Source organism: Cricetulus griseus (genome assembly GCF_003668045.3).
Source record: "Cricetulus griseus strain 17A/GY chromosome 1 unlocalized genomic scaffold, alternate assembly CriGri-PICRH-1.0 chr1_0, whole genome shotgun sequence".
In the NCBI taxonomy this organism is placed as follows: domain Eukaryota; kingdom Metazoa; phylum Chordata; class Mammalia; order Rodentia; family Cricetidae; genus Cricetulus; species Cricetulus griseus.
The window spans coordinates 49,457,613-49,529,196 of NW_023276806.1; the positions used below are offsets into that span (position 1 = coordinate 49,457,613).

The window sequence follows — 71,584 nt, forward strand, 5'->3', positions numbered from 1 at the left end:
AAACACTCTGATTCGGTGTCTATCCATGATCACTGATTGTCCACTTCTGATGTCTTCTTGGCCCCCAGTGAGGGTCAGCCAACCCTGTGGCCTAAACCCTTGGACTACGGAACCTGAGCTGAGCCAAGGCAGAAATGGCAAGGTGATCTTTGTCTGGCCCTAGCTTCCTCAAGTATGCTTTATAGCTCAGAGAAAGTTTCTTCACCTCCACCCCTGACCCTCCATCTTCTGATCTGCAAAGCTCTGTAAATCGAAAGGTCCTTGCCACTTTGCAGTACTCAGTCTATATACAATCTAGACAGGCACACATCCACAGAAGGTATAAGCAGCTCATAGTCTCCCATGTGTTTAGGTCAAACCAGATATTATTAACATGTTCCTAGACAAATCATAAATTTGGCACTTCCATAAAATTGGCACTACCCTTGCTATTCCTTCCTTCCAGCATGGGTACGCCTCACTGCCTTTTCAAGTCCTATTCCTTCTTTAAAATTCAACAAAATGACTCCCTTTCACAAGGCTGCCTCTATTTCTCCCATGGGAAGCCATCTTTCTTTCCTCTTCAATAGTCATCTAATACCAGTGAGCAGTCATCTGGGTACATTTTGCAAGCTCCCTGAAGGCAGGGGCTGTGCTTCATTTATCTGTGCATTCTGCCACAGGACTCAGCTCAAGATTCTGGGAGTTATAATCAGCGAAATGTTTATGGAACTAAAATTGGGATCTAGGCCTAGGTTTGGATGCAGTTCCAGGCTATTTCAGGCCCTGGAATGGGTGGGGTAATGAAGGGAATGCTGGAACTGGGTGATAAGAGTTCTGAACATGAATGTGACCTGGGCTTCGGTGCTTGGAACAGCCCCCAGAATTTTAATCCCTCCTTGTCTAGCCCCTACAGGAACAAGGAAACACTGTGTACTCAGGACACTCTTCAAGGTGACCCTTGAGCCTTTTAGGGACCTTACTTCTCCTGCCCCTTCCCTATAACCCAACCAAACAAATCAAAGGCCCAAACACATCTATCAAAAATGTTTGGAGGGATTTTAGGCAAAGGCCAGTATCCAAGCTCCTGGTCTCTGGCTTGAGTTACGTACTTGCTCTTAGCCCAAAATGTTGTTGACCCTTTGTCGGGACTCTGGAGTGTGAAAGTGGCATGAGCTCATGCTGGAGGTCCGGGAGCTCTGTTCTCACCACTGCAGAATGGGACAAATTATGAGGGTGGGGATGAGGGAGGTTAACTCTTCTCCCAGGGAAGAGACCAGGGTTGCATTGGTATGATGGAGCCTGCAATTGCTCAAAAGCTGCGCAGGCATAGCTTCTGGTCAATATGGGGCCTGAAGAGGATTATCACCGGCAGGACAGATAGGTATGAAGGTTAACTTGGAAATCCAGACTGACATAATGAGAGTTAGGAGGGTGAAATAGTTAATGGTTTGTTGGAAAACAGGGAGAGTCCCTCCTCTAGGGGCCCAGCTGGCTGCAAAGCCAGGAACAGAGGCTCCAAGGGTGATGCAATGGGGCCCGCCCTGCACACCAGAGAGGGTAAGGAAGGCTGACTCCCACCTACCAGCAGCCTCCACACCACCACTTTCTCCTCTGGTCCCAACAAACCAGCCACAGGGACTTTGCAGGTAAAAAAGACCCTATCTGCTTGAGCTGTGGGAAATTGCAGCTTCTGGCTACCCTATTCCATCCAGCCTCTGAGCCTTCCCTCCTGCCCCTTTCACAAGCAAAGCTTTCTATTAGCCCTCCCTCATATGTTCCAGAGCATACCTATCAGAGTACCTAACTGGTCTAGCCAGCCATTCTCTATTTTGACTCCAAGACCCCTTTCAGTCTTAGGGACAGGTGGCAGGCAGAGGGTGGAGGAGGCAAGACTGTGGGAGGCACAGACAGACAGTCCCTGATCCTGTCAAGCTGGCACTTCACCCTCCTAGCCAACTCGGCCATCATCCTAGGAGAGGGTATATCCTATATAGAAACCTCCAGAAGCTTCTTGAAAAAACTCATACCAGCTTCAAGGATGGGCAAGCATCCTTGAGTTGGCTGCTGTTCCCTTCCAACCTTTGAAAGTGACACAGCCTCCTTAGAAACATTTCTCAACATGGGACACATAGAAAGACAGAAGAAACTGACCTCTCTGAAAATATATTGGGGGACCCAGATTTTCTGACAAAGTTCTGATCTTAACCCTAAGCCCCATGAGGACAGGACTGTGGCTGGTCTGTTTTCTATGGGATCCCTAGCACATCTCCTGTCATAAGCCAAGAGTTATTAAAATGACTTACCAGGCAGGGGCTGAAGTCCAAGGCCAGTTTCACAATTTCTGCTATTATGGTAAACTGCTAAACACACACACACACACACACACACACACACACACACCACACACACACCACACAGAGAGAGAGAGAGAGAGAGAGAGAGAGAGAGAGAGAGAGAGAGAGAGAGAGAGAGAGGATTTGTAATTCTGTATTCAAAACCTCCAGCTTTTTTGCTGGGACTTACATCTTAGTAACTTATGTTTGTATGAATTACTTTTTGCAACTTTGCTCCAAGCTCCCTTGTATTTGTTATCTGATTGGAATAAGTCATCACAAGCTCTAGATGGAGAGAGAGCCAGACAGCCAGATAGTCAGCCATCAGAAATACTAAAGTCCCCAGCACAGAATCTTAGAAGCCCTAAGGCAAAAAGGTACTGGATCCAGCACCTTTGGATCAACTATTATTGCTGACAAGAACAACTTGCCCTGCCACTTACATTTGTGCTTACACACTTTCTCTGTGCTGTGACCTAACTTCATCTGTTTGCTTGAAAGCCAATCACACCCACTCCTACTCCTCACCCCCAAATATGAAAGTCAATTGCAGTGAGTTGGAAATGACAAAAAATGCCCAATAACAGGGAAAAACAGTTAATCTCTTAAGGTAAATGATGAAATGCTTGGGCAACATAAACAATGACAAGTATGTAAGTCATCTATGTGCATGGTAATATACTTTTGGAATACTGTGATTTGAACATAGTGGAACCCACAATGGCAGGCACCTACCAATCACAGATATGTACAAATGAGCATCTGCTAATTAATAAGAAGCAACTGAGAAAAGATAGCTGAAAATCTTTCTCTTTGTAGCTTTTCCCTGTAATGTTCAAATAATAACTAGTAATAACAATTCCTAATGCATATGACAAATGTGATTATCATAATAAGCAGAGAGGGAGATGTGAAGGGGGAAGAATTCCTGCTAGAGTTGCTGAAATGGAAGCAGCAGAGTCTGAGGGGGCCTCAGAGAGCACAATGAGAAGCAGGAAGCAGGACTCTTATATGGTCCTTGTTGTAATTTTAAAAAGCAGCATGTGAGAGAAAGATGCCATGGGGCAGAGAGCTTGGGTGGAGGGGTTTTTTATTAGGGGAAAGTGAATGGCAAAGGGAGGGGAGAAGGGAGACCAGCTTCTGGGATAGGAGCAGCAGAAGTGGGAGGGGGAGGGAGTTCGAACGACAGAGACAGGCAGAGAAGCAAAGAAAGAGAAAAAGATGAGAGGTGGGGAGGGACCTTTTAAAGGGGAATGTAGTAAATGTGCACACGGGTGATCTCAATGGCTGCAGCTGAGGGCATATCCTGTCAGAACCCCAAGGACCATCCAGTATAGATACCTGAATACTAACAGCCCTGCCCATGGTGACCTGGAGTTCTACTCCAAAGGGACCCTTCACATCAATAACCATCTCAATGGTGCCTCTAAGAGCTATGCAACACAGCTTTCTTCCAGGGTAGAAAGAGGGTGGGGCAGGAAGGGTTTTTCTTCCCTTGTTCTCCAAATTGGTGATTATCACCACTACTCACCCATGGTGCACAAGGTCCTATCAGATGTCTCCAGCTTCAGCCTTTGCTCTGCACCCGATGCCCTAAACACACCAAAATAGTTCCCATGGCATGCCAAGCTATCTCAATTGTCCTACCTTTCCTAAGACTGTGGCTTCAACCTAGATTTTCTTTTTAACCTTATCCAACTGTTTACTGTCAAGGCAGCACATGTAGACATCTCCACCTGTGAAACCCCTTTTGCTCATCTCCTGAGCCCCACAGTACCTGCACCCAGCTAAAGGCCAGGGCCTCATCTTATTAGTCTTTCAAGACACATCTAGCACTGTTGTGTGACTACCTCCATTGGACTAGACTGTCCCATATCAACCATTAATCAAGAAAATGCCCCCACAGACATGCCTACAGGCAATCTGATGCATGCATTTGTTCAACTGAGGGTCCTCTCCCAGATAACTCCAGCTTGTTTCAAATTGACAAAAATCTAACCAGGAGTGTTTTGTTGTTGTTATTGTTGTTGTTGAAATGGGGTCTCACTATGTATCCCAGGCTACCCTCAAACCCACTCTGTAGTCCAAACTGGTCTTAAACTCTTCCCTCAGCCTCCTGACTACTTGGACTACAAGTGTGGGCTACATGTGGCTCCATAATAATCCTATGGAACCACTGCTATATAGTGTCTGGCACTGACTGAACCATCATGCACTGTATGACTATGCTTTATGAATAAAAGAATAACATGAATTTTGGGGTAGACTAAGTATATTAATCATGGCAAGCCCATGTGAAAAACTGCAATGCTATTACACTTCTAGTAAGATGGTCTTCTGATTCACCTTTGTCCTCCAGCCACCCCTTTCTAGAGCAGGGCCCCCTCTGATACCAGACCTTTTGAAAATTTTCTACCACCACATACAACAAGTAGCATTACCCCAGGTCCCTCCTCTTCACAAACACTGGCCTAGGGATAGTTCTCTAGACTACGTGCCTTGTGATATTCTGAGGAGATAACTTGCTTGCTGATGAAAGTAGTGCCAGGCAAGGGAGCAAAGACAAGCCATTTCCTGGCATCCGGAAGTAGCAGTCTCTTCAGCTGAACCGTGTGAGGCTGTCTTGGGGTTGGGCATGAGGTAGGCAGCATGCAATGGTTCTCACGGATGTTATGTTGTCACACTCCCTGGCTGGGTAATCACTTTGATCTCCAGCCTACCTCTTGGGGTATGGCAGCTGCCACTGCCTTCTATGGTGGCTGGTTTTCAGGAATGCTCAGACCTTGGGCTGGAATAGACCACAGAGGCCTCCAGCCTCTCCAGCATCACAGGGGTGCTCTTCCCACCTTTAGACTAAGCATCCTTGCTCATGCCCCCTAAAGCCAAATCATCAGCCTTCCTTCCAGTCAGGCACTTAAGTAAATGAAATCACGTGCTGGTCTCCATCTTGGCCCACTCAATAAAGTTCTACTTCCCTCTAAGTCTGGCTCTGCCTTCTAGCACCAACACTGGCTCTGTGAACCTGGAACTAGGAGAATCCTGTCTCCTGGAGGAGTATAAGGGAGGTACTCTTCAATCTCTAGGAAGCTTATAACCTGGAGGCTAAAATACATAGACAAAGTGCAAGTACTTGGACAGTAAAAGTTAAAAAAAAAAAAAAGCGAAATCCAAAATACAGATATACAAGTGCTTGTTCTCAAGACACATATTTTCTATGCAAGGGATTTAGAGCTCATAGTTGATTCTAAAGACTCTACTGAATCCAAGGGCTCTGATAACAGTTTAGACAAACCTAAAGATGAGCGCTCCTGAGTGGGCCAGATGTGGTTTCCAGGCCCCAAACTATAAAGAAACAGAGGCCTACCTGCCCCTGTGTGGTTGTGCCTAGTGTTCTGATTTCATCTCTCTGTCCAATAGCCATAGGCAAGTCTGAACACTCAGAAGAGATGAGAGAATCCTAATGTCTTAAGACATAGGGGTCCTTTCAGGCACTTTAGTGTTCCTCTTCAAACATCCACATGGCTGTGAGTATGCATAGTTAGGGCACAGGCTTCTCATAGGAATAATTCAGTGGCTCCAGAAGTAACTCTTTCACACCTTCCCCAGCCTTGAACATAAACCAACATGGGGTGGGGAAGAGGGATGATGTCTTTTAAGATCACAACTTTTTTTCTTGATAGGCCTGGCATAGTAGCACAGGGTAAAAGTTCAAGGCCAGCCTGGGCTACATAGTGAACCGCTATCACAAACAAACAAACCACAACCCGGTGAGGTGCTAGATATGAAAGAGTAGTGGAGAAGAATTTAGGAGAAAGGTCCCTGGGAAGACTTACTCTGAACACAGTAGAGAAGAATCTGGCTTCTCTGAATCCACGGAAGAGAGAAGGGTGAAGGAAAGGGATGAAAAGGGAGCAGGCGGCAGCTGGATGTGTAGGATGCTAGAGTTTTGTGGGATTTTGTGGCCATTGAGAAATCCCAAGGTGATGAGATGGCTGGAATAACTTTTCGGAACATTTCAGAAATGTGATTGAAGACTGTTTGCTATGTGATGTAACCTCTCCCCTGTGACCCACAAACCTTCATTAAAAGTTTTGCTACATATTATAGCTTCATTTTTGTGGTTTAGGGGTGGGAGTTGGAAAGAGAACAGGCTGATGTGACACCAAGAGCTAAAGAAACAGTCATAAGACTGGAATAGTGAATAAAATTTCAGACTAGGCAGCAAACTAGAGCCAAGGGTGACCATCAAAACCTAAGTCCCCTCAGTAATTCACAGAAATCCTGGGGACAACATTGTACTTTCCACAGGACATAGGAACTGGAGCCAATGTCATTTGAATGATGTTCAAAGGACAAACTACCTCAGCTGACACAAACAAGCTTTCCCTCTCCAAATGGACGAATTCTTGGAAACCATAAATGTGCCACAGGCACCTCTGCCATCCAGGGCCTTACACAGGGACCGTACACAGTAGAAACTGTGAGAGTGCTACTGAACGCACTCATGGCATGCTCACTCCGAGTAGAGCTGGCAGGCAGAGACTAATGTCCAGAGAGAGCATGCAGCAGGAGGGTCAATTTGGCCCGACCTTTTCTCAATCTGCCTTTAGTTCTCTACCTTCTGATCCATCAACCCTATCTTAATGACCTCTTGACATCAGCACGGCAGCCTGAAGGTCTTGTAAACAGACAAGGCCCAGGAGGAGATAGTGATGGAGGTCATAAAGGGTTGGGTAGAAACCAGACTGCTCTCAGCTTGTTCTGCCCCCTATGAAGTCAAAAAGCAAACACTGTCCCTTGGAAATGGGCTTCTGGTCCAAAGGGTCCAGCCATGGTGTGGGCCGAGTGAGAAGGCTGTTCCAGAAAAGGCCCTAAGATGTGTCCTGTGGGACTCTGACCTATGGCCCCAAGCATCGCTCTTTATACGCCCTCCCCTCCGTCCCCCACCCCACTCCTGTCCCGGGCCACCTCCCTACCCCAAGGTCTCCTGGGGAATTCATTTGGTAGTCCAAGGCCGCTCAGTCCTGAGGCATCCTTATAGGAACCACACCGGGCTCAACAGGGCTGATGGCACCACCTGGCGGCGTACATGGTACAAGTCGCCCTGGAAAGCTCATCACCCAGGAGCAAGAAAGGAGGCAGGACTGTTCTTGTGGCCCGGCCCAGCGTGGTAACATCAGCAGACTGCGCCAATTCTCCCCGCCTCTTTCCCCACCCTCCTTGGGCCTGCCAGTACTTGACGTGGCGTCTCCGCCCTCTACCCTTACTTTGCGTGCGTGCTTGCGTGCGGCGGAGGTTGCTGCGCGGGCAAGTCGGAGCTGCGCGCTGCTGCTTCTGGTTCTTCTGTGGCCGCCGTCGCTGTCCGGCAGTCTTGTACGGCGGTGCCGACGAGGCGCGCGGGTCACAGCCCTTCGGAAGCACCAGCAGCTCGGCGCGGGGCCTGGCGGGAAGGCGGGCGAGCGCGTGGCCGAGGGCGCCGCGCGGACGGGCGGGCGCCCGTGAGGGAAAGAGGCGGGGGCGGCGGGTTAGCCGCGGGCCGGGCCGGCCGGGGGATGTCGATGCCTGACGCGATGCCGCTGCCCGGTGTCGGGGAGGAGCTGAAACAGGCCAAGGAGATCGAGGACGCTGAGAAGTACTCCTTCATGGCCACAGTCACCAAGGCTCCCAAGAAGGTGCGGGGCTCTGGGTGGCGGCGGGGGCCCTCGCGGAAGGGGCGCGAGCAAGCCCCGGGCCCGGGCTCGGGTAGTTCGGGACTTCGGGCTAAGGTTTAGGGTGCTCGGGGACCACTGACACGATGTAGGGGGTGGCCGGTGAGCGGCCATGGGCCTATCTGAGGCCGAAGAGGCCGCTCTGACCTCGCTTTTCTTTGTCCCTCGGCCGGAGTCCTCCTGGATCTTTCTGAAGCCCGGCAGGGCCAGGCCTTATATTTGCGGCTGACTTTTTCCTGGATGGAGAGCCTTGAGAAAAAGACTGGGAGGGGGTGAACGACTCAGCTGACCCCTGTGACCTCTCCAGGGGATGAGGGTATACAGGAAATTTCCCCTTAAGTAAGTGGGGAAATCGGGCAGCGCTTTTTCAAGGCATCTCTTGGGGAGCGTTGGCCGTTTAACCAACAACTGCGTGATAGCTTAGAGGCAAGAGGAAAAACTGTATGAACTGGTTGAAGGCTCTAAAAGCAACAAGAAATTGAAAGTCAAAATGATTTTCGCCTTCCAGGCTTCCAGTTGCTTGGAAGTGTGAGAGAAAGGGAAATTGAGGGGTTGGTGACAGTAGACACTGTCATGGATGCAGGCTGATCCCAGTCATGTGAATAGATCATTTAGACATCCCTCCAGAAAGAAGCTTGGGTGGGTTGGAGAGGTGGGTGGTAAGAAATGATTGCTCATTCTTTACTGCACTTACTGAAGCAGAACAAGTTCAGCCTATTGTGCTGTGGGTTGCAGCCCAAAGGACATCCTTCTACAGCTCTTGGGAAAGAGAATCTATGGAGGGCTGAGTCTAACTAGCCCTCTCAGTTGGTGGGATTGAGATCCCCTGTGCTTTCTGTCAAACATTCCTTGACTTTCCACTTATCTGGCACCCAGTTAACAGTAGACCAAAGAACCTTTGCAAAGAGGTGACCTTCCTAAAGCCAATGAAAAACATGACAGATATTTCCCTCTTGTATAAAGTCATTTCAAAGCTAACCGTGCCTACAGTATTTGCTGGGATTCAGGTCTGGTATAAATTCAAAACAGCAAGGTTTGCAGGGGTAGTTAACCCCCCCCCCAGGTTCCCGCACCTGAACTAGTTAAGCTGTTCTAAGCACCTGAGAGGGCATCCCAACACCCCCTCTTCCAGGAAATTAATAAAAACAGGTCTAGAAAAGAGAAGTCATCACTGTGTGCTTCAGCTCTGTTTTCTCACAAAATTAAAAGATTTCTACCAATAGTGCCTTTAAAAGGTTATGGAAGGTTCCTTGATCCTAAGGGAGCCAGTTGACCTCATTTTTAGTGCTCTGGTTCCTCTGATTGCTTTGCTGAAGAAGTGACCTTTTGCAATCTACACTATTTGGATACACAGAGTTCTTACAAGCAAAATGCTTAAGCATAGTACCTCAGATGAGTTAAGGGAAAGAATAGGAAAATCTGATAGCCTAATCCCTCTGACTCTTATCTCTTACCATAAACCCACCTCCTTTCATCTAAATACTTGAGAGTATTTTTATTGTTCCTTTCCATTATTTCAGTGTAACTATATTCTTGCAAGCCAATACTGATAAGCCAAAATCTGTATACATTGTAAACTGTATACTTTATACATTGTAAACTCCTAGAGGCAAGGATTCTTGTTTACCATTTTATCTCTGGAACCTAACTCTGTACCTTGCATATAGTACTCAATTGTTAATTGTCAATCTGGCTAACCAGTAACTGAAATGCCAAATGCCAACAAGCAGTAAATATCCCCTTTCCTTTCTTCTTCCTGAGAGGAATAACACAAATGAGTATTATTGCGAAGCCAAGTGCTAATGACTTTAGAGACTCCCATTAGCTAAAATAAGCAAGTCTGCCAGGAGTGTGGGAAGACCCTGTTGTAAGTTTCCATTTGCTAGTATGTATGTCTCCTTGTTATTAATCTTGTTCTTTGAACTTTATTGTGTGGCATTTACGTTGTATTAAAATGCATTATGATGACTAATTGCCCTTCCCTTAATGATGATAAAAGGTATTTATTTAGTTAATGGACCAGTCAAGGTCATGTAGTAAATTCTAGGTAATCTGGTTTTGTTTTGTTTTGTTTTGTTTTTATTCCCCCTCAGAATTTGAGTTGGACTTATGACTTAGGTCACTTGTGTACCTCTTCCATGTGGTGATAATGTGACAAACTATGGGAAAGGTTAGGGTGGAAAAGAACTTGGCATGGTACTGAATAGTGTGAGAAAAAGGCCTATTTCAAATGGTGTAGTCCTTCACCCATGAGGATTCCAGCTTGACTCAACCAAGTAACTCTTGGATCATTCCCATTTCTGAGGCCCTTCTGGAATTGAGGACATTCCTAGGGCCAAAGAATATAGGTGACTTCAGTGCTTCTCAATAAGATCAGATCCTAGTGTACTTATCTTGACAGCTTTTATTTATTGTTTGATTCGTTTGAGGTACAACATGTGTAAAAACATATGTATCTTATTATTCAACTATAATGATACCCAATTTTGTACCCTTGAGTATCTATCCCAGCACTGTGGATATTACAGGGCTTGTTGGTTTAAGACTTGAAAGTTGTAGGTCAAGAAGCCAACTGCTATTAATTAGTATTCCTTTCCAATAGCTTGTGTGCCTTAGTTTCCTTATTTGCCTAATAAGTGCCTGTTTTGGAATAGGTGAAGCTAGAGATATTTAGAAGTTAGATAGAAACAGTAATTTTTTGTTTTGTTTTGTTTCGGTTTTTGTTTGTTTTTAGTTTTTCGAGACAGGGTTTCTCTGTATTGCTTTGGAGCCTGTCCTGGAACTTATTCTGTAGGCCAGGGTGCCTCTGCCTCCCAAGTGCTGGGATTAAAGGCATGCACCACCAACCCCTGGCCAACAGTAATTTTTTTAAGTATATTTTATTCCCTCTTTTTTTTTTACTACATTAATTTATGGAGGGAGGACATGTATGTGAGCCACAGCATGTAGGGGATCAAACTGAAGTTGTCAGGCTTGGCAGCAAATGTCTTTACCTGCTGGGCCTTTTCCCTCTTTTCAGTGAGCATTTGAGATAGCTTGTAGGGAGGTCATAAATATGATACAATAGGGAAGATACAACTTCAGAAATAACGGGGGAAAATATTAACCTTGAAGGCTAAGATGATTAGTGAGATTATCACAAGCTACTCCATATAAACATCCTAACATCCCTAAGAACATGTCCCTCAGTAGACATGAGAAATAATGGAAAACAATTTTTTCTGACCCAGAATTATAAAGGCAGTTTTCATGGAGCCACATTGATTGTTATGGTGTAACTCACATGGTAAAACTTACTCAAATTTTCAGTGGTTTCAGGTAGTATGATCAGGAAAGCTTGAAGTGAGAAAGGAGTCCTTGAGTTGTATGAAGTGCTGGCAGTTATTCTAATCAAATAGATCTACTACATTGTTGCAGAGACAGTAGCTGTTTTCAGACCTCAGAAATTGACTTTGTGTCAATTAGTTGTTTTTCCATAGAATAAACCCAAGTCTCCAATTTATTGATGAAATCTCCTATGATGGATATGTTTCTCTAAATACCTCTCAGAATATTAACCATTCTCTGAATTTCTGAAATCTGAGGAGGAAGGACACAGGATTCTGCTGAGTGGCATATTAAACTACTTTTGTGCATAGTTGTTGATCTGGGTAAAGTATGTGTAGTGCTAGTTCATCGGGAGCCTTACAAAGCATACCAACCAGAATCCAGTGAGTACTGCTTAGGAATAAATGCAAGGGGGAAAGTCTAGGATGCTCCTTTTCTCTTTAATCATCTTATGGTATAGTCTTCGTGCTGTTCTGTAGGTTTAGTGCTCCTCAAAGTCATCAAGAAGAAATTAGATTGGTTGCCATTTCTCAGCTTTATGGATGTTTTTGTTTTGTTTTGTTTTGGAGACGAGTTTTCCTGTATAGTCCTGGAGGCTGGCTTGAACTCAGAGCTCCACCTGCCTCTGCCTCCAGAGTGCAGGGATTAAATCTAGTCTTCCTGTTGTCAAGTCTCTTTAAAGCAGCTGCTTTGTTAGTGGCAGTCTTTGACTAGGAATCAGGAGAATAAGATTTTTGTTTTTGAAGTCCTAGGGATCGAACCCAGGACCTTGGATATGCTAAGTAAGTGCCATGCCACAGAGCTATAGCCCCAGCCCAGAAGACTTTTCCCCTCAGTTTCTCCAGAGACAATGGTTCCTCTTTTTACTTGGCTTGATTTCCTTAGATACACTCTTAATTTCCAAATGAATTTGTTTTGACTTTTAGACATTTAACTTGTAATAGGTTCATTGTTTACATCTTTGACTGGTAAAATTATAAATATGGTTGGGTGTACACTTATAATTCTAGCTCTCAAAAGGCTAAGACAAGAGGATCATAAGTTCTGGGGCCAGCATGGACTGCAAAGAGACATCATGTCTCTAAAAACAAAAGCAAATAGAAAGTAAATGTGTTTTGGATCCACTGGAAGGGTGTCACCTGGATACAATATGCTATCCATTATATATTCTTGTCAAGTTATTTTTAAAAAATGTTTGAAATAGTGGTCATGTCAGGCTTGTTAAACCCATCTGTGGGTAGCTATGAATGTGGTACAATGTGTGATTCTCAAGTATAAACTTTGTACAAGCACTGGGTAGCAAGGGATCCAAAGAAGCTTTTGTTTGTTTGTTTTGTTTGTTTGTTTGTTTTTTAATTGTAAAGATTTGGAGGGTCTTTCCAAAGTAGAATCCTTGAATTACATGAAACAGACTTTTGAACTATAATTTTGAGTTTTTCCACAGAAATGTGTGCCCTTCAATTCACGCACCTATAGAACTAAGTGGAACACCCACACTTCTGTTGAGATCTAGATTTGTTTGTTTCTGTCTCTAATTAGTTTTTCCAAAGATTAAAGCTCAGTGCTTTAATCTCAGGATGCATGCAAGTTTTATACCACTGTTTACTGCTATATAGTGGAGCTTAATCATTCACTACCCAAAACAAACAAAAAAGTTAAAAGGTGTAATAAATAGACTACTAGTAATAGGAGGTATATGGGATTCTAGAGTAGAGACTGGGAAAAGAACTTTCACAAAACCATGTTTGTAGAACTCTTTGGGTACACTCCTGCCTTCTTTCCACAAAAGTCTCAAACACCTATTAACATGACTGTGTAATTTTGGGGACTTTTGGGTTGAATGTGCTCCCTTCTACCAGCTCAAGCCAAGTTTTCCTCTTTTAAAATGAACACCTAGTTCTCACTTGTGTTATCATAAAATAGCTTAATACATAAGAGGGGTTGAATGGCTTGCTGTTTAGTGCTGTTGTCTTGGACCTGCCTCAAACTTAATTCTTTACAACCTGAAGGATGACGACTTAGTAAAGCATGCTCTATTACTTGCTTTTTTCTCTTTTTTCCCTATACCTGGAAGGCTACAGTAGTGTAGGCATTGAAATTCCCAACAAGCCTGTGGGTCTCAGAGTGCCAAGGAGAATGCTCTTGTGCTAATCCACAGTGATGCCCTGTTCGTTGTGAGCTAGATGTGAAATAGCAGAGTAAAGGAATTGAAGGACTGGAGGAGAGTACAGTAACTTCCATTGACTTTGACCTGAATGAAGCAGTTCATACTATGTTTTGGGCAATGACAAGATTTATAAAGTTCTGTTTTCAATAATTGGCTCTAATTCTTCTAGTACTTACTAATTGCATTATAGTAAACCTTCAGGGCACAAGTTTCCATAGGCATTGTGGGAATTACTTTATCTTTATCTTTATTCCCACAACTGGCTTGACCTCAAGTCCAAGCTTTGGGGCTGTGTCCTGTTTTTCTTACAGTCCAGGAGGCCGTGTGTGTGTGTGTGTGTGTGTGTGTGTGTGTGTGTGTGTGTGTGTGTGTGTGTGTGTGTGTGTGTGTAGATTCTGATCCTGCCTTGCTCTCTCTTTCTCTCAACAACCATACCTCTCCTTCCTTCGAAAGCCATAAGGAAAACTCATTTGGACTCAGTTGTTAATGTTGAAGATGTAGAAGAGAAGTTTATTTTGTATTTTCAAATTGGAAACCTTCATCTATGATGTTTCTAAGTCTAGAAGTGGTAACTACTTACAGAGTGTGTAGATGGCAGAGAATTGAAACCGATCTCACTTTGGTGTGTCTGAGGAAATGCCTTTAGTAGTTGCTGCATTAGAGACTGTACATAATTGTTCTTAGTCTTGTGAGTCTTAATCTTTGAAGAATTTCATGAAATCATAATTTCTGTCCTTAGGAAAGTTCAGAGGAGCACAGAAACATGTTTGCCTCTAGAGGTTTTAATGGGACTACCTGGAACTCATTCATAGATCTTGACTTTAAAACCCTGCTTTAAATAGTCAGGTTCCTACACATAGTTACCTCCTTTCTCCTTTCTTTACAGAGCTAGAATCTGCTTTTTTTTTTTTTTTTTTTTTTTTCTTTAAGGATTCTAGCTGGTACTTTGTCCTTGTGATTTGGAATAAAGTTGAGGCTGGTGGTATTGTCACCCTCCTCTTTGGGAGGCTCCAAGGGACTCACTATTGCCTTGAGAGTATAACTCAGAAACCTTTACACACAGAAGCCAACATTTCAGCAACTTTGGGTGTGTATGGTCTCAGCCCTACTATGCTTCATATGAAACTACTTTTCAAACTATTTAAAAGACTGAGCTGATGCAATCTGATTCTTACCCTTTGTTTTCTTTAGATTTTTATTGAGATCAAGGACCATGTTTTACACATAATATCTTGTGTAGTTTGTGAATGTTTATTGAATCAAATACTGTGAAGTGATAGTCTACAGGGGGAAATAAGTTAGACTTGTGTGGTGATTGACTTGCTTTTCCTTTCTTCTGGCCAGAGCTATTTTTTACTAACTTATACCTCCTTTATGAATGGATAAAGCAGTAACTAGGGACGGCAGGGGAGAACTTAATGAGAATTTCCACTCATTTAGTAGAGCTCTTTCCAATGCCAGAAATGGAAGGTGAGAGGAGAAAGAGAATACATAGTACATGGCCTCCTCACTTATTAGCTTAATAGCATGGAAGCATATCCTTAGATGTAATGAGGGATGCAATTTGAAATTCTGACCCTCTGCTCAAAGGTGAAATTGGTGTCCTGAATTTAAGGGACAGGGACTTTGGCCTAAGGAGTTACAAATTTGAAGAATAATAAAATTGAACAGTTGAATTTAGACTGTATACTAGGGCTCTGAAAGTATTAATAGCCTTGCTGGCAATGCTGAGCTAATTTCCCTGCTTTCTTACTCTACAGTACAGGCTCTCTATTATGCTGAACCAAAGGTGAACTTGACACCTAAAACCCTGATGTGCATTTGTCTTTGAAACACACCTTTAGAGTTACAATCTTCTGGGAATTGGGCCAGTGCTGTCCTAATCATGAGCTCTGGTTCTGATTGGTATTAAATTTTGTGATGTTTCTGTAAATTGTACAACTTTGACAACATTTTGGGGAGAGGGAAACTTTCACAATTCCCTGTTTTAGAAGATGAAATAAGTGCTTTCTAGAGATGGCAGATATGTGCAGTTGCTCTGGTAACAGATTCAGTTTCCTGTCAGTGTACAGGTGGCTCCAGCTTCTAATTCCAGTACTTGAGGTTTTTGGTTTTGGTTGGTTGGTTGGTTGGTTGGCTGTTTTTGCTTTTTTTTTTTTTTATTATTTTTCTTTAGTACTTGAGTTTTTAGTGCCAGCATCAGTACCAGACTTCTTAGCAAGCAAGACAGGAAGATTCCCAGTATTGGCTTATTATGAAGAGAGTGACCCAGCTGGCTTTTTGTGCTGGACTTGATGAATTCTGAATCTTAATTACATTGATCAATACAGTGGCCTTGGTAACAGCCTTGTAGCTGCTGTAGAATCTGTTTGCCTCAGGGTTGTAACAGAAAGAGACTAAGTTGGTCGGGGACATCATGTTCTCACTGTAATAAGCTGTAGGCTAAGTCCAAGGAAAAACAAATCCTGGAGGGACTGACCTCACTATACCCCTTCTCCAGTATTTCCCAGGAGGAAACATTACTCTGGAGGTGGTTTCTGTTCTTATTTGCCAGTTGGGAGTAAGTATAGGTTGACAAAGACTTGGTTCTTAGTATAAGTGAGGCAAAGGATGCTTCCAGGTTATTAAGGATAGATAGGAATCACCTGTGTTGAGAAGTCCCTGTCTGCCGGTTTGTAATTTGGAATGGATGATTGATGAAATTAATCTTAGCCCTTGTTTTTTCTACTTGGGGAATATGGAACTCATAATTGTGCACATTCCTTTCTGATTCCATAGAGAGGGATTAGTGGAGTGGTGTGGAATGAGAGCATATTGCCAGTTTTTACTAAATTTGAACTAAATCATGTTCAAAAATAAATAAAAACAAAGCAAAACCCAGTCTCTGTCTTGTTTATCTAAACAAGTCGGTCATGTTTTCCTTACCTCTAATGGATCCATCGGATGCATTTTTTGTACTGACAAGTATAGTTGGTTTTAAAAGTAGCTTCTCCAGCCTGACAGTGGTGGTGCACGCCTTTAATCCCAGCACTGAGGAGACAGAGAGGCAGGCAGATTTCTGTGAGTTCTAGGCCAGCCTGGCCTATTGAGAGAGTTCCAGGACATCTGCTACACCGAGAATCCATGTCTCAAAAACAAACAAGTAAACAAAAATTACCTACTGCTGCTTTTCTCACATATTTAGAGTAAGTCTAGAGCATAAGTCAAGGAGCCTGTCAAGTAACTTTGAGTGACTCCTGTCACAGGACCTGTGCTAGACACAGCTACAGATATGTCCTGTAGAGTTTAGATTCCCATGAGACTATTATTTAGGTCATTTAAATCTGCTATAGGCTCCTTTAATTAACCTTTGGAGTTTACAGCACTCTTAGAGCTATGTGCATATTCCAGGCCGCAAATAAAACAGTTTGTATATAGGAAATTTGTCGACCTGAAGCCTATCCATGGACCCAGGCTAAGCACCTGGAATGATTGCTTATCTAGAATTGAGGATATGTTAGGGTCAAAGGAAGCTCTGAGCTGTGTTCTTTGGACTTTATCTCCTAAACGGTCTTCATCCAAACAGGAAGACCATTTACAAAAGAGTGCTGGAGGGTATCTATAGAAAAACAGGGAGTACCAGGCTTCTCCAAGCCATTTCTTCAGTCTAAATTCTTTTTGAAATACTAAGATAATTCTGACATATTGTATATACCCTACCTCTAGTTTCTGGATGGTCAAGTCAGAATATGAGAAGCTAAATTTGTTAGTTTATTTTATGAATTCCTAGACTGAAAATAATAGTAACATTTTGAGAAACATTTTGGTGAAATTCTGAGTTAAGAAAAGCACAGAAGAGTATAGTTGATCATTGAAGAGTTACCAAAGAAAAAAAGATCAGAAGCATGTCCTAGAGAGAAAAGGCAGAACTTGGGAAGATAGCTGATTAAGCCATGAGCCATGTTACCAGCTAACAGCAGTGTTAATATGGCTCTGGTGTTTGACCTGAAAGAATGGCTAGGCCTGTCTCAGGCTAAGTACTGCAGGAGAAGAGTGGAACTCCTTTGGGGCCCTGGGAAAAAACTCAGTAGGAAGAAATGTTCAGTTAAGTCTGGAGCTTTTTTGCCTTTTCGTCTCTGAAAGCTGACCTTGGGGTCACCACAGCCCAAGATGTCCTATATTTGGAGGATTTTTTTTCCTTTATTGTCTTGAGAATTTTCCACGATCATACTGAAAGATGAATAGGGGTATATTATCATGTTGTCCCAAGATAACTTTGTGTATGTATGTATGTATATTTGTGTATACATGTATGTATGTATATATGCAGTGTTCTGTCTGCATGTATGCCTGCAGGCCAGAAGATGGCACCAGAAGTCATTACAGATGGTTGTGAGCTATCATGTGGTTGCTGGGAATTGAACTCGACCTTTGGAAGAGCAGCCAGTGCTCCTAATCCATGAGCCATTTCTCTAGCCCCACCCCACCCCCTAGCTAACTTTGTATACAGACTCAGGTCCCATTAACAGAGACTCATCTCTTCCCAGAAAAGTGAGAAGGCTCTTCCTGGTATCAGTTATAACTGGTTTCCTGTGGGACAACAGGAAGCCAGCTGTTAACATAACATGGTTTGCTTTGTGCTACATTAAAGCTGAGGGGATGTAATCGTATATCAGTTATCTTTCCTTACTGGCTGGAGTGGTTGCTCAGCAATCACGAGCATTCATTCTGTCTTCTTCCAGAGGACAGAGGTTCTATTCCCAGTACCTAAGTCAGGCAACTCACAACTGCCAGGAACTCCAGCTCCAAAGGATCCAAGGCCCACATCTGTTCATATACACAAAAATAAAAAATCTTTTTTTAAATGATCAAAGGATCTTTAAGCCTCACTTCCTGGGGCTTTAAAAATCTATTTTATAGTCCTATTCAGTCTGTAAAGGTATGCAGTTAAACATAATACTCAGTTTTATTTTTCTTCATCATTTTTTCAGCTTTTAAAAGATATAATTGGCAAAATTATATGTACTCAAGGGGTATAATGTGATTCTTTGATATATTTGTACACACTGTTAAGAGATTACTATGCCAGATTACATAACCATTTCCTCAGTTACCTTTTGTGAAATTTTCTAGCACACTGCTTAGCTGTTCTGTTGAGACGGTGCGGCCTAGCACTCTACTGGAAGTACTCCTAGAACTGTGGGTTGAGACCCCTTTGGGGGTAGAACGACTCTTTCATAGAGGTTGCATGAGACCATCAGAAAACACAGATATTTACATTATGACTCATAACAGTAGCAAAATTACAGTTATGAAGTAGTAACAAAAATAATTTTATGGTTGGGGTCACCACAACTTTTTTAGATATGTTTCTGTAGCAGTGTGATATTAGAAAGTAAGAATTCATTGGTGACATTTTTTATTTTTTTAACCTTACCCAAAGTGAATATAACTTTTTTGAGACTGGGTCTCACATTATAGCTCCCGCTGGAACTTGATGTAGTTCAGGCTGTCCTGGAACTCACAGATCTGCCTGCTCTGCTTCCTTGGTGCTAGGATTAAAGGTGAGTGCCCATCAGTGTTACTTTTCATACTGTGAAAATTTAAAGTTGCTACATCTTTCAGGCACATTTTAAGATTGAAAGTGGCTTGAACAGGGTGCTTTTCGGGCGATAGACTGCAATATAAAAGAACCTTTTCAATTTCGGGACATGTTCTGTTTTGCTAAATGTTAATATTGAAAAGAAAATCACTATCCAGTACTGGAGTTTTGTTATTGTTGTTTTAGTTTGGGTTTGGGTCTTTTTTTCAGACAGGCTTTCTCTGTGTAACAGTTTTAGCTGTCCTGGAACTTGCTCTGGAGACCAGGCTGTCCTCAAACTCACAGAGATCCGTCTGCCTCTGCTTCCCAAGTGCTAGTATTAAAGACGTGATCCACATCACCCACTGGATAATTTTTTTAATACATTTAAAATACACATCTGATACATATTTTAAAGTATGGTACCTCCTCCTGAAAATACTGAGTTTCTCAGGTAAATCCCCTTCCCATCCATGCACAAATCAGTATTTTTAACCATGCCAAATTGGAATCCTCCCTCTACAAAGACAGGTGGTTGTGCTATAAATAGGAAATTAACTTAGTAAGTTGTCAGCATTGGATTGTCCATACATTGTCCTTCTCTCTGGAACAAGAGTCAAAGGAAGTCAGAATCAGAGCAGAGCTTTTTGCCTCCATAGAGTTTAAACCTTGATGTTCTGCACACTAGCTTCTCAATAGCAGGGCATTAGTAACTTAGAGCATCATATAGTTTTTGTTCCTATCCTTTTATTTATTTCAAAATGTAGCTTCTGAAGAACTGTTTACCTTCCCCGGAGTTTACACTTGTTCTGGTATTATTCTCCACAAGCCTTCGTGCAACCACCGTCTTGAGTAGACTAGCCCCTGAAACAGTAGGAGGCTGCCAGGCGGTGGGGCACACACCTTTAATTCCAGCATTCAGGAGACAGAAGCAGGCAGATTTCTGTTCAAGGCCAGCCAGGTCTACAAAGCTGCACAGAGAAACCCTGTCTCAAAAAACCAAAAAAAAGAAAAAAGAAAATTATGGGGCTGGAGAGATGGCTCAGCAGTTATGTATCGGGAATTTTTTTAATGAAAATTATTTAGGTTATTGATTTCCTGGTAGTGTTACTTATTGAAGAAAATTAGCTCTTCTTAAAGTCTAATTTTGATTTTGTTTTACTGTGTGGTATTAGCAAGGGAACTTGATCTTTGTGTTCCTGTGCACTTCAGTAGTTAGAAAATGACTGCAGAAGGCAAAGGTTCAGGGAAACCCAAACGTGCATGTGCCAATTTTGAAGGTAGACTGGGTGGCAGATTGCACATTACTCATCCTGGAGTGTTATACGGTAACTCCTGTTTACACAACTCCAGAGAAGCTGCAACTGGCAGCCCTTGGCAGCTTTCTCAAGTCTTGGGAGCCATATAGTAGTTTCAAACTAAGATTTTTATGTAAACTTGAAGGATGGAAACTAAAAGTATGATTCCTAGGGGTTTCACTTTATCCTTTCAACTTGAAAACATGTAACCCAACTACAGAATGGATTTTGAAAGGTCCCATTGGCTCCTTTAGAAATAATTGCTGTTGCTACATAGGTACTATTTAACATGGGATCCCGGAAGTCAGATTTATTTTGTTGTTTTGATAGCTTTTCCCTCTCCTGAGCTTATGAGCTTATGGGAAGCAACTTTTTGATGGCAACTTTAAAAAAAAAAAAAGAGTGATGTGGGTCCTGACTTGTTTAGTCTAGGGTTCCGAACACCAGTTCTCATTGGCTTGACTGCCATATACTGGTAGCTGCTTCCAGTTCCACCACTCATATTCTCCTCTCCAGTTAGACATAGTCTAGCCTTCCCAATGCTGAACTGACTCACAGCGTGATTCATTTACTCACTGAACAAATGCATGAATTTAAAATGTAATTGGTTTCTAAACCTCACATAAACTGTACTTCCAGACTAAGGAAGGAAATTTTGTTTTTAGATATTACTTATCTTCTTGTTGTTAGGTTACAACATCATCCGATGGTTCCAGAGAACTAAATGACAATCCTTTTAGATCTGTCCACTATTTGTTTACTTCATGTTAAATTTTCTTCCCATAGACATTTGTGGAAGTATACAGATAGGCCTGTTTGTAAGCAATTGACAAGTTTTCCTCTTCTTTAAAAATAAATAAATAAAAGCATCTCCACATACCTTGCCAGTTTAACTTACAGATGTCATTAGAATGAAGAGCAACATAGAAAAAAATGTGAACATAGTAAGCTGGCTTGGCCTTTCCCAGGCTAGCCTGAAACTTGTGGTCCTCCTGCCTCAGCTGGAATCACAGGTGTGTGCTGACATAAGTTTCCTCTGACCTCATTTTTAGTACACGCTCTATGAATCTAAATAAAATTACTTCCAGGGTAGAAGGCAGAATATATTAGCTTGATATCGTTTGAAAAAGTAAGAGCAGGAAAATGAGAGTGTATTTGCTGGAAGAAAGCCAACATGAAAATATAGAAAAGCCACTGAAAATAGTGTGGATAGACATGAGACTCTGGATACACATGTAAAGCTTGAGTTATGTCAGTGTTATGCACCAATAAGATTAAATTGAAGAGGACAGAAACAAACCATTACAAATCTTTAGAAAAACAAATGAACCCAACTAAAACAGCAGATCCAAGCTAATGTATCAAATTGGTTACGCAGGCTCCCAGTAAACACTACTTGGACTGTAAATCCTTCATGAAATGTACTGTAAGGACAAAAAGAACTACAAGAAAATCTCTTTACCTTTGTGTTTGTGTGCACTGTGCACAGGTGTGGAAGTCACTGGACAGCCACAGGTGTCAGTCCTCAGTATTTGCTCACTGCTACTTGGCCTGTGAGCTTCACCTACCCTAACTCACATGGAGATGGAAGGAGAAAAAAATGAATCCCATAAATCCCTACTGTGCTCTATGGCACATGACTGCCCTGCCCCACATGCACATCATACACAGTAGCAATAGGTAAAATGGTTTTTTAATTTGTGGAATTACTATTAACATTCTTATGGGGTTTTGTTGTTGTTGTTTGTCTTTTTGTTTTGTTTTGTTTTGAGACAAACAGCTCTGGCTGTTCTGGAATTCACAATGTAGACCTGGCTGGAACCCAGAGATCCATCTGCCTCATCCAAGTTCTGGAATTAAAGATGCGCGCCACTACACCTAGCTTATTATCCTTAAGTTTTATAATGGCATTCGGATTTGGTAGGAGAGTGTCTTTACTCTTTATTTTTGAATGCATTCCAAAGAACTAACTGGGATTTTCATGTTTGTAACCTTTTTTGTTTTTACTTTAGTATGTGAAGGTGTGTGTGTGTGTGTGTGAGTGTTTGTGTGTATGAGTATGTGTATGAGAGAGAGAGAGAGTGTGTGTGTGTGTGTGTGTGTGTGTGTGTGTGTGTGTGTGTGTGCGCGCGCTCGCGCCACATGAAAAATTTAAAGATTCATTTCTAGGTAGAGAGTATTTAAATATTTATTTGTACTGTTCTTCTGACATTTTTTTCGTGTTAGAAAGATAACAAATTTGGGGAAATAAAAGCGCAGTGGTGCTGGGAGAGAGTGGGTAGAGTTTTTTAACATGTTAATTAAGTAATAGGCGTGTTCTAATGAACCAGGATCCTTCAATCACCTGTGCTAATTTTATTTTAAAATACAGAAGTGCCAGTAGTTCAGAGTGAGGAGAGGGTAGGCTAGCATGATCTGAGGGTAAGGCAATTGGACAGTAGCAGGCTAAGTAGACATGGAAACTTGGTCTGAATGTGTTTTACATTAGGTTGCAAATTGTGGGGTTTTTTGTTTTTGTTTTTAGAAGATTAAGAAGCCTGTCCCCGTGCTACTTAACATCTCCTTCAAAAAACACAAAATAAAAAACCATCAACTTGCTAAATTTACCTCTAGTTGGCAATTCCTTGATTGACTTCAGCTCTTACGGGAGATGATAAAGGCCAGTGAAAAGTTGTCTCTTGAAGAAAGGGGGTAGTGACTGATGATGAAACCAATTGTACTTTGGGAATTGTTCAAGTGTTGTCTTTTACGGTTTCAGTGACTTGGCTGTGTGAGCCTGATAGTACCTCCTCCTTCCTGAAACCAAATAGCCTTGACAGCATCACATTGAATCCCATGAAGGAATATTTTGTCTGACTGTGGAATTGTATTCTAGTAGTGTGTGTTATTGGTGACTGTTGAGACACAGAAGGGTTAAGTGGAAGAAGATATGTGTTGTGATTAGTCAGCCTTCCCACCCACTCCCTTCTAGAAACTCAGACCCCATCTGGGGAGACTGAGAACTTAAGAAACTTGAGACAGAAGGAAGACAACAAGCATCCAAAAGAAAACTGATTTCTGTACCTGGAAATGAAAGAAGAGGCTGAAGGTTTCAAGTTTGGCTCTGTAGCCCAAAGATGATCCTTTTAGATCCTTATTCTCTGGTGGATGTATTTGAGGTCGGGGTATTAGAAAGAAAAGACCCTTCTTTAGGAAACTATTTTTATCTAATTGAAGTAGAGGGGTATTTCTTGTTCCACAGTATTGGTGTTTCTTGTTATTTCTTTGGATACATCTAGAATGCAAATCAGAGTGATTTCTGCTAGGAGTCAAGAAAAGGGGCTGCATCTGTCTGGGTTGACTGTCATGACTCTGAGAAAGGAGTGCCTGGGAGTAGACTCTTAAAAGAAAGAATTAGCAGGAAGACACGAAGGAAGGGATTAGAAAAGATGGAGGTGTTTTAATGCACATCTTAGTAATAATTACCTTGTTGAATTTTCTAGTTGCTGATAGTCTTTTTGTCTCAGTGCTGTTACCTAAGAAATATGTTACCCATAATTTCTAAACAGCAAAATTCTGTGCACAATATGCCAGAGAAAGCAATGGGATAGAATATATATGTTTTGTAAATGTCTTGGAAAACCAAAAGAGGATACTGACCTCTCAAATAATCTCAATATTAAGAAAGACTAGTCCTTCCATGACATCTCAGGTTTGCTTTCTTTCTTTTTTTTTAAGATTTATTTTTTATGTATATAATGCTCTGCATATATGCCTGCAGTACAGAAAGGGCCACCAGATCTCATTATAGTTGGTTGTGAGCCACTGTGTGGTTGTTGGAAATTGAACTCAGGTTCTCTGGAAGAGTACCCAGTGCTCTTAACCACTGAGCTATCTTTCCAGCCCCTCAGGTATGCTTTCTTAATGATTTGTTTTCCTAGTACTTGCTGTTTACCTTTGAGTCTAGTTCTTCACCCTTAGGAGGAACCCTTTCTGAGGAAATTAAAAGCTGTTAGGCATGTGAAATAACAAAGCTAATAAGATGTCTAGCCTAACCTCTATATTTTGGAGGACCCACATTAAACACTATCTTGGTAAGGCATAGAAGAGAGTCATTATACCTACTAAGCTGTTTGAAAATTTGCTTTAAAAAAGCACCTCAAACTGGTCTGAAATTTAATTGGATTTTAAAGATACAACAAATAGACTTCAGTCTTTTTGTGTATTACAGTAGCCAGCATGGTTTATAGAGGAGTAGTGAAAGTTCATGACAGAGCCATCTGTTAGCATTACAGGGGGAGTCAGAGCCATATACAGACTTTAGAGAGCCTTATTGCTTACATATATCTCTCCTAAGGTGACTGTGTTGACTAAAAGAATAGAATGCACTATGTATGTTGTCCTGATCATTGTCACTTAACCATAGGGTCATAGTATGGTTCTGGTAGCTTTTAATTTCTTTTAATTCAACAGAAAGAAGGGAAATTTGAATAAGGTATGGAAAGGAGGAAGGGCAGCTGAGCAATAGCTTCTAAGTATGTAGGCCATACATTTTCAGAAGTAAAATCAATTTCTGATGGTAAAAAAATTAAGATCAATTAGACAAACAATTAGTTATTTTTCTCTTGAGATTTATAATTTTTTGGGGTTGCCTGTGTTCCCTTTGTCTTGGTAAGTTCTGTACCATTCTTGTAGCTTACTCTGTCACCACACCCACCTCTAAGTGGAATATGTAAAGTACCCAAATTACTGGGTCAAACTTTTCCTAAAGGAGCTTCCTCAGTGTTAGACAGAAGTCAGTCACCCATCATAAGTAGTGCTTTAAAATAGCTCACTATACTGGCCTGATATTTAATTGGGTTTTTAAGACACAGCAAGAAGACATCGGTATTTGGATGTGCTGTTTGGAAAATTTGTTGATCTAACCTAGCCTTTCTCAGTGCTGTTAGTATGAGAGTGGAACTGTATAGTACTTTGTCTAGTTTTCTTTCTTCCCTTACCTATACTTACTACCTTATGTTTGAATTAGTATTTCTTAAACTTTTAGATTTGGAGAAACAACAGTAAAATCATGATGATAAAAAGTAATACTACACTTTTGCAGTCGTCTTTGGATTTTCTTTTATCCAAATTAGCATATTTTTCCACTTAAATACACTGAGTCTAGCCCAAACAGAAAGCTGCCGTTAGATCTGGTTTTGCTAGAAACTATGAATCCAGAAATTGCTTTTGCCAGTGGTGTCCTTATTTACAGCATAAAGGTGAAGAGCATGCAAGGATTCTTTCCACCAAGGGGGAAAAACAGCTGCTAGCTGTAGAGTTAGACTCCTGGACGACACTGGCAGGGCCACAGCATTCTGTAGCAGCTGCTGTGAGATGAGTCTCTGCAGCTTGTAGTTCAGGGTAGCAGAAAGGACAGGGTTAACATGCATCTGCATGCTGCTGGTCCATCTTATACATGAGACATATACATATCCTCTATGCCATGGTGTAAGTTAACACTGCCTACTTCAAATGTGGACTGCACATAGTGGTAAGCTGCTTGCCACCGTCTAATATTTTTAGATAGGAAAGATCTTGCTAAGCTTTAGGCTGCTGATGAGCTTTATTAACACAAGGAGAGATTATGCCTATTAATTCAGTTCTTAGGTTGCTGAAGAAATATTTCTAGCTTGCTACAACTGCTTCTCTGTATTTTTTATCTAAAAATCTGCAAATGTTACTAATTGTTCCCTCCCCCACCTCACCACCGTGTAGGTGGCATCTGGAAACATGCCCAGACCTTTTGAAAAAAGATGAACAGGAGAGGGAATCTGACAGCCTGGAGAAGGGAGCACTTCCGAAAAGGCTGCCCATGCCAACAACAGGAAGACTGGGGGAGGAAGTGCTGCCTCTGGAAGCTGTCAGGAGCCACTGGTGGGCTCTTGATTGCACATTTTTCACTGCCAAAGTAACTGCATATTAGGTTGAAACTCATTACTTTGGTCAACTCTCCTTGACTTGCTTCTTGCTGACTGGAGAAGTCATGTGAACAAGTGATTAGAAATCCTATTTAGAAGGCAAATGCTGACCATCTCAGGGAGTTGAGGGTTTCATTTTGTGTTTGTTCTTTTTGAAAACCAGTTAATTGTGCATTTGATATTTAAGGTACTTAAAATTAAGGTTTTAACACATAAGTAAAAAGTGTCTGCATGAAGATACTTGTCAATCATATCCTGGCTCAGCTTGATTTGTGATTATCACTTATCTTTGAAGTTTGATTTGATATTATACAAGAAAGGAGTTTTAAAGATTCATTCATTCTGCAGATGTTTATTAAATGCCTTCCTGCTTGCATGAGGTCCTGGCTTGTTTCTGGATGTGTAGTTCTTTATACCTTAAGTAAATGTTTTTAAGCTTAATAAAACAGGCTATGGACTCTCACCCTTCCTTATGTCAGAGTTGCCTACAGAAAAAATTTCCCCAGTTAGATGTTGAACCAAGATGGGTTCTAAACAAATATACTCTCTGCCCTGCTGTTTGATTCTGTTCTCTGCATTCATTCTTGGTGGGAACCATGTTAGTTAGGAAGTTGGAAATACACACACACAAATAAAGAAAGGTGAAAACACAAACCAGTGTTCCTTTGTTTGCTACTTTGTGATGTTAGAATCTTACCAGTTCTGTTTTTCATTTGTTCATACTAACTGCCTGTGCCAAAGCCACAGGCCAGTGGTTGGTTCTTATACTGCAATCTGGTGCTGCCCCAGAAAAGGGTGGATATATCAGAAGAGGAAGATTGTGCAGCTGTAACTGATGTAGATTTTACTCTTTTAAATTTATTATTTTGTGTAGATTCGTGTTTTGCCTGTGTGTGTGCATGAGGTGAGTTCAGTGCCTTCAGAGACCAGAAAAGGGAGTCAGATTACCTACCTTAGGCGGTGGAGTTGTGAGCTGCCATATAGGTGCTGGGGATCTAACCGGGTCCTCTGGAAGAGCCTGCACTTTGAACTACCAAGTCATTGCTCCAGTTCCTAGCTTACTCTTTCTAGCTTTAAAGTGGTAATGATCAGGCTGCTTATATTATGTAGGAAAGATTTTCACCTATAATAGTATGCATTTCCTGACAGGCAATGGTGGTGCACGCCTTTATTCCCAGCATTCCAGAGGCAGAGACAGGTCACAGCATTAGAAAGGTTGAGAACCACTGGTTTAAGCCATATAATTCCATGCTTTCATACATTGTTTTGCTTATAAATAATACTGATTGCAAACTATTTTCAGTTTATTAAAGCCATTGGTCGTGTGTTCTGCAGTGTATGTAACACATACAAATACCCCTAACCAGGCTAATGTCTGATGCAGAATTGTGAGTTCTGAGCTAGCCTAGGTCTTTTAAAAGACTCTGTCTTTAAAAGAGAGGGGAAAAAAAAAAAAAAAAGGACCCTGAAATTATCTAGTTCTGATTTATTCTACTTACAAAGACCTTTAAAATTTGCTGTTATAGCCAGGCATCCGTGGCTCATGCCTTTAATCCCAGCACTCTGGAGGCAGAGGCAGGCAGATCTCTATGAGTTCGAGGCCAGCCCAGTCTACAGAGTGAGTTCCAAGACAACCTCCAAAGCAATACAGAAGAACCCTGTCTCAGAAAAAAACAAAACAAAACAAAACTTGCTGTTATGTTCTTCCTTTAAATTCATCCTAATGAGTTAGAATTTAATTAATAGAAGATTTAGTGTTTGTTTTTAAACTTTCATCAGTTCCCTCATATTTTTAATTACTGGATATAGAAAACAGTATTACATTGGTTTTATGGAACACAGGTACATAGCTGTGCTGTGATATTAACACTGTAATGTGTTTTGCCATTGCTAGGCATTCTACCCAAAAGCAAAGCCAAATTCAGAAGAAGAATATGCTACAAGAAATTATACTTAGGGCAAAAAACAGATAGGAGATTGCATCTGTTTTCTGATAGAACTGGGTGAAGGGGTAAAGAGGTTAGTGTGTTAAGGTTATGTAAAAGGGAAGGGAGAAACTCAATGAAATGAAGAAAATTCAGTAAATTGCATAGTTACTAAAATAAATTGGCTTTTCAGAATTACCCTCCTCCCCTTCCAACCCAAGTCTTACTGAAATGATTGGAAAGTGACGTAGCTGGTGTTTTAAAGGAGGTCAGAAAGCAGCCTCTTTCCCACCTCCTTTCTAATGAGAATTACTGGCACAGTAGGAACTACATAGTAATGTTGACTTTTAGGGAAGTTAGTGTATGGCCTTGGAAAATGAAATAATGTTGGGCCAACAAGATGCCACCAAACCTGACAACTGAAGTTCTATCCCCAGGACCCACATGGTGGAAGGAGAGAACTGACTCCCACAATTTGTCCTCTGACTCCATGTGTATGCACATGATAAATAAAACCCATGGAATTCTCATATACTAAGTTTTCAGCTTTTTATCTTTCTCTTTTAGCAAATCCAGTTTGCTGATGACATGCAAGAGTTCACCAAATTCCCTACTAAGACTGGCCGGAGATCTTTATCTCGCTCCATCTCACAGTCCTCCACAGACAGCTACAGTTCAGGTAGGTGTGAACTTCATGGCCTCTCTCTCTTCCTGTTCACTGCCTAGTGTTCTTCACTTATCTAGAATGTGAAAATCCATCATAGCAAGATTTGTAGCTAAAGATGATTTTGTTGAGACTTTTTACCCCACGCTGTTTCTGTGTGGTCTGTGACCATTGTCCAGTTGGTCAACATTAGCAAGTGAGAGAATCAGTGGTATTTTGGCTTTCAGAACTGGCATTTAAAAAGAAATGTACTTTTAAACATAAGTTCTTTGTATTAAATATACCCTTCCACCTCTGTTTTTCTTTTTGTCACTAAGACTGCTTGAATTATGACAATAAAACAAGGATTTTATCTCCTTTTATTTACAAGATTACCCTTTATTTTGACATGGCTTCCTGTTAAGTACTGTAATGTGGTTCCAGCTAATCCCCTCCCCTCCTGTCTTAGCCATCTGTAGAAAGTCTTTGTTATGGTTAAATTGTGGCTGTCCCAGCCACAGAGAAGGTATTAGAAAGTAACTGGAAAGGCTGTTGAGAGGCTGGGGAGAAGGCTCAGTCAGTAAAGGACTTACTGCAAGCACAAGAACCTGAGTTCAGTTTTCAGCATCCACCTAAAAAGCTGGGTGTGATGATACATTCTTGTAATCACAGTGCTGGGAAGACAAGCAGATTCCTAGAGTTCACTGGCTGGCCAGCTGCCTGTCCTAACCTAATCAGTGAGCTCCAGTTCCCAGTGTGGGACCCTATGCCAAAAAAAGAAAAAAGATGAATGGTACCCGCAATGAAATAAGTGAGGTTGACTTCTCTACACAAACATACACTCACAAAAGCTTTCGGACCATAGAAAATTAGTACTGGAGGAAACATTAGAGGCATCTGATGCCACTCCTTCATCATTCAACAAAAGAAATAGTTAAAAGATTAAGAGGCTTGCCCAGGATCCAGATTGCTATTAAAGTTAATGAAGGATTTGTATGAAAAGCCCCTCATTGTCTTTTACCAGTATTGTTTGCATTGTATTATTAACTTTAAGGGCTGGATGTGAGGTTTAAGAAATGTAAAAAAGCAAATTTTATCTCTTCCCTGTGCCACTGATAACCCAACCAATATAGACAGAACAGGCAAACAAGAACAAATGTAGGTATACAGGGTAAACTGAAATAAATGGTTGTATGAATTCTATGGGGGCTAAAACATGCAAGAAAAAAAATCCCAAATATAATGGCTATCATAAATGAAAAGGTGTCTTGAAGTGACAAACTAAATTTGTGATAAGCAGAGCAGTCATAGCTAAACAGACAAGGAAATTTTATGTGGGAAAAAAGTTGAGTTCTAGAAGGAAAAAAGAGATGGAAAGAGTGAAGTTTTCAAAGGTCTTGATGGTCATCTCATAGAAACCCATTAGAACATTTTTAAAAGCTTAGTAACAGAACTGAATTGTCAGAGTGGAGAAAATGGATGGTTTCAGTGCAGAATTCTACCAGAACTTCAAGAGAAAATGGCCTTTAGTAATGTTTGTGTTGCTTGGACTTCTGCCCCTTTGGAGGACATATCTGTGGAAGTCAGTAAGAGAGCCTTAGTCCAGTGGCCAGAATGCTGACCAGGAAAACATTCGGTTCAGAGAGGAAAGATGTGACTGGAAAAGTAATGAGTGATTGTAGATCCTATTATATATCTGTCTGAAGAGTGAACTTAGATTTTATGTGAAGTTTTTATCTCAAATTTATCTTCTTGATAGACTGTTTTTCAAAGTTGTCCGAAAGATCTGCTTGTTTTCAGTCCTTTTCTGGATTCCTTGAGCACAGCCTGGTATAAAATTCCTTAAGAATTGCTTTCATCTGTATCAGTTGTTCTCAGAAGCAGTACCTGGGAACTTGTTGGAAATGCCATCTCTTGAGTACCTCCCAGAACCTACCAAATGGAAACCTTGGCTAAAATTCTATGGGGGCTAAAACATGCAAGAAAAAAATACCAAATATAATGGCTATCATAAATGAAAAGGTATCTTGAAGTGACCTGTGCTTGAAGGAAACTAGCAATCTGTTCTTTTAACTAACAGGTCATTCTGATAGATGTGTAAGTGTGAGAACCAGTACTTTATAGAAATAGCATTCTTTATCCCTGTTACTTTCTGGGGGATCTGATTACATTCCAGATGGGCCAAGTAACTGTTATGTAGGATCACCACAGGCGGTATAGGATTAGGCTCTGTTTTTCTTTTATCACAGACACTAGTAGCACAGTGTCATTAGGATAGGTGAAAGAGCTTCAGTGCTAAGAGATGTAGTTTCATTCACACCAGCTGTTAGAGCCTGGAGGAGCAGAACCAATGACGTAAAAGGACCTGCAATTAAAAGTGTTCTCTTCATTTAAATGAGAGTCCCTGGGGGACTACACTCAGTGAAGTTTGAACCAATGAGGCTTTTCTCTTTGCTGGCTCTAGCTGCATCCTACACAGATAGCTCTGATGATGAGGTTTCCCCCCGAGAGAAGCAGCAAACCAACTCGAAGGGCAGCAGCAATTTCTGTGTGAAGAACATCAAGCAGGCAGAGTTTGGACGCCGGGAGATTGAGATTGCAGAGCAAGGTAAAGAAGGAGCAGGGTACCAGAAGCACCCTTTGCACCGCTTATCAGGACCTGGGCAATTTAAGTGTCCTGGAAAAGACAGTTTCTCATTCTTTGGATAAACACTTCTCCCTATGTGGAAACTGAGCTTTAGGATACTTGTGTTTGTTTTCCCTTTTTCTTTTCCCAGTGTATGGTAATTACAGAGTGGTTTCTGTTTTCCTCATCATGACACCCTATTCACAGGTCTACAGGGAGTAGTCAGCAAGTGTTGGATCACAACATAGTGGTTATTTATATGGGATATTTTTTGTAGCTGCCAATACCAGAGAGCCAGATTTCCCAGAAGTAGCTGATGTGGCAGGGTTCTAAGCTAAGCCTTGGGTCTCCTTAAGTCCCAGGCATCCTCTACTGGAACAAAATAAAGGGGAGTGACAACCAACTGAATCTTAGTTTCTCTAGTCTACTACACTACTCCCAAGGGTCTCTGTTCCTGTTTCTTTATATTGAAGGTGTGTTCCATATGGCAAGCTTGACTGGCTAGGGTAAGACAGCAGATAAAAATAGCTGCAAGTGTCTTCCAGTGAAGTCAGTCATTCCTCCTGGTTTGATGAGGACATACGGAAGTCTGTCCATAACTGCTTCCCTCTCCTCTTTATGATTAGGGAGATTCACTGTATCTACTTTGACCAGTTTTGAAAGTTTGGTTCATTCTCCGATCAGACCTTTGTGTATATATAGCAGAAACAAGACCTGCCAATTGCTTACATTATAACTCTCCAGTTACGCCATTGGAGAAGCCTCTAGTCATCAGGAAAGTACATTTGGCATGTTCTACCACATCTCACCATGTCTCAGCAGACCCAACCCTGACTGTGGCTGGGCAGGATCGAATGGTGTTGATAGTGTGGACCTGGCTCAGATCCTTTGTTCTTCCACAGACATGTCTGCTCTGATTTCACTCAGGAAACGTGCTCAGGGAGAGAAGCCTTTGGCTGGTGCTAAAATAGTGGGCTGTACCCACATCACGGCCCAGACAGCGGTGAGTTTGTCGGAAGAAAACAGAGGGACTTCTAATAAAAAAAAAAGGGAAGAAAACATTTTTTTTATTAAAAATAAACATGCCTTTCCTTCCTACCTAGCCAGTCCAATTGCTGTTAGATAGAATAGAACCCCCTGTTCAAACAATGGTGTAGCATGTTTTGCTTTTGTTCATATACTAAACCCATTTTTAGCACATCTGCCTGAGGAGGATGTAAAATGATTATTATAAAAATGTTTTAAGACTTTTAGGAGCATGTCTTTCATATATAGTTAGGTAACTTTGTGCCACACAGCTGAATTATACCTTTGTATAACTCTCCAGTGTAGGGCCAATTGCTGTGAAGTTATAGATACTATGTTCTTGCTGAGGTTTTTGTCCCCTGCACCTGGGTAGCCCCACTCTTCCTCACCCTGTCTTTCTGTATATCCATATAGGTATTGATTGAGACACTTTGTGCCCTGGGGGCCCAGTGCCGCTGGTCTGCTTGCAACATCTATTCAACTCAGAATGAAGTAGCTGCAGCACTGGCTGAAGCTGGTAAGTTCTACTTTTTTCCTACCAGCTTTGCCTCAGGTAATTAAATATATGCCAGAATTGTCATTATGCCATTTATGTCTGGGAACTATAAATTTGGGCAGTCTTAAAACAGCACAGCTGGATATGAAGCTCAGTGATGGACTATTTCCCTGGCATCCAGCACAGAAGTGAATTCCATCCCAGCACCACCAGAGGGGTGAGGAGAACAGGAAGAAATTTATGCTAAAATCAAGGTATCACACACACATACACACACACACACACACACACACACACACACACACACACACACACACACACACACACACACACACACACACACGGAAATGCCCAATTCTAATGTTAAATTGATGAGAGAAAAAATACTGAACTGTGAGTTCAGTGGTGTCTTTTTCTCCCCAAAAGTTTTATCAGTTTTGAGAGAACACTGTAAACAATGTCTTTTATATTGATAGTTAATTGTTTATTTGGTATTCAGTAGTACAGTAAAATGTATGTGCTGATAAGTTTAATTAATTAAAAATAAAATAAATTTTTGTTGTTAAAATATTCAGAAGAACATCGCTATGAAGTTTGAGAACCTTCCACCTTCCTAGGATCTTTAGAAATTCACACTATATATAGAATTTTGTCTAATTCTTTTCTGATAAGTGTTTATAGAAGATTTAGGAAATTCAGAGTAACCAAAGATTTGACAAGCTGTTTCCCTGTGCATTATATTGGTGAACCAAATCTTAGTATGTATGCATTTTTATAACCTAAACATTGCATTTTCAGAAGTAAGTTTACTTCCTCATTGTCCTAGAATTGAACATTTAAATTATTTTGAGATGTCTGCTGATGTCCAGTGCTGTAGAAGGAGCTTTGTTATACATATTTCATTTTACCTCCTTAAGATGCAGTATAAAGTGTAAAATTGGCCTTTCTGGCTTCAAGATACTTCTCAAACAAAAATCTCTTAATTTCTCAATTTCTGAAATAAAAGTACTAATTTGGCTTTTACTTTTTACTCTTTAAGTTTCCCTCTTCAGACTTGTTTGTTTTGCCTTCCGTTCATCACATGGATCTCAGAAAATGGTGCTCATGTTAAGGGACACCTCAAAGGAAAATTAGTTGATTTATTTCTGTCTCCATAGGAGTTGCAGTGTTCGCTTGGAAGGGCGAGTCAGAAGATGATTTCTGGTGGTGCATTGACCGCTGTGTCAACATGGATGGGTGGCAAGCTAACATGGTAATAATTCATGCCATTCAATACTTTTGACTATGGATTTATTTCCTTTTCTCCCTTAAAGCATGGTTCCCTAAGTATATTTTTGTATGTTTGGTCTTATTTATTGACTCTATTGCTAAAGTGTTTATAACACAATACCTACTTGGTATGGGTCTGAGATGCACAAGGCCCTGGATTCAATCTCCAACACCAAAAAATGTAAAAAATAAATAAATGAAAAAGAAAGAAAGAAAGGAAGAAAGGAAAAAGCGCTCTGAATACTCAATGGAAAGGTGGGGGAAGGGTTAGCTTAAGTGGACACATGTCTCAAATCACATCAAAGTAAACAGAAGGAAGGGATGAGGCCCCTCTTTGGAGTAGGAGTCTTATTTCTTTCCTTCCTACTCCAGCTCTCCTTTTGCATTCAAAGGAGCTATATATTTCAACCAGGCTAAAAATGAGTCCATGATTTGTAAAATTTGTTTACTGTAGCTGGGCATGGTTGTGCATGCCTGTAATCCCAGCATTTGAGAGGCTGAAGCAGGAGTACTTGCTCAGGAGTTTTAGACCAGCCTGAGCAACATAACAAGAGCTAATCTTTAAAAAAAAAAAAAAAAAAAAAAAAAAAAAGCTTTCTACTGTAGCCTAGAACACATTTAGGAATTCTTTTAACCACTTTACACCAACAGATTTAACTATATTTCCACTGTCTAAGCCTACTCTGTGGAGCTTTAAGAAGTGCTCTTCCAAAGCATACAGGGCTTTCTCATTAGTGTAGAAAGTGGACTCAAAGTTCCCCCTAGCTCTAGCAGCCTGAATGCCCATAGAAGTCTTCTGGCTGTTCTGTAGATCCTGGATGATGGGGGAGACTTAACCCACTGGGTTTATAAGAAGTATCCAAACGTGTTTAAGAAGATCCGAGGCATTGTGGAAGAGAGCGTGACTGGTGTTCACAGGTAACAGATTCTGGAGTAGCTGCCCCTTGTGTCCTTGCCTCATCAGATTCTTCTGGTCTCTCCTAGGCTTTAGGGCTGTGTTTCAGGCTTAAAAGAACTAAGTGGGAGTGTCTTCCTTAGATAAAACTGAGTTTTTACTTTGCAAATCAAAGTGACCTTAGAAGAAATGTTTTCCAGATTCTAATTCACATGTTTTTATCTCCCATTTATTTCACTGAGTAATTAATTATCAACTATTTGGGGGAAGGGTGTAGGTAGGACTGAGTCTTGGAAAAATTGTACTCAATTGTATTATAATCTTATATTTTAAATACGAAGGAGAAAGCCTATTGCAAAACTACATATGATGTAACAAAAAGTAAAACTGAAGACATACTCTTGGCTTGGTGGAAATAACTAAATGATATCTAGGAGTATTGCTCTACTGGGGGCACATTGCACGTGATTGCTCTCACAGACACAGTAAACCACATCAAAATCATTGTAATCTTTATTTACCAGAAGTAGACATGAGTGTTTAAAGTTAGAAAAATGCTGGCCTAAGGATATAATGTTCCCTTTGTGGAAAAGCAGTAAATTACTTCAACTGAAAAATGTTTACTTTCCTTCCAGAATTAAAGGATAAAGATAGAAGAAAATGAGTTGAGGAGACAAGAAAATAATCATGTTTCCAAATAAATAAGACTTGGGCAATAAATAACATTAAGGAGGGTAGTATAGAACTTGAAGCAGATTTTGCTGTGTACTGTTTTATCACCTAACTTGGTGTGTGTTTGTTTTTGTGGCTTCTTCTCCCTCTAGGCTGTATCAGCTCTCCAAAGCTGGGAAGCTCTGTGTTCCAGCCATGAATGTCAATGATTCTGTTACCAAACAGAAGTTTGATAACTTGTACTGCTGCCGAGAGTCCATTTTGGATGGGTATGTTGAAATGTGTGTATTCAGACTTGCAGGGGACCAGTGGGATTTGTTTGAAGTATTAATCTGATACCTGCAGCTTGCCTCTGTGGTCTCCCTCCTTTACATGTTACTAAAGTGGCCCATTTCACACTGACCTCAGCCAGCTTCCAATTGAATTTCTTTGGGCATTGCCCTATGCTTTAATTTGGTACAAAGGGACTGAGTTGCTAATAATGTTTGAGTTGAGCCCTTGTCTGTTTCCACAGCCTGAAGAGGACCACAGATGTGATGTTTGGTGGGAAACAAGTGGTGGTGTGTGGTTATGGTGAGGTAAAGAGCTGGGCCCCATGTCTCTTGTTTTTTTCTTATTAAAGGGGCTTAATAGAAACATTGGGTAAAGGAGACAATCTTGAAACATTAACTAATCAAAGTATGTTTTTCAATACTGTGCTTAAAAATGGTGGCAAAAGTCCTTTTTGTATTCATGAATTAAAGGTATAGGATGTATTGAATTTTCATATTTCACCAGATTGTCTTATTGATTGATGTCAGCATTATTGCCCTCCCCAGTTATAAACTTTTATGAAATATAACTCAAGTGAATAGGTAGCATTTCTCCCCATTTTATGACTTGCATACGAATGGAGACACTGACATGACATTGTAGTTGAATGTCTCTAAGCTGGAGTAAGTTCTAGGGAGTTTATTGTCTTCAGCAATGATCCACTGAAGTTCTTGGGCTTCTGGCTATTGAGTGGACACATTGCAAGCAAGTTTACCAGATTTTTATGGAGTAAGAACTCAGAATTGTTTGTTCTTGTTTGATCTTGTTTCCATAATGGTAACCCTTACCCAAAGCCTCCCTCTCCCCAACTCTTGTTACAGCATGTCTACTAAATTATACTAATTAGGGTTTACAACCTGGTTTGGGTTTCTCTCTACTCCAGCTGAGGCTGGAATGTTCACTTAAATGATAAGTAATTTAAAGAAGGCTAATTCCTACCTCCTCAAAAGCTTGTCTGCCCCCAATGACCATGTTAGACCTGGCAACTTGGCCTTTCCTGTGCTCTGCAGGTAGGAAAGGGCTGCTGTGCTGCTCTCAAGGCCCTTGGAGCAATTGTCTACATCACAGAGATTGACCCCATCTGTGCTCTGCAGGCCTGGTAAGGATAGAGTAATGATAGTCTATTAGATTTGAATTAGGTGCTTCATATTTCGGATGGTTGAATCACTCATTTGTTTTTTTGTAGACATCCCCCAGGAAGAGAAAAGTAATGTGGCTTTGTTCCCTTCATACTAATTCTAGGGCCTTTATGCTTTTTTAGGCCTCTTGACATTTTTTCTTCCTGTGTAGAATCTTGGGGTCTGCAGAAGCCAATGTGTAGTTTAGTATAGCTTATTAGTTAACATTTCTGGAAGATAGCATTAGCTTTTACTTCAAAAGGGGATTTTGTTGTCTAATTCTGTGACCATTTCAGAAAATTTTATCAGTGTCACGCACACACACACACACACACACACACACACACACACACACACAGTCACACGGTTTGCTTATAGTACTGCTTTCTTTCCTTCCAGCATGGATGGATTCAGGGTGGTGAAGCTAAATGAAGTCATCCGGCAGGTGGATGTTGTGATAACTTGCACAGGTGAGTATCAGTGTTTTGGTACATGTAGAGCAAAATTAATTCTCAGGCTGAATCTCAAAAGGGACATAGAAGGTAAGACCTGTGCTCAGTATGAAGTCTCAGACTTAGAGTAAGTTCTCAGAACTTTTAACATTTTCCAAAGGAAAGAGCTTTTCCCTTGGTGGTTTTTCATATTGCTTGGTCTTAAACCCAAATAATTGAGCTCAAGCTTTTGCTGTACACATCTTTCTCACAATGTCTGCAAACTCTTTAATGGTAACAAATATCTCCCAGATTCTAGCTGGAAGTAGCTGGTGCTGTTGTGCCCAGCATCTTTTTCTTCAGCCACTTTTCTTTACTTTTAGGAAATAAGAATGTAGTGACACGGGAGCACTTGGACCGAATGAAAAATAGTTGCATCGTATGCAATATGGGCCACTCCAACACAGAAATCGATGTGGTGAGGTCTCTCTCTATAGAGCTACGCTTTTCTCTGCATTTCATTAGAGCTACCACAAACTGTGTTCTTCTTTCCAGACCAGCCTCCGCACTCCAGAGTTAACATGGGAGCGAGTACGTTCTCAGGTGGACCATGTCATTTGGCCTGATGGCAAACGGGTCGTCCTTCTCGCAGAGGTAACACACATCAAAGACTGTGGCAGGGTACTAGGTCCACAGAGTAAGGAAGGGTAGTAGGGAATATGAGGGCCTGTGTTCCCCTGAATTTTTGTCTTTGGATAAAGGTGTGTTTCCCCAATTGTCTGTCTCCTTAAAAAGAAGCATTCCAGAAAAACCTCCTTTTTGCTAAGTACATCACTGTTTCCTGCCCTTGGCTGACTTCATTCAACCTTCACACAGATTTGTAAAGTGTGTAAAGCCTGAAGTCCTGATAAGAAACTAATTCTTCCTCTCCAAGTGGAGTACAGAGAGGTGTAGAGCCTCTCCTGTGTCTGCTTGACTTGGGTACCATGTGAACCTGAAAGAAGGCAGCTGTTCATCCCATCTCTCTCTCCCTTCCCAGGGTCGTTTACTCAATTTGAGCTGCTCCACAGTCCCTACCTTTGTTCTTTCCATCACAGCTACAACACAGGTATGTGGCAGAATGCCTGCTTTTCCTACACTGCAGTGTGTGAAGCTGAGTGTACTGTGCATTCTTACTGACCTGTTACCTTTTTCCATGTCCTGAGTAGTTCAAGCTCACACTTTCTCCTGTGAAGAGGCATTAGTGATTGTGTCTCTGAAATGACCACTCAGCTGAAGTTACAGTGTTCCAACTTGGTTATATTTAGTCTGTACTTTTGTTAGAAACTAAACAAAAACATGACTTCCTCTTATATTAGCTAGCCTTTATCTGAGGGCAGAGTCCTGGGTGCTCTCAAGACGATTAATTACTGTCATGCTTATCCTAAAGCACTGTTAAACCTGTGTCTAAGAAATGCTTTGTTCTCTGGCCCTCTTCCCCACCTTAGGCTTTGGCACTGATAGAACTCTATAATGCACCTGAGGGACGCTACAAACAGGATGTGTACTTACTTCCTAAGAAAATGGGTAAGCGAAAAACTGAAACCGTCACTGATCCTAGTTGTCTGCATGGTCTTGTAAAATGACTTTCCTAAAAAGCATTATATATGGAGTCAGGGTTCTGATTGCTCTTCTAGTGCTTGCTTGGCCTCAGAAGACCTTCTGTTAGCACCATGAGTCTCCATTTTTGTGAGTAATAACATGAGAATAATACTGTGTACTTTACAGAATTGTAGTAAGAACCTGAGCTAAATAAAGAAGATTCTCTTATCTCAGGTACCTCTGCAAAGTTCAGTAGACTTCCCAGTGTAACTAAGTACAGCTTAGACCAAAGTGAGAGAAACAAAACAAGTTGTATTATTTCTTTCTCAACCTTCTGTACCTCTATAGGTTCACTTACACTTTGCTCATGTGGCATAAACCATCTCTAGTCCTTTGCCTTTCTGCATAGTGGTACCCAACCCATACTCCTAGCCAGTCCAAATGGCTGGCTTTAAGCTAAAACACAACTTTGAAGCTGGTGAGATGCTAGGTGTTAAGAGCACTTGCTGCTTTTGCAGAGGACCCAGGTTCAGGTCCCAGCACCCACGTGGCAGCTCACAACCATCTGTAACTCCAGTTCCAAGGGACCCAGTTCCCTCTTCTGAGCTCAACAGGCACACATGTCATCCAGACATGCAGGAAAAGATGCATAAATTTAAAACAATTTTTTTTTAATTCTTACTCTGTTTTCATCAAATGGCTTACCTCTAATTGCTTTTGAATTTTTTGTTGTTTGTTTGTTTAATTTTTTATGTGTATGGGTGTTTTGCCTACATGTATATCTAACCACAGACATGCCTGTTGCTTGTCCAAACCCGAAGAGGGTATCAGAGTGCCTGGAACTGGAGTTATAAATGGTTTGAGCTGCCACATGGATGCTTGGAATCAAACCTGGGTCTCGAAAGTTCAGCCAGTGCCTTAACTGCTGAGCCAGGTCTCTAGCCTCTAGATTTTATTTAAAAAAAAAATTATATTCATAAAAGTTAGAGAAGTTCATCTATGGAACAATTCTAAACATGTGCCTTAGAAATCCATAAGCCTAAAATTTGTGACTTTAGGAATCCTATCTTAAATAAATGTCAGTGATAGTAGGCTCTCTTGAGCCTACTGCAATCATCTTTGTGATTCATGCCACAGAAAGCTGAGTGTAGTATATGACATGGTAACCACTTAGGTGAAACCAAAATTTGACAGAAAAAGATGGGGAAATATAAAACACCCCGTTTGCTAGATGACCCTTTATGTGCCCTTTTTAGGTACTAAAGTAATTTCCCAGAAATGCAGCTTTGAAAGTCTTCTTAATTAAGCAAATATTTCAAGTTGTGAATTTTTCAGGGTTATCCCATTCCTGTTGTCTTCCTAAATAGTTTTAACAAATGAAAGTAGAGAGGGAGGCTGTACCCTAGGGGGCATATCTGACAAGTCTCCTGCTCCCCTGCTACTTTTCTCTTCCTAGATGAATATGTGGCCAGCTTGCACCTGCCATCATTTGATGCCCACCTGACAGAGCTGACAGATGACCAAGCAAAGTATCTGGGACTCAACAAAAATGGGCCATTCAAACCTAATTATTACAGGTAACTTGGAAGTCGGCGCTGAAAAGCTCTTTTCCCCAATCAGCCAGCATAGCCAGCTTTCTTCAGTGAAGATGAGTCATGCCTGATATTAAAGAGTATAAGGCCACCACTACAAATTAGCAGGGTAATGGCCAGAGTGTTTTAGAGCGTTTGCCTAGCATCATGAGGCACTCCCTAGGTTCAGTCCCCAACCCTGCAGAAAACCAAATTAACAAGGGAGAGAAATTGTATATCTACCAATAAATGTAGAGAACTAAGAGTATTCTAAAGTTTTAGAAGGGGAGCCTCACCCCAGCAGGAACTCATGTAGGAATACCCCCAGTCTGGGCTGAGAGGAAGCTTAAAGAAGATGCTGTAGCTGATCCCTTGATTCTCATGTAGAAAGGATGTTAACTGGTCCATCTCTCTCTTTTCAGATACTAATGGACGCATTACAGTGACCAGTCCACATGAACCACCCAACTCTAATAGAGTATTTTTTAAGATAACTTTTATTTTCCTCTTATTACTTTCTTTTTGATTTTTTTTCTATAATTTCATTTTGTTTTCTCATCTCATCATTCAAGTTTTGCAGACCACACAGGAACTTGCTCCATGGCTCTTTAGGTGAAGCTGAGGTCAAAGGTTTCTCACCCTAGTCACTAAAGAAGGGTTTAACTCTGCAGCCCAGAAAGTTAATTCTTTAACCATTTCTGGGGACTTTGGTTATATTTAATTACCTTATTAACAACAACAACAACAACAACAACAAAAATGCTAAGGTATCGTCTATGTGGAACAATCTGCAGTGTCTAAATTGCCTTAAAAGAGCCAGTTTCTTAGCGGCTGGAACTAGTGCTCTTTCACTTCTTCAGAAGAGCCAGGGTGGTACTTCCCAGCCAGGTAGGTTAGACGTAGGTGGTGCATGTCAACTTCCCCTAGAACCTCTAAGCCCTGTTTCCTGTTTAAGGTGGCATGTCTGGCGCAGAGATGTGTTGTTAAACTCAGTAGGTTTACTTGGATTTGTAGTTCAGTCCTTCCACCAGTCTCTCGTTGTTCTAGTTTTTAACTAAACTGCATTCTATCAAGTTGAATTTCGTCCCTTAGCATTTATTTCTGTTGTATCTTAATTAAGGAAAATTTTTAGTGTTAACACTGAGGAACAGCTCAGATGGTTACCAGTATCTCTTTTGAACCTTTAAAGCAAAGTGTGAAGAGTTGAGGCTAGAAAAATACTTAGTCTCCAACTCTGATGAGCCCCTCGTGTTTCCAGCCCATAGTTTATTATAGCATCAGCGAACTGGAGCCATAAGCAAAATTTCTTAGCTGTGCCTCATGCAGCTTATGCTGACGGCCAATTTCTTGAGCCATTACTCAGTATAAAACACTGAGCCCTGTCTTTAGGGCTTATCCTTTAAGAGCAAACTTGTGGGCAGCTGTGCTTCTGCAACCTAAACTATTTGAAGGGAAGTCTGTATAGATGGGAAGAAATAAATTGGGCCAACGTGAAACAACGATAACTATATAATCTGTCCAGAACTGTAGGCCTTGTCTGGTGTTAGTTTTATAGACATGGTGCCACTTTTGATTGACACTTGCCACAAAAAATAAATAAAAAAATTATAAACTGAGATCTTAAGGAAGAGTTGGTAGAAAAAGTACATCCTGATTCACGCTCCAAGATAATTCCAAGAGGCCCTCTAACGATGAGAGATTTACTCCCAGGCCACTCAGCCCGCTTGCCAGCTCTGCATGGTTGAATGAGCTTCATGCTCACAAGCTTTAAGTATATAATTATCCAGGATTTTAAGTCCTCAACGTGTTCTAGCTTGTGATCCTTCAAAGACAGACGGGTTATGCGTTAATTCTAGGTACTAGAAATGTTCACTTCTCTCTTTCCACTGATCAGAGAAACAGGCATCAAAAACAGAAATACAAGAAAGGAAAGCTTTTACCCTGTACCTTCCTAGCAGGGAACAATTATCTTGCCAAAACTTCTTTACCTTTCCTCACCCATTTCTCCCTACCCAGTCCCTTCCTGCTCCTTGCCAATGTGATCATGCTTTCTTCTCTATATATGCTAACATTTGAAGATCCCTTTCCTAGGGCACTTAACCAGCCAGTCAGAACACCACATTCAGTAGGGACTTATCTTGGCCAACAACAGTGTATCCATCTGGTGAGCTCTGCTGGAGGGAAGGGCCCAGTTCTTGCTGCCCTTTAATCTGCCCTCTGGTCCTGTGTCTATTACTGTGTCCATAGGAATAATAGGTAAGGGCTCGTCTCTGTCAAGCCATGTAACAAAGGACACTGGAAAATGTCTGGCATCAGAGGGAACATGCGGAGACCAACTTGGGAGGAAAATATTCATTTTGTATTGAATGATTTTTAATGAATGCAATATTAATCCTTGCAGATGAGCAATAATCATTAAAGTCAATTACAATGTAAGATTTTCTGGTAGTCTTGTGCCTCTTTTGGTTAAATAGCAAAAGTTCATTAGATCCTGTTTCCTAGGATGAAACAAGCCATTTGAAGACAAGGTCTGTCTTACATAAGCTGGCCTCGAACTTCTTGGCTCAGGGCATCCTGATTCAAGTCTTTCAAGTAGCTGGGACAATAGGCTTAACACTGCACCCTGCTGTCATTAATGTCTAAAGTTGCTATGGTCTGGATGTTGAATATCCTCCCAAAAGCCCGTGTGCTAAGACTAATGTCACTTTTGAGAGGTGCACTGGAACCTTTGGGAGGTAGGACATAATGGAAGGTTCCCGGGTCACTGGAAGGACCCAGGTGTGCCATTGGATGGAATGGGTATGACATCACCCATTCTTTTTGCTTCCTGGCTAGTGAGATGAACAGTTTTATTTACACTGTTAGACCCAAAGCCTTACCATAGTAGACCCAAAGCAATGTGGCCAGTCAGTCATGGACTGAAACCTGCCGTCAGAATTTGTAAGCCAAAATTATGTTTTGTTTTTAGTTATTTTTATTTTATGTGCATTGGTGTTTTGCCTGTATGTATGCCTGTGTGAGGGTGTCAGGTGCCCAGGAACTGGATTCACAGACAGTTGTGAGCTGCCATGTGGGTGCTTGGGAATTGAACCTGGGTCCTCTGGAAGAAGAGTCATTGCTCTTAAATGCTAAGCATTCTCCAGCTTCCCAAAATATTTTTTTTATCTTTTGTTTGTTTAGTTGTTTTTGTTTTGTTTTGTTTTTTTGAGACAGGATTTCTCTGTGTAGCTTTGGAGGCTGTCCTGGAACTTGCTCTTGTAGACCAGGCTGGTCTCGAACTTAAAGGTCTACCTGCCTCTGCCTCCCAAATCCTGGGATTAAAGGTGTGTGCCACCACCACCCAGCTTTTTTTATCTTTAAATTGGTTATCTCAGGTATTCACAATAGTGATGAAAAGCTGACTAATACATACAGATATCTGTCTTAGTTCCTGCTGCTGTAAAAAAACATGTGATGACTCAGTTGGTAAAGTTCTTGCTTGCCAGTATGAGGGCCTGTGGGTGTGCTGGCATGCTCAGAATCCAGCACAGGAGACAGACAGAGGAGGATACCTGAGGCTCACTAGCCAGGCGGTCTAGCCTAATCGTTGAGCTTCAAGCCAGTGAGCAGCCTGTCTTGAAGGAGGAGGATTCTATACCTAAGGATGACACCCAGGATTATTCTCTGACCAACAAATGTACACATATGCATATAGACCTTCACATATACATGCAAAAAAACAATTCATGAAACTTGGTGTTCTGTAAAGGACAAATTTACTCTTGATATTTCGGGCAAGTAATCAGCAGACTGGTGTCAGAAACAGGCTGTTCTCTGCTTCCAGGATGGTGCCGCTTGCATCCTCACCATGAAAATCTAAACAGGACCTAACAGTTTCTCTCCAGTTCATTCATATGGTCTCTGACCCAAATGATGTAATCACTTTGTGAAAGCCCCGCCCCTAATATCACATTAGTGAATCAGTTTCAACTGAATTTGAGGGCATATATTCAGGCCAAAGAATTCTGCCGCAGCCTTGTGTGTGGGGGGGGTTCTTATGTAGAAAATAATCTAGTAGCTCCATAATTCTTACTCCAGCACCTGTTCAAAAGTCTAAATCCAGAGGCTCCTCTACGTCAGATATAGATAATAAGATATAGTTCACCGAGACCAGTGGCTGTCCCTTTATGAGCCTGAAAAACTAAGCAAATTGTGTTTTGCTATAGGCATTGGAAGGATATTCTTTCTTCAAATGAGATATAAAAATAGTAACAGATCCTAACTGAAACCTATCTCCTGAACCTCCCTAGTTTAAACATCATTCATCTTGTGTTGCTAAGAAGCAAGTGATTGATTGCCCTCGGCATGCCTACCCCCAAACTGGAAAACAACGGGCTGTGTCATATTTTTGTAGCAGCCTTCCACTTCTAGTTGAAAAGGCTTCTAAGCTGACTTTGGGACAGCCTCTGCAGGTTCAGACCCCTCACCAAATATAAGGGATTTTAGAGGTTGAAGGCCAGTGACTAACTGGAGATACCTAGCCAGATGTCAGGCTCTCGTGGGGCCTGACTCCTAGAAGTTATTCTTTGAATCTGTCTGATATTAACTCTGTCTACTCTCATGCCTGCCCAGGACAACAGATTAGCTCACTTGTATAGAAACAAAACATGACTTAAGAGATGAACTGTTAGAGAAAGAATGGGGTTTGTTTGTTTTGTTGGTTTGGTTTGACTTTGTGGCATTTTGAGACAGGGTTTCTCTATGTAGCCCTAGCTGCCTGGAACTTGCTCTGTAGTCCAAATTGGCCTCAAACTCACAGAGATCCACTTGCTTCTACCTCCTGAGTGCTGGGATTATAAAGTGAGGGACATGTGGAAAATCAGCTCACAGCAGCCTTTAATTTTAGCTCTCGGAGGTCTGATGTTCTCTTCTTGCTTTTACAGGCACCTGTACACACATACATAAAAACATGCAAATAGACAAATGAAAATGCATTTCTTAAAATTTAAAAACAAAAACCACATGATTACTCTTTCTTGGGAAGGGATTCCAGAAGTGCCCTACTTGGCAAGGGACTTTATTGTTCAAATGACAAAAACCTAATTAATTTACCAGCACAATAGTATTGTGGGAGGACTTGACTCCAGTCCAGTCCATATGGGTACTTCCCTGGGTCAGGATTGGCAGATGGACTTGACCCATGTAACACCAACAGAAAGCTTTACCTCCTAGTCATACTGATACCTTATAGTATAGATCAAAGCTTTCCCTACAAGAACTGAAAAGGCAAAAGTCTCTGAGGGCTTCTGTTTTGTGTTTTGGGGAACAGACTTTTTCTGTAACCCAAGCTGGCCTTGCACTCTCTGTCCAGCCTCAGCCTCCTACCTAGCATTTAAAAGAGTTGTTCTTTGCTTAGAGTTATCAAGGTCCCTATAGAGAAGTAACAGACCTAGCTCTTCTGTACTGGAGATCACCGATCACTTTCATGTAACATGTGATAACATCAAAAAACGCAAATCATAGGTAACTGAAGAGATGGCCCATCAGTTCAGAGCAGTGGCTGCTCTTCCAAAGGACTTGGGTTCAATTCCCAGCACCCACGGGACAACTCACAACTGTTAACTCCAGTTCCAGGGGATATGACACCCTCACATATTCATACATGCAGGTAAAATACCAATGCACATAAAAATAAATTATTTTTTAAATACTAATCACAGACATAAGAACATCCTGCTCCATTTATTTCAGAGAACTCAGTCCTCACTAGAACTGCTACCCACATGCCTTGTGGGGTATGAAGAGCTCCTAATTCCTTAAAATTGGGTTCTTGTGAGCTGCTTTACAATTGTTTTTCTTTATGGGAATCTTACCAGCTCCTGAGTCATGGCTCTCTACTCAGGTAGTCCTAGGAGACACAGCCCTGCTAAAAATGAGGGATCACCCTCTGCTAAGCTCTGAATGGAAGGGTACTCCAAGCCCTTTCGTTCCCACTATTGCGAATCTCTTAAAGGCTCACAGCAAACAAAGATGGCAGACAACCCTGACTGGACCTTCAACCCTAGGGAAGGCTTCTTTTCGAAGGGGACTATAAAAGCCAAATATCATATAAATAATATGATTAGAGGCTTCTGCCTGGGAGTCCCTCTTGGAAGTTTTCTTGTTAATAGTTTTCTGACAAACAATTTTCTGCAAATAAAGTTTTCTGTGAGTAGTTTTTGCCTGCAAATTCTTGTGTGTTTCCAGAGGGTTTGAATGGCTTTTCGGTTGCAGGTCATCCTAGCCCACTTCACCCTGATCATTTAATCTCTTTCCAAACCATATTATCCCAATTCTCCCTAACACACAAATAATGGAATACAAATACTCATATCCTCCTAACACAGATAATGAAATAATACAATCTCCCTCACCTGCTGTAGAGGGTTTGTATTGTCCCCACAGTCTTATGTGTCCCAACACTCTTCATCTGGCAGCACTGTTGGGAGATTGGAATCTTTGGGGGCATAAACTCTAGATGTTGTTAGAGGGTCACTGAGGGCAAGCTTGTCTCTGGTTTGTGTCTGCTATGATGACAGGCACTTCTAGCGTGTGTTCCCATCACCAAGTATTCTGACATGCTTCCAATGGTGTTGAACTAAAGTTATGAGTGAACATCAGTCCTCCCTCCCTTATGTTGCTTCTGTCTGGTATTTTGTCACAGAAGGGAGGGAAAAGTGAATAATGGATCTCAAAGCCTGGCCAACTGCTGGATTTTTCACCAACAATCACATCTGGGAATCAGGTTCTTTTTATTTGGAATCCCTCCAAACAAAAAAGATGTCTCTTTAGACAGATTCTTCCCAGCAAAGCTTACCCACCCTAACCCTACAGTACCCCTAGCTAGCCAAACAAAAGAAATTGTCTTTCATTTCTAATCCAAATCTGTGGTCTGGCTTACTAATATTGTGACAGACTTCAGTTTTTGTCAGAGGCCCCTTATGTGAAGGAACTCATGCCATGAGAATGAGCCCAGGAGATCCCCAAACCATGTTATCAAGTACTTGGGGATGGAATTTTATCTGCTGTTACCACCAATCCTCTGGGGAAAAGGAAAAAGAACAGCACTCCCCAGCTCTGTGCTGCCTCCTTTCACACAGCCTCAGATACAGACACTGGCCTGATGACCTGAGTTCTGTCTCTGGAACCCACATGATAGGAGAGAGCCAACCCCTAAGTTGTCAGCTGACCTCCAGAAGCATGCTATACCATGCACACTAAACAAATGTCACTTTTTTTTTTTTTTTTTTAGTTCCAGTTAGGAAACAAGCTTGTTTCACATGTAAGTCCCTTCTCCCTCTCCCTTCCCTCCCCCCATTCTTCCTCCCCCACCCCAGCCTACCCCCACCCCATCCACCCACCACTCCCCAGGCAGGGTAGGGCCCTCAACAGGGGCTCTGCAAAGTCCACCAAATCTTCCTGTGCTGGTCCTGGGCTCTTCCCCATGTGTCCAGGGCCAGAGTGTAACCTTTCACGTGGGATGGGCTCTCAAAGTCCCTTCTTGCACCAGGGAAAAATACTAATCCACCACCAGAGGCTCCCTGGAGTGCAGAGGCCTCCTTATTGACATCCATGTTCAGGGGTCTGGATCAGTCTTGTACTGGCCTCCCAGACAGCATCTGGGGTCGATGTGCTCTCCCTTGTTCAGGCCAACTGTTCCTGTGGGTTTCTCCAACCTGATTCAGACCCCTTCGATCTTCATTCCTCCCTCTCTTCAACTAAATTCCCGATTTCAGCTTGGTGTATATCTGTGGATATCTGTCTCTGGTTCCATCAGCCACTGGATGAGGGCTCTAGGATGGCATAAAGAGAAGTCATCAATCTCCAAATGTCACTTTTAAAAGGTTTTTTTTTTTTTTTTTTGGAACTATAGCAGAAACGCAAGTAACAGGTAATTCACCAGACTGAGGACACAATGCTCTAAAGAAAAGTACTCTGAGCAGCTGATATCCTGGATGGGGCTTTCTCCCCTCCATTGTTCCTCTCTCAAAACCCTACCTTAGAAAAATCCTAACATAACCTAGAGAATAGCCTTATTTCCTTGGGCCTGGCATGTTTCTTGCCCAATTCCAGTATAAGGGTTAATATAGGCTATGTGTCAGCTGGAACCAAATGGCAGAACATTTCACTTCAAACAAATCTATAACTTTTTCTAACCACACCTTTCCTCTAAATACTACTTTTTCATCCTCTGACCATAGTGAATAATTGCCAGAGGAATTCTATTATTATGAAAGCCATTATTTTACCTCTAATATTTGTTTCCTATATTTTTAGCCTTAGGTCCTAGTTTGCTTTCTATTGTTATGATAAACACAATGACCAAAAGCTACTTGGGGAGGAAAGGGTTTATCTGGATTACATACCCTTATCCAGTCTATTACTGAAGGAAGTCAGGGCAGGAACCTAGAAGCAGGAACTGACCCTGAGGCCATGGAGGATTGCTGCTTACTGGTTTGTTACTCATGGCTCGCTCAGCCTGTTTTCTCCAGTCCAAGACCACAATGGGCTTGGCTCTCCCATATCAGTTATTAAAAGAGAAAATGCTGCATAGACTTGCCCACAGGCCAATCTGATGGAAGCATTTTCTCAATTGAGACTGCTCTTCCCAGATGACTTGAGCTACTGTTAAACTGACAAAAAAGATCTAGACAAGACCCTTGTAAAGTTGGTGCCTTCCAAAGTTCAACATTTCAGTTATAAAATAAAATAATGAATCTGCCAAGTTTTTAGTTCATCCCAACTTGAAAACCACCTGTTGTGCTTCTGGCTACCCAAGATTAGACAACCAGCTATTTCTACTCTCAAAACAGGCAAGGTCAGTCACCTTAGCTTCAGCAGGAAGAAGTTCTGAATGCCAGATGCCAACCTTTAAATCTGAAGGGGTGGAAGTCACTGAAGCAGCAGTTCTCAACCTGGGGGTCAAACAACCCTTTCACAAAGGGTCACCTAAAACCATCGGGAAACACAGGTGTCTACATTATGATTCTTAACAGTAGCAAAATTACAGTTATGAAGTAGCAGCAAAAATAATGTGATGGTTGAGGCCACCACAACATGAAGAACTGTATTAAAGAGTCACAGCATTAGGAAGGGTGAGAAGCACTGCTCTAAAGTGAGATGAGACAGTCAAGGTGGCATAATCTAAGCAACTTCAAGAAGCCTAAAAGCTATACAACAGCAGAGCACATTGCATCAGAGCATCATGTGACTGCTTAGTGAAAAAACAAGACTTTGCCAGAACCAGCAGAGAGAGAGAGAGACCAACGTGGTCAGCAGACAAGTTCTAACTGCTTCAATTTGTTAAAATGGCAATTCCATATCATTAGCACTGTGGCTTTAATCTTTCCCATCACACATCTGGTGCCATGACACATCTGAAAACAACACTTAATGGACAGGAAAGCAGGGGTGGGGAAGGGGCCAATCCTATTCTGGGAAAATTACAGCCCATTCTGGAAGTTCCCCCATCTTAGTCCATGAATAATCCTTCCCTCTGTTGTCCATAAAACATAAAATGTGTTGTCCCAGGACTGGAGAGATGACTCAGTGGTTAAAAGAATGTATTACTCTTGAAGAGGACCTGGGTTCGGTCCCCAGCAACCACCTGCTGGCTCACGTCATCTACTTGTAACTACAGTTCCAGTGGATCTGATCCCTCTGCTGAACTCCACAAGCTCCTGCACACACATGTTGCACATAATAAGTCAGGGGCAGTCCCATACACACAGCTAAAATAAACACTTTTCAAATGTGCTGTCTAGGGCCAGCAAGATTGCCCAGATGATAAGGGCACCTGCCACCAAGCCTAATGACATGAGTTGATCACTGGAACCCACGAGGGTGAAAGGAGAGACCCAACTCCTGCGAGTTGTCCTCTACCCTCCATGTGCAATGCCATGCCATGTAAACACACATCTTTAAATGTACTGCCTGTAGCCCTTGACTGTGTGCTTTCAGCCGTTTTGTTGTGGTGCTGACAGTTGACCCCAAGCCTGAGCAAGTTTGTGATTTACTTTTGTATCAGTGTGACTAAAATACCTGATGGAAACAGCTCCTGAGAGGAGAAATGTGTTTTGACTCAGTTTCTGAGAGCTTTCAGTCCATCCTATGGGGAAGGCATGCTGAAATGGGTCAACCTTGGCAGTAGGAGCACTGGTAGAGCTATTTACAGGGCAGGGAACAGAATGAACAACTAGAGCCAGGGGCTTAGGTGTAGCTTAAAATGCACAGGATCTCATGCTTGAGTCTCAATACCATGACAATGAAATGAAATGAACTCCTAGTGTCTATTCCAGGCCTACTGAAACAAATTTTTGTTTGTTTGGTTTGGTTTGGTTTTCTAAATAGAATTCCACTGTATAGCCCTGGCCATTCTGGAACTCACTCTGTAAACCAGGCTACCCTTCTTCTGAGTGCTGGGATTAAAGGCATGCACCACCACTACCTAGCATCTTAAACAAATTTTCAAAACCATGAAATTTTTTAGGGGCAGTATCTCTTCAGATTCAGCATGTTTTTGATAAGGAGAGCTAGGACTTAATCCCATCTCTTGGGCTGCCCTGCCCTTCCCCATGCTGCTTTGAATCTCTGAAACTATCCCCTACTCCCTTTGATATGAGACTTGTGTTCTTTCTGTATTGACAGTTTGGGTACCGAATGTGGGGCCTCAAGACTGATCCACAATCACTAGAGGGGTTACCCAGATTGGTACCTGCATGTGTCTGTATGCACAACTAGCCATGTTGTCTCTTCAGGCAAAAGCACCTCTGAGCTGTTTGTTAGACAACCTGGTATTTCCCTCAGAACATTCATCTACTTCACTGCATTTTGGTCAGGGCATTTCTCTGATAACACTGACCTTTTTTTCCCTCATGTCATACCTGAAATATCTAACTCCATGGTTTTCCTGCATCCTTTCATGCTTAAATGCCCCTTTTAGTTTAGAAACTCTACAGTGAAGAATCATAAAGATAATGATTGTGGTGATATATTATTTATGATTTATTAAAGCTTGCCTGAGGATTCAGAAAGCAAAGTCAGTCTCAAGCTATAAAGATCAGGCAGTGGTGGTACACACCTTTAATCTCAGGACTCAGGATTAAGAGGAAGACAGATCTCTGTGAGTTCAAGGCCATCATGGTCAACTAAAGAGTGAAGAGTAACAGAACTCATGCCTTTGATCTCAGCACCTGGGATCACACACCTTTAATCCCAGCATTAGGGAGGTATTTAAGACAGGAACAGGGTCTCAGAGCTGGCATTCATTCTCCAGATACACTGAAGATAGGAGCATTCATTCTCCCGCCATATTGAGGATAGGAAGACATTGATGTCTCAGGATTCTCCAGCCATGCTGAGGAGAGGCAACAGTCTGAGGTTTGGTGGAGCCAGGATCGCCTTTCAGTCTGAGGTAGAGGTAAGAGCTAGTGGCCAGCTGCTTCGCTTTTCTGACCTTCAGCTTGAAGCTTGAACCCCCATATCTGTCTCTGGATCTTTTATAGCACAATAAATAAAAGATCCAGAGACAGATTTGGGGGTTCAAGCTTCAAGCTGAAGGTCAGAAAAGCAAAGCTAATTCCAAAGTTTCCAATAGCTCTGCCAAGTCTCTCTTTTATAGCAGGGTTTCTCTGTGTAGCTTTGGAGCCTATCCTGGCACTCACTCTGGAGACGAGGCTGGCCTCAAACTCACAGAGATCCGCCTGCCTCTGCCGCCCGAGTGCTGGGATTAATGGCATGGACCACTGATGTCCAGCTCTATAGCATATTTCTTAAGTGCTTTCACATTTAGATCTTATTTATAAAAGGGTTATTAATTTATTGTATGAATATGGATGTTTGTCTGCATACCTGCAGTGCCCTTGAAAGCTACAGGGTGTTGATACTCTAGAACTGGAGTTACAGTCAGTTGTGAGCCATCATGTGGGTGCCAGGGCTGGAACCCAAGTCCTCTGGAAGAGCATCAGTTGCTCTTAATACTGAACCATCTCTTCAGCTTCCTAGAGTGTCTCTATTTTAGATGCAAACTCCTAGAGCCAAAGCAATAAACTTCTCTCTCCACACCCCTGCAAAAAACAAAAACAAAACAAACAACAACAAAAATCCTCTCCAAACAGAAGAGGTTTATTATTAACTGGATCTAATCAATCAGTTGCATTACTATGCTGTTATTGATATGGGAAATGTTAAAGATACAACAAATTCATTTGTACAGAGGTAACGCACTGTATTAAATATGTAAGGTCTTTAAAAAAAAAAAAAGGGATTTTGAGAGCCCATCCCTTGTGAAGGGATACTCTCTTGACCTGGACACATGGGGTAGGGCCTAGGCCTGGCCCTGGATGATGTGGTAGACTTGGGGAGCCCCTTTTGAGGGCCTTACCTGCCTGGGGAGTGGAGAGGCGATGGCTAGGGGCAGGTGGGATGTTGGTGGGGAGGGAGAGGGAGAAGAGATTGACATCTGAAGCAAGCTTGTTCCTAATTTGAACTAATAAAATAAAAAAAAGCAAGCTGGGAAGCTGGGGAGATGGTTTGGTGGGTAAGAGTATGGAAGCCTGTGAAAGAAAGTTGTGAACTTACTGTACACTATAGATAGGGCAGCATGCAAAATATTCTTCCCATAAGGTGGCCCTCTAGAAAGAATTGCATCAACTATGATGATTGAAAACAAAGACATGAAGAGAATGCTCTGGAATGACATTATCTCTGTGAGAAAGGCAAAGGCCTGGGAGGAATATTCTTGGCTCTTCGCACACATGAACAAAGATGGTAAGATGTAACACCAGGTGTATTCCCTGCCGTACGTGTATTTGCTTAAGCTAATGGTAAACGTCACCTTATGTTTTGCTTGCTTTAATAATAAAAATGAAAAGTGCTTTGTTTGCACTCTCTTGAGCTCAAAAAAAAAAAAGATACAACAAATTCCTATTGGTCAGTGTGTTATAACTGCCTTTATTTCCTGTCACAGCATATCATCTTGCTTACAATCTGCATTGTAACTGTGACAACACACCCCATAGTATGGGTACTAACCTTGCGGAACACACAAATTAATTTATAGGAGTGACTTGGAAAACTCAAATTCTAGATGCTATATATACTGCCATCAGGCTTGGTAGGTTCTGGAAGCCCTCTGCCATACTAAACTTTTTGGTTGGTTAAGATACCTGCTTCTTTCCTTTTATCTGCTACTTTTACATCCTTAGGACATAGAACATTCTTGATGATTTTAACTTTAGGTTTTATAACTCTGATCATATATCTATGTACATGTTAAGCTAGATACAATGGACAGGGGAAAAAGTGAGACCCAAATCATGGTGACTAAAGATGTTAAAACAATTCAGCAGCTTCTTCCTTAAGACCTTAACAGCTATTTCCTTTTCCTGAAGACTCCTCCTTGCCTATTCTACCTGTTTTTTTTTTTTTTTTTTTTTTTTTTTTTTTTTTTTTTATCCTAGCCTAGGAAGGGGCCTTCAGAGCTCTGTAGGGTGTGAACAAAACCAATGGGCTTCTGCTGATACAAAGTGGGGTACAACACTAGGAACTAACACCACCCTTACCCCCTTACTCCCAATCCCACCAGTCCCTTCCACAAGCTGAAACTATGTTAAAAATTTTACAGGGCAGTTAAATGATTACAACTTTGTTATAGATGGTTAAAATGTTACAGATCCTGAACCAATTTGTCTTGGACAATCTTTAGCTCCTTTCACCTTCATATAGCTGGCCACATTCAGGTGAAACCTGTTGTGGAATATTCCTTTACACTGTGTGAAGATATGTCACTGTGATCGGTTTAATAAAAAAACTAAACGGTCAATAGTTAGGCAGGATTTTCGGGACAGAGAGAATGCTAGGAAAAAGAAGGACGGGGAGAAGCCAGACAGACACGGAATGGGTCAGACACACAAAATAGGATAGAGGTAAAAGCCACTTACCTCCTGTCTCTACAATTACATTTAGTAAATTCCTTAAATTATGGCTTTCTTACTATATGTTTTCTCTTAGATGTGGACCAGACTTTAAAGTGATCTGGGTATACATACATGCATTTAAATTACGACTTTACTTGGTTCTGTGACTATCAAAAGTTCATGTAACCAGAGCCAGGGAAATTAAGAGGGCATACTGCTCTTGGAGACGACCTAAGTTTGATTCCCAGCACCTATGTCAGAATGCTCACAACTGCCTGTAACTCCAGATCCAGGGGATCCAACACCCTCTTTTGGAATTAGCTGTCTTTGTCTGCATCATATACACAATGTCCTCCCCGACCCACACACAATTTTAAAAAACCATGTAACCACTTTTTACCATGGAGCATGCTTTTCAAGGCAACCTGAATCTGCATTCCCAGACAGTGAGAATTCATATTTGGCTGAGAATAAACTTGTGGTGATAACTTGTTTATACTCTAACAAATAAAGGTTTCCTGAAGATCAGAGGCTGGAACTAGCCACTAGCTAAGGTCTGATAGCATAGAGGTCTGGAGGTCTGGACAGACAGACAGGAAGTGAGAGAGAAATATAGGCAGAAGGGGACAGGAACTCATTCTCTTTTCAGTCTGAAGATTTTGTAGCAGTAAGAGCGCTAATGTCTGGATGTTCTGCTTCTCTGATCTTTCAGCTTTCACCCCCTAATATCTGACTCCATCTTTTATTATTAAGTCCTATTAGAACTTGTGTTACATAAACTACCTCTTATTTTGAGGTGATTGCTGTCTGTATTTGGTACTGAATCCAGAATTAAGCCACACTCAAGTACAACAGTCTTTGTCCCCTATTGCAACTGTCGTTAATGTCTTCCTTATGGTTGTTAACACATGATACAAGCATCAGCATTTTTTTTTTCATCAACAAGGATGCATTAGAGGCATCCAAACAAGACACGCCCAGATGCTTGACTAGTAGAAACTATGAGGTAACGTTAGGGTCACTGACTTCTTACTGACACCAGCGCTAGGGTATTGCACAGGGATGTGGATTGGTGACCACACGGCCAACCTCTCCTCGAGCATTGCTGTTGCTCTCCTGCAGCCATGAATGTCTTGCAGTCTTTCTCCAGTCATTGTCTCTAGTTAAGGAGCCACCTGCCTCCCCCTCAAAGGACTTGACACATCTATCTCCACCCTTGTGTCTTTTTCATCTCTCTGGGAGTTACTACTGAGAACAATCCCAACACACCTGCTAAACACAGATGTCTGCCCATGAGCCTGCTTTCCAAGAAACCTGACCCAAGACAGTGGTGTGACAGTAAGCAAATACAACATGTCTTGGTTTCCTCTGTCTGTGGAGGGAGAAATGCCAGTGTCCAGCTCATCACTTGTTGCGAGTTCTGAGTGAGTTTAGGTCCTTGATGGTGGGCCTGCCACACTGACAGCCTACATCAATATTTGCCGTTGTTAACATCTAGAGAAATGGCAAGCCAAGCCTCCCTAAACAGCCACCCCCTAAAAGACAGTATGTACAATGCAGTAAGCATGACCTGGGAAAGAATGGCCATGGAGGTTCGAGAAGCATACTGAGAGATGAGCTGACAGAGGCAAGCAGAGCTCTGAAAGGCAAGCAGAGCATCTGGGCTCAGTGTGAGAGTGCTTGGCAGATTAGATATGAAGGGTGAAACACAGAGAAGTTAAAGACGCAGCTAAGTTTGGGTTTAAGAAAAATAGGTATTTGGCAACATTATTTGTTGAAATAAGGAAGACTGGTGTCTTAGTTAGGGTTTCTATTGCTGTGAAGAGACACCATGACCACAGCAACTCTATCTTATAAAGAAAAGCATTTAATTGGGGCTGGCTTACAGTTTCAGAGGTTTAGTTCATTATAATCACGGTGAGAATCATGGCAGTGTGCAGGCAGACATGGTGTTGGAGGAGGAGCTGAGAGTTCCACATCTTGATCCACAAGGAGACTTTTTCCCACACTGGGCATAGCTTGAGCATCTGAGACCTCAAAGCCCATTCCTACAATGACACACTTCCTCCAACAAGGCCACATCTAATAGTGCCACTTCCTATGGGCCAAGCATTCACACACATGAGTCTATGGGGGCCATATGTATTCAAACTACCACAAGCAGGTAGCAATAAGCCACAACTGAAATATCCATGACATCTGAAAGACCAAATCAGCCATTGGATGGTACATGAAAAAAGGTTGGGCGGCTATAACTCAGTCTGGCCCAGGTTAGGGAAGTAGCTGGGTTGTTAGAGCGTTTACTAAGCATTCAAGAAGCACTGGTTCAACTCCCAGCACTGCATAAAACCAGTCATGCATCCTTGTAAGGGAGGTCCCATCACTTGTAAGGGAGAGGCAGGGAGGTCAGAAGTTCAAGGCCATTCCTCAGCAACATAGCAAGTTTATCTCATTAAAATATTGTTACTCTTTTTTTCTTCTCATAGCTACTAATGGAAAGAATTGCATGTACCACCATGAGAGTACAGGGCCAGATCCATAGATGCTCCATGGCTCATGATGTGTATGTCAGTGAGCAGGAACATCTTAGCCAGGGCATAGAATGGAAATGGCCAGAAACAGACTTACTCTGTCTTCTGGCATATACTTAGGCAGCAGTGGCTTCAAATCACATTGTGCAGGACCTGACACCCCACACATTCATAACCTAAGCTGGTGTCCTTCTGCAGAACTCAAGTGGGACAACCACCAGATTTGGGCAGCATCCATGATACTGTGAAGGCTCTGCTATGAACTTTTGCTTCCTCCAGACTCGAACCAGGATTCCTTGTGATGGTGGGAAAACTTCTTGTCTCAGGTGTCCCTTCTTCATAACAGTAACCACTCTTCCATTTAAAAGCAATGCCTGCCATTTTTAGAACAATTTCACACATCTCTCTGACTTGATCCGTATTGTCTGAAGGTAGGTGTGACGGTCCTCATTTTCCAGGCAGGCAAAAAGAGAAATACTTGAAAATACTTTTTCAGCTTCCATTCTCCTCTGGGTTGTACCTTCCTGGGAGTTTCTTTCCAAATTAGTGACATGAGTTCTGCATCTGTACTATAACTCCTTCATGTTTGGAATTCTTCACCGATTTGTATTAGCTTATTTTCTGATGCTAAAAACAAAACACCACTAAGTTATAAAGGAAATAGGTGTTTTTTTGTCTCATGGTTCTTTCTTACTGGGTATCCCATGGCAAAACAAACAAACAAAAACAAAAATAAATAAAACATGTTACTAAAACACCATGCTATTTCTCAAATTAGCTATGTCCTTACTTTATACCATCAAGAATACCCTGCCTGCAGCATTTTCATCTTTATGAAAATCTCTGATGTTTCCTTATGATACATAACATTACTAAGAAGTGAGTTATTGAACCAAAATCTAGTATATGATAGTAGTATAGTGTAGTAGATTCAGAATCTGCTATTCTGACTATTAACTGAAATAGTCAAGTGTGTTTCAAGGTTTAAGATGTTTTCCCCATTGATAGAATGTATAGTAGCTCAGTCTTAGAACTTGACCAAGCTACAGTCACTAAAATGATGTCGTCTGTGTGATTTGCTGCTACTGCTGCTGCTGCTGCTGCTGCTGGTGTGTGTGTGGGGGGTGTGGGGGGGTGGAGGTGGATGAGGAAGGGAGAGAGAGAGAGAGAGAGAGAGAGAGAGAGAGAGAGAGAGAGAGAGAGAGAGAGAAAGCCTCTAGATACTGACACATCCCACATTCTTCAAATTCCTTAGATTATCCCAGCCGTTTGGCCTAACCTAGAATGGGTGAAAGGTTAATTAGAGATGCATTACTCGATATGAAGGGGCTTGACAAAGTAAAGAACAGGAGGAAGGATGTAGCAAATGGTAGCTTGGAATGTATTCATTAATTTACAGCAGAGACTTTAAAGGCACCTACCAGGGGAGACCCTATGGGAAATCACACAAGAGTGACATCAGCCTGAGGTATGGAGCAGCAAAGATGTCACACTGGAGAGACAAAGATGCATGAGATTCCTGTGAGGATTTTACTGCATTGCAATGGGTGACAGTCATCGACATTTAGCCAGCTGCTCTAGACATGCAATGGCCACCTCAGCGTGACACATCCAAAACACAACTCTAGATTGTTCTTTCTCTTCTGCCGTCCTTGTTCGCTACAGTGAACGAACAAATGCACGCATGTCTACTGCTCAGCTCTCAGCTCCCTTTCAACTCTTGCACAATTCATGACTCAGACCCAGGGAAGGGTGTCACCTGTTTTTAAGTCAGGCCAGTCCCTCCCCCCCCCCCCCCCCCCCCCCCCCCCCGCCCCGCCACACTTACCCACAGGCCAGTTTTGATCTAGACAACTCATAATTGAAAAATTGAAACTCTCTTCCCAGGGTGATTCTAGATTGTGCCAAGTTGACAGTTAAAGCTAACCATCCTGTTGCCTACCCAAGATAGAAATACCATGTCAAGACAATGCCCCACCCTGGTATGAGGTGCCATCACCTCCACCTACAGAGTCTCCTACCCTCTGCCCACTCTTACAGGGCCTCTCATTCTTTCTTCCCAAAGCAGCCAGATTGCATTATAAACATCAGACAATAGTTTCTGCTTAGTTAACACTTAGAATAAAATAAAAGGCCCATCCTTTAGGGACATGCATTTTACAGTCCCTGTATCCTCCGAGTTCCATGACAGACAACCTCAGGACTATTGCACTTAGCTGGTCCCTCTCTCCATGTTCCCTCCCTGGATCTTGGCAGAGCTCTCCTATTATCTTGCAGAAAGCCTCCAAAATTTCATGCTCAGGCTTGCTTTCCCTGGGCAGCCTACCTTGATCCATAGCCACACATCTGCCATCTTCAGATCCCTTACACTTTTTATTTTTAAAAAAATCTCTTTTGACCAAAGCTTTGTTCCATGTGATGGCCAATCTTGGTTGTCAACTTGGTTACATCTGGAATCAACTAAAACCCAAGCAGCTGGTTGTATGTGTGAGGAATTTTTCTTGATTAGCTTTTTGTTTTGTTTTATTTGTTTGTTTCTTTTGAGACAGTGTCTCTCTTCACAGTCTTAGATGTCCTAGAGCTTGTTATGTAGACCAGGCTGTCCTCAAACACACAGATATCCCCCTGCTCTACCTCCCGAGTACTGCAATTGAAGGTGTGTGCCACCATGCCTGGTTTTTGATTGGATCATTTGAGGTGAGGAGACTCATCCAAAATCTGGGCCTTCTGGTGGCAGCTCACGTCTGCATTTTGCCTGCTAGCCCTCACTCTCAATGGCAAGTTCACCTATTCTGTTCCTGAGGCATTCCTTCACTGGTGTTAGAACCTACTTATTTGGGATTCCGACATAGACTGAAGACTGGCTGCTCTCTAGGACTTCCCTGGGACTCCAGCATCAGATTGAAACTGCTGAGACATTCAGTCCTGTGGACTGAACAACTGGATCCTTGGCCTTTCCATCAGGAGACAGCCATTGTTGGTCTACTTGGGCCACAGTCTGTAAGTCACTCTAATAGAGCCCCTTTTAATATGCATAGATAAATGTGGTCATTCTATTGAAAGACCCCAGAACCCTAAGGGGCACAGGGCCCCGAGGAGCCCCCGAGACTCAGAAACCAGACCAAGAGCTGCAAAAGCAAGAGAGTTTATTGAACGAATGCACATTCGGGTGTCAGCAATATTGGGAAAGCTGCACACCCCAGCAAGGGTTACAGGCTCCTTATATAGGAAAGAACTGCAGATCAGCATACAGGCAAGGGGCACAAAGTGATTGATTACAAAGTATGATCTCATGTTAGAGTGGTCACCCAGGTGTGACCTGCTTTTCTACAAGGAAAAACCACAGAACGTACCCTGAAAAGTCCTTGATTGTCTGTTGGCCAGCCAGGTGTGACCCAAAGAGGGTTGTCTTGGCGATTGCCCCAGTCTAAACCATAGGATGTGACCAGGGTTGGGGCCAACTGCCTTGTAATAGGCCAAGGCCTGTGGGAAACTTTTTCTCTCTGTGAACTAAAATCTTTCAAAACTTCCTCTCAGCAAACTAAAATCTTTCATTATCTGTTCCTTTAAAGAACCTTGACTGATACAGACAGGTTCCTCCAAGTCCTCCGCTTGATTAATCCCAGGAGTGAGCCCTCCTTTCACTCCTTCAGTCCAATTTGAGTAGCTTCTTAAATACTTTAGGGTTTGTTTGTATTTTTCAGGATTTTGAAATCCATGATTTTTTTTGTTTTGTTTTGTTTTGTTTTTCGAGACAGGGTTTCTCTGAGTAGCTTTGGAGACTACCCTGGCACTCGCTCTGGAGACCAGACTGGCCTCGAACTCACAGAGCTCCACCTGTCTCTGCCTCCCAAGTGCTGGGATTAAAGGCCTGTGCCACCAATGCCTGGCAAAATCCATAATTTTTATTTCCAGTCAGTGGGTGTTATGAAAAGCAATGCCTCTGTAGTTAAGATTACCAGTCATATTTAGAGCACAGACACTGGATGTTTATGCAGTCTATATAGAGCTAGGGGAGGCAGCATTCAGATGCAGTAGAAATATTAAGACATGAGCTGACAGGACAGATGTGCACTGGGAGTCAGATGATGAGCAGCACTGTGCCTGCACACTCCATTTAGAATAATAATACATACAGAAAGGCTTTGCTGGTGAGACTTTCAGGAAACTGTTGGAAGGTTTGTTACATAGATAAGGACTTGAGTTAATTATTTCCTCTACATACTTTTGTTACTATGCGTCTCTCTGTGTTATGTTAGTGTGGGTGTGTGCACATGTGTGTGCAAGTGTGTGTGCACATGTGTTGTTCATGCAAGCGGAGGCCAGAAAGCAATGCCATGTCGTCCTCTGTTGCTATCCACTTTTACTTTTTGAGACAGAGCCTCTCACTGAAGCTGAAGCCCATCGATTCTGCCAGGCTGGCTGGCTAATGAGCTTCGGAGATCCCTTTGTTGCTCTTTACCCCAATTCTGGAATTACATACAGATCCACACTAGCATCTCTTTTTTTTTTTTTTTAATTTTATGTGCATTGGTGTTTACATGCATGTATATCTGTGTGAGGGTGTCAGGTCTCCTGGAACTGGAGTTCCGGACAGTTGTGAGGTACCGTGTGGTTGCTGGGAATTGAATCTGAGTGCTCTTAACTGCTGAGCCATCTCTCCACTCTCTTTCTTGAATGTGTGTGCTGGGGATTGAAATTCGGGCCCTGATGCTTGCACAGCAGGTACTTTATGCCTGAGACAGCTCAAGGTAGTCAATAAGCTAGGTAGCTGAGGGTGAACTTTAGCTCTTCATCCCCCTGCTTCTACCTCCTGCGTGCCAACATACCTGGTTTACTGCAATCTTTCAATGTATGCTGACAATAGAACTCTAAAAATAAGGAGTGCCCATCTGGCTTGGTGGCCTGGATATGAGATCCTAGTAATTTGAAGGTTGGGGGGGGGGTAGTCAGAGGTTCAAGCATGACCTCAGCTGAAGTTGAGACCAACCAGGACTATTTGAGAACCTGTCTCAAAAAAAAAGTGTGTAGATAACCATAATACAGAAATAACACCTGAAGAGACAAAGCACTATGGTTGTATACAGAGAATATTGAGAGAAATTCAGCCCACCATAAATGTAGTATGCCTCTGGCTCTCACAAAAACAGTTTGTTTTTCTAAGAATGGCTTATACTTATGGGTCTATGTGGTTTTATTTGTCAGTAATGATACATTTTATAGTTATAGACAATTGAAGTACTATTTGTTGGAAATATATTTAACTATGATTTTTTATTTTTAAAAGTAACTAATAAAGTAACTCTATTAGTGATTGAAAATTGAGTCAATGCTGCTAATAAAGTTTACTGCTTCATGTCTAGAAAAAAATCTAAAGAAAAAATTTCAGCAGTTATACTGGGAATATGTTATTCCTATAACAAAATTATAAGTCAAAATAATAATCCTAACAACATTAAGAAACTTCTGATTTCTATGCACCTGAAAAAACGAAGACAGGTGTGGTAGTACATGCCTGTAACCCTCCCACCTCCCACATTGCGATGCTCAAGCAGAAGGGTTCTGAGTTTGGGGTTAGCTGGGCTACAACAAACTAACAGAAACAAACAAATGCTTTAAAAAGGGACTTGTTTGAAAAAAAAAAAAACTTCATTCAGAAGATTTTAGTTGATTTTCTGAAACTATAATCTTGGAAAAATATGAGGAACAACTTTGTGATTCACAGAGGTCCAGGAGGAAACAATCTGTCTCGACATTATCATACCCTTACTGTGGGCCATTGAGAGAAAGTGTATTAAACTGTGTCCTAGCTTGCTTTCTATTGCTGTGATTAAAAACAAAACAAAACAAAAAACCATGGTCAAAATCAGCTCGAGGAGGAAAGGGTTTGTTTGGTTTGCACTTCCACATCCCAGTCCATTGTCAAACGAAGTCAGGGCAGGAACTGAAGCAGGGGCTACTGCTACTGGCTTGCTCCCCATGGATATCTCAGCCTGCTGAGAACCACTTGCCCAAAGGTGGCATTGCCAGCAGTGGGATGGTCCCTCCCACACCAATCCTTAACTGAGAAAATGACTTATAGACTTGCCTATAAGCCAATCCAGTAGAGGCATTTTCTCAATTGAGACTCATCCCTGTCTGTGGCCCCTGTCCATGTTAGCATGTCTATTGCTGTTATTCTTGTTCAGGCAGTCATGTTGGTGAGACTTCATGGGTGTAACTTCTGACATTTCTAGGAGACACAGTCTCACTGCAAACTGTTCTTCCTGTTCTTACAGTCTTTGCACCCCCTCTTCTACATGATCCCTGGTCCTTAGGTGGAGAAGCTGTGTTGTGGATGTATCAGTTGTGACTACTGCTTGACATCTTTGAAAAAATTCTTGGTAATTTCATACACGTATACAATGTATTTCAATCCGATCCTTTACCACCTCCGTAGCTTACTATCTTTAACGAGTGGCATAGATAATTTTTAACAATTAAGTTGCTATGGCTCAGACAAGATCTGATTTATCATTCAATCCCAGGACCCCAGCTGTAAGTGTTTGAAGCCTCTGTCTTGTTCCTGATGGACTGGTTGTTGAATGGTTAATTTGCTTGACTGAACTTAGAATCACTTGGGAGGCGACTCCCTGGGCATGTCTGTCAAGGCATTTCCAGGGAAGATTAACTGATGGGGTAAGACCTTCCTTAAGTTGGGCAGTGCCATCCTGGAGACTGGGACCAAGGGCAAGAGGGGTAAGGGGAGCCAGCTAAGTACCAGCAGTCCTTTGTCTCTGCTTCTTGTCTTGATGCAACGTGACCAACTGACACATCCCGTCACCAAATCTCTGCTGCCATAGACTGCACCCTCTGACTGCAAGTCAAAACACACCCTTCCTTTCTTAGGTTAGGTATTTTGTCACAGCGGTAAGAAGAGTGACAATGGAGGATTTAACCACGAATTGAGCTGGTGCACATTGTTGGAGCCGGTAAGGAACAACTATGAGTCTTAGCATTGTGAGCGCAGTTTTTGAAGCAGCGGTAGAGTGCCAAGCTTCTTTTGAGAGCACCTGCAGACTGGGAGGTCTTCCCGGGCCTCTTTCCTGAGTGGGGATTACTCCCTGTCTCCCTGGGCTGGAAGTTGTTAGGGCTCCATGTGAGGCCTTTCTGTTCTCTCCATTATTCTTAAGCTCCCACGGGAACTTCTCTGTTGGCTGGATGACCTTCTTAGATCTCTTCGTGTTCAGCTCTTCTGTGGGCTGCCAGACTTCTTCCTTTCCTAGTCCAGAACTGAGTCACTTGAGCTTTAGGTCCTACTGCTTTGAAAAGACACAGGAATCCCCAGGAGACTAATTACAATTGGACTGAATCTTTTATCTGTTCAGCGATGCTCTGGAAGCATTCAAACAGCCACTACTTCACTCCAGTCACCTATATTAAGTCCAAAGCCTCCATAAAACTGACCTCTAAAAGAAAAGTATGACTTAAAACTCCTTCCTAAAAATAAAACTACAAAACCAAAAAATAAAAAAAGCAAGTGAACAAAATAAAACACAAATTTAGAAAGCAAATGGTCTCGGAATGTATCTAAGTTGTTAAGTGCATATTGAGCATGAATAAGCCCTGTGCTTAGTCTTTACCACTTCAAAACAAACCAATAAGGAACATAAAACTAACAAAACACACATACACCTATGTGTTGGAACACACACACAGAGCAAAATAAAAACAATTTACTTTTAAGTTTTAAGATGTAAATCCTCGCTGGGTGTTGGTGGCACACGCCTTTAATCCCAGCACTGGGGAGGCAGAGGCAGGCGGATCTCTGTGAGTTTAAAGCCAGCCTGGTCTACAGAGCAAGTTTCAGGACAGGCTCCAAAGCAATACAGAGAAACCCTATCTTCAAACAAACAAACAAACAAAAGATATAAATCCTCTACTTCACCATCTCTAGGACCTGAGGGATATCCTCAAGAATTCAGAGTTCAGGAAGAGTAGAGGGGTAAAAAAGTGCCTTCTGAAACAGAACAAATGTTTTTAAATCTTCTAAGTTTTCCCCACAGATCCTGGTAAGAATATTTTCTCTTCTGTGTGAATAAACTTAACTTACCCCACCTGTTAAGAGCATGGTTTGATCTAACTGTTCTGAGTTTGGTACAATTACTCCTGCCTAAAGGCTGAGGTTTTTTAAGTGTTTTGAGGCTTCTGTTTGTATCTGTCTATATATATATATATATATATATATATATATATATATATATATATATATATATATCATATGTGCCATATATATGATATCCTCCTATCTCCAAAAATAACTTATAAAAGAGCTCTACTTAACTTAAAACAAATAAGCTCTTATGTAATTAAGTACTCCTAAAATTCTAGGAAACAAGAACTGGCCCAGACACTAAAGATTTTGAGTAATCTTCCTTAAATAAAAACATCCCTGGAGCCGGGCGTTGGTGGTGCATGCCTTTGATTCCAGCACTTGGGAGGCAGAGGCAGGCAGATCTCTGTGAGTTCGAGGCCAGCCTGGTCTCCAGAGCGACAGCCAGGATAGGCTCCAAAACTACAGAGAAACCCTGTCTCGAAAAACCAAAAAAAAAAAAAAAAAAAAAAAAAAAAAAAAAAAAAATCCTTGGATTAGGAGAGAGATTTTACAGTTGGGTGTGGCAACGCATACCCAGCTCTCAGGAGGCTGACACAAGAGAATCACAAGTTCAAGTGCAGCCTGGAGCACATAGTGAATTCCAAGCCAACCTGAACCACCTATCAGGATCTTATCTCCAAAAACAAACAAACAAAACCAGTAAAACAAAATTAAAAAAAAAGATTACCACTTAGATTTGTCAGCATTAAATATAATCCAGACATATTTCTTTGACTCCACTTAGGTTTCCTAAATCAAGTAAGTTCATGTCATCTCTGTCACAAAGCTTATAAGAATGAGATGACATTTAAGTGATTAATGCCTTATGAGATTTTTATTAGCAAACCAAGTACAATTGTTACAACAAATGATTTTTTTTCAGCTGGAACCTCCAGCTCAGTCCTTGATCCAGAAAGCCCCATTCCCCTCTCTCCAAACTCAGCCCTCTCAGAAAGTCTCCAAGAAAGAAAAGGAGCCAAAAAAGCCTAGTTGAGCATTCTTGGTGGCTGTGGCATAGCTCCTCCCTGAAGTTTCTACCAGCCCAAGTTCTGGCCTAAAGTGCTCAGTTTTCGACCATACTTGGGCACAAACCCAGCTAATAGAGTATATGCCTACAGGTTATATAACGTCCATGCTTTAGTTTGGGCATGTGACTTCTGCCTTGGTCTCTAGGACTGGAGAACTCACCTGGGAATTCTTTTATTTTTTTCAATTTGACTTGATTTGGTTTACTGCATTGGTGGAGAAGCCTATCATTGTGATACAGAAAACCCATTAGAATTGTTAGACTAAAGCACACAAATAAATAAATTGTTCAACTATTATAGTTTTGTATTATTATGTATTATATATCTATTTAAAAATAATTTCCTGCTGGGCAGTGGTGGCACACGCATTTAATTCCAGCACTCGGGAGGCAGAGGCAGACGGATCTCTGTGAGTTCGAGACCAGTCTGGTCTACAAGAGCTAGTTCCAGGACAGCCTCCAAAAACAAAAAACAAAAACAAAAAACAAAAAACTTTCCTGAGCTGGGTATGGTGGTTCACACTACACTACAGGCTGTTTTATAATGAAGAGGAAGACTGAAGGACACAAACTAAAAAACAAACAAAACTTAAAATGATATAGGAAGCTGTAGAGAGAAAAAAGAGAGGTCAAATTGTCTAAGCTTGGATGCTTTTATTATAGATGTTTTAAATAAGCTGTAATACAAAAATACACTGATACAAATGCAAACTTTGATCTCATCTGTTAAGATGATGACAAAATTTCCCTGGAGATTTAAGGAACCAAGATTGAATAATATTGACCTTTGGCAAAACTGGCCCGATGTCTCAAAATGTTCCCAACCTTACAGGGAAGTAAAGAACACCACTTTCTGGCAGTCCTAAAAGCATGAATGTTTGGGAAATCCCTGAAAGCAGAATTAACCTAATAACAGTATGACATGGAGGTTGGCCTTCCTCTCTGTGGGGGCTCAGTTAATAGAGACTCAGCCTTGCCTGATGCCATGGATACACACACACACACACACACACACACACACACACACACACACACACACACCTACATTCTATACCAAGAGTTCCAGCAAAGAGTACTTAAAGTGAGCCAGTGTGTGGGTGGCTGTTCTTGCTGCACTTCTGTAAACAATCAGGCCACATTTACCCTTACTCTGATGATCTTTAGTGGAAATGGGGGTGGCTATAGAGAGAAAGCTTGGGTTTTAGTAAAAAACTAGAGCATAGCCATTATGAGCCTGCAGCCCTGTGTGTTGTCCCCAAGCATTTGTCACCTTCCTATGTTCCAGGACATCTAGGGCAGCTAGGGCTGTTTCACAGAGAAGCCCTGTCTCAAAAATCAAAACAAATAAACAAACAAACAAACAAAAAACCTTGATATCATCTTTTAAAGACTCACCAAAATAGGTCAAGCATGAACCACCTCACAGCACTGTTATATGTGCTATTCAGAAAGCTCACCTAAATGTCCATTGCCATAACCAAAGACATTTGCAGTGCAAACCAGGAAAATCATCAGAGAGCAACTGCCATTCTCATCCCTCTAGTGAGTGCTCAGTCTAGAAACCTTGACTGTGCCCTGCCCTCTGGATCCAGAGACTTTGTTCTGTCAAACTGTCTTCTTTTTATTTTTATTTATTTATTTATTTATTTTTTGAGACAGGGTTTCTCTGTAGCTTTGGAGCCTGTCCTAGAACTCGCTCTGTAGACCAGGCTGGCTTCGCACTCACAGAGATCCACCTGCCTCTGCCTCCCGAGTGCTGGGACTAAGCGTGCCACCACTACCTGGCCCAGCACACATTGTTTAAAAATTGCCTCTTTCTTCAGTGACTAAGAGGAAACTGGGGAAAACTCAGCTTAGATGTTCCTTTGGTAAGGCTCCTTTCAGTTCCCTCCTTGACCAGGTTCACTGAATCTGATTTCAGCAAGAATCCTAATAAAGCCAGGCATAATAATAGCTCAAATCCCAGCACTTGGGAAGCTGAGACAGGAGGATTGCTCCAAGTATGAGACCAACCTTGACTACATTGTTAACTATAGGCCCTCTGCCCTTGGTGACCTGCCTTATTTTGGCAATAATCCTACCAACAGTTTAGACAGAAAACCCTTATCTTCAAATGTTATTGATTAGCAATTTTCCATCCATGGCCCTCACACCTTTGTTAACACTCCCTTACCCCTATGCCACCTTGTTGAAAAAGTGTTGTGTTAGGTCCAGTCTCTCTCTCCTACAAAAGACCTGGTTGAAATACTTCCTATACCTGTTGCCTTGGCTCTGTCTGAATAAAGCCTGCCTTGCCATCTTTAAAGAGTATCATTAAGATTTCTGTGCCGTATCACTCCCACAAATATGGTGAACGTTCCTAAGACCCGCCGGACATTCTGCAAGAAATGTGGCAAGCACCAGCCCCATAAAGTGACACAGTACAAGAAGGTCAAGGACTCTATATGCCCAGGGAAAGCAGCGTTATGATACGAAACAGAGTGGCAATGGTGGGCAGACTAAGCCTATTTTCCGAAAAAAGGCTAAAACTACAAAGAAGATTGTGCTGAGGCTTGAGTGTGTTGAGCCCAACTGCAGGTCTAAGAGAATGCTGGCTATTAAGAGATGCAAGCATTTTGAACTGGGAGGCAATAAGAAGAGAAAGGGCCAAGTGATCCAGTTCTAAGCTGCTCTTGTTATGGAGACAATAAAATCACAATAAAAGAAACTAAAAAAAAGAGTATTATTAAAAGCCCTTTTTTTCTTTAATGCTTCTGAATATGTATCAACATTTTATATAACAAATGCATTTTAAGCTAATGTATGATTGTACATATTTACAGTGTGGTATTTTAATAGACATTTGCTTTGTGTGATGATCAAATTAATTTGCTTATCTATCATTTCAGATATTTATCCTTTCCTGATATTGAGAACATTTAAAATCCTTTCTATAAAGCTACTTGAAATACATGGTCATCAATAGTTATCCTACTGTGTTAAAGAAAGCACTAGAAGTTACTCTGTCCATTCTGAAGATACAGCTTAATGGTAGAACTCTTGCTAAGCACATACATGGCTCTGGATTCAATTTCACTTCCCAGTAACATGCGCACACACACACACACACACACACACACACACACACACACACACACACACACACACACACACACACACTCTTATTCCATAAAACAAACCAAAGCTTTAGGGCGAAGGTGCTGGCTTTTGCAGCTCTACTAGTTCAAGCTCCATCACCTGTCCCCAGATGCCCAATAAGAAGGACAAATGCTGGTGAGAAGCAGAGATTTCATTGTTGGGCACACAGGAAAGAGGAACCGATAAAGGGTCTACTGACCGCAACAGTGTCTCTGGGGAACTTACAAGAGCTTTAGATTTAGAGGAAGAATTGAGGCTGGGGACAAGAGGTAGGAATAATCAAGCAGACCTGGTCAAGTGTATTCTGCTCATCACTGTCTCAGTGCTGGCTCTACTTTTAGGTGCCTCTTGGAGAGAAAGATCCCTGGGAGTAAAAAGTGACAGTAAAATGTGTTGGTTACTCCTATGTGTCTGGCGTTCAGACTTGAAGGAAAATGAGGCTAGACACCAGTTTTTTTTTTTTTTGTTTGTTTGTTTTTTGACAGATCCTCCTCAAGTAGTACACCTCAGTGCAGAGGTGAGCAGGTAACCCAGAGTAAATGAGACAGCTACAAAATGAAGGCAGAGATGCCAGGGTTTTCTGGTTACCTTTGGGCCCAAATAAGGAGTTAAGGCCTTTTCAGCAGGAGCAGTTTCTAGGTGCTTGGTACATACATTACCCCCTTCCTCACAATTTCTGTATGTTAAACTTATTTTCATTTTCTGTGTTTTATTTGCTCATTTGGTTATATCCCCCATGTGACTGTAGACTCCACAAAGACTGGAATCCTGTCTCTTTTGTTCACTATTATAGCCTTAAAGTCTGTCAGTGGTTTGGTGACAGAGACACAGCTTCACACTATCATCTTTAGCAGTCCACGGAGTTCCTCCAATCTTTCAGGGACATCAACTCAGGCCAATTCAGGATTAAGTTGTTTTTTTTTTTACGTGTATGTTTTTTTTTCCTTTTTCTTTTGTATGTATACCTCAAACCAGAGTTTGTGTCTTCAATGCAGAAAATAATTTCAATATTATCCAGTATGAAGCAGAGTTATGAAGATAATCTAATATAGACTTTAGGCATGAGGGTTAGGAGAAGGTTGCTTAAAGACATATCCACACTTGGCTATGTCCTCTTCAAGGGAGAGATTTCTTTGAGTGTCCTAGTATTAGCCATAGGTACCATTTTGGTGGCTCTCAAGTTACAAAGCTAAATCCCCCACTCTGGCCAGGCAGTGGTAGCACAAACCTTCTTTATTCCCAGTCCTCTGGAGGCAGAGGCAAGTAGTTCTTTGAGTTCAAAACCAGCCTGGTGTACAGAGGGAGTTCCAGGGCAGCCAGGACTACGAAGAGAAACCCTGTCTCAAAAAACAAAACAAAACAAAACAGAATCCCCTCCCCCCCCACACTCCATCCCGTGCATTATTTTCTCTTTTGATACTAAGATTCTAACGAGGCTCCAGATAAAGCAAAACCAGGAGTTCCTAGGGTTGCACAGAGGTTTGCAGTGCAACTTGCAGACTCCTACAAACTTGCAGGTTTTCCAGCTGAGGGATGGGGGTGGGGAGAGCCACAATCAGTTGTTAATTGTACTGAAATTCTTCTCTGGTAGTAAGAGGCTTCAACTAGACCCATGGGTAAGGGATTCCTTTCTCTACTGAGGTCTTCTGAATTTCCCCTTTCATTTTGCCTCACCTTGAACGGGGCTGTGACGACAGCGCAAAGCGATGTAGAGTAAGGAAGAGACCACTAAATAAACCGAAGGAGTGAAATGTCACCGACAGAAAGGTCCCTGTAGGGACTCCCGCGAGCCCAATGGCACGTCTCTCGTTTAGTTTCCCTGGAAGGAGGTGATTGGCAGTCACGGCTTTCCACACAACACCGCCACACTGAAGATGGCGATTGGGGAAATTTCCTGGAGGAAATCACGCGAGAGTTGCCTGACGGAGCCCGTCCGAGAAT

The 71,584-nt window shown here is 41.8% G+C and overlaps 1 protein-coding gene, 1 long non-coding RNA gene and 1 pseudogene across 4 annotated transcripts; 2 read left to right on the top strand and 1 right to left on the bottom strand.

Moving 5' to 3' along the window:
* The first annotated feature begins 7,606 nt into the window (after nucleotides 1-7,606).
* Ahcyl1 (adenosylhomocysteinase like 1) lies at nucleotides 7,607-43,315 on the top strand. 3 transcript variants are annotated; one of them, XM_027395457.2, is made up of 17 exons: nucleotides 7,607-7,987; nucleotides 28,807-28,918; nucleotides 31,347-31,490; nucleotides 32,411-32,511; nucleotides 32,949-33,051; nucleotides 34,188-34,282; nucleotides 35,111-35,217; nucleotides 36,019-36,135; nucleotides 36,381-36,444; nucleotides 37,189-37,277; nucleotides 37,696-37,766; nucleotides 38,111-38,205; nucleotides 38,283-38,381; nucleotides 38,767-38,835; nucleotides 39,215-39,293; nucleotides 40,765-40,885; nucleotides 41,302-43,315. In XM_027395457.2, the coding sequence occupies exons 1-17, from the start codon at nucleotides 7,868-7,870 to the stop codon at nucleotides 41,306-41,308; spliced, it is 1,593 nt and encodes a 530-aa protein (XP_027251258.1). In that variant the 5' UTR covers nucleotides 7,607-7,867; the 3' UTR covers nucleotides 41,309-43,315. The 3 variants fall into 3 exon arrangements, with proteins under 3 accessions (XP_027251258.1, XP_027251257.1, XP_027251259.1); XM_027395456.1 differs by lacking the exon at nucleotides 41,302-43,315 and having other exon boundaries at nucleotides 7,822-7,987; nucleotides 40,765-40,889; XM_027395458.1 differs by lacking the exons at nucleotides 7,607-7,987; nucleotides 28,807-28,918; nucleotides 31,347-31,490; ... (2 more) ...; nucleotides 35,111-35,217; nucleotides 41,302-43,315 and having other exon boundaries at nucleotides 34,224-34,282; nucleotides 40,765-40,889.
* A 5,332-nt stretch (nucleotides 43,316-48,647) lies between these two features.
* Nucleotides 48,648-56,755, bottom strand: LOC118239471. The gene is made up of 4 exons (XR_004771697.1): nucleotides 56,700-56,755; nucleotides 52,748-52,962; nucleotides 49,725-49,846; nucleotides 48,648-48,690 (listed from the first exon to the last, which is right to left on the bottom strand). It is a non-coding gene; the product is annotated as an uncharacterized LOC118239471 (long non-coding RNA).
* Nucleotides 56,756-68,851: 12,096 nt separating this feature from the next.
* On the top strand, nucleotides 68,852-69,208 carry LOC118237908 (annotated as a pseudogene).
* Nucleotides 69,209-71,584: the final 2,376 nt, after the last annotated feature.

Bases quoted from the DNA above. Each gene is read 5' to 3' on its own strand.
- Ahcyl1 (XM_027395457.2), top strand. From the start codon at position 7,868: ATGTCGATGCCTGACGCGATGCCGCTGCCCGGTGTCGGGGAGGAGCTG. The intron at 32,512-32,948 runs GTGAGTTTGTCG...ATATCCATATAG, and splicing joins ACATCACGGCCCAGACAGCG to GTATTGATTGAGACACTTTG. The intron at 36,136-36,380 runs GTATGTTGAAAT...CTGTTTCCACAG, and splicing joins CGAGAGTCCATTTTGGATGG to CCTGAAGAGGACCACAGATG.